Below are 72,089 nucleotides of genomic sequence, written 5' to 3'. Positions count from 1 at the left end.
ACTTTCCAGTTTCTTGCCATTAAGATAATAACTTGCTCTACGATTTTTCCTGCCAAAGTGCATAACCTCACACTTTCCAGTATTGTATTCCATCTGCCAAATCTCTGCCCACTTAATTAGCCTGTCTATGTCCCCTTGAAGGTTTTTTATGTCCTCCTCACTCACTACTTTCCCCCCCATCTTAGTATCATCTGCAAACTTTGATATGTTACACTCGGTCCCCTCCTCCAAATCGTTAATATAGATTGTAAAGAGTTGGGGACCCAGCACTGACCCCTGCGGAACACCACTAGTTACTGATTGCCAGTCTGAGAATGAACCATTTATCCCAACTCTCTGCCTTCTGTTAAATAGCCAATCTTCTATCCATGCCAGAATATTACCCCCAATCCCGTGATTTTTTATCTTAAGCAATAATCTTTTGTGTGGCACCTTGTCAAATGCCTTTTGGAAGTCTAAATACACTACGTCCACTGGTTCCCCTTTATCCACCCTATATGTTACTTCCTCAAAGAACTCCAGCAAATTTGTCAAACATGACTTCCCCTTCATAAAACCATGCTGACTTTGTCCTATTAAATTATGATTATCCAAATGTCCTGTTACTGTCTCCTTAATAATGGACTCCAAAATTTTACCTACCACAGATGTTAGGCTAACCGGTCTATAGTTTCCCGCCTTCTGTCTACTGCCCTTTTTAAATAAGGGTGTTACATTAACAGTTTTCCAGTCTGCCGGGACCATTGCCGAGTCCAGGGAGTTTTGGAAAATTATTACCAATGCATCCACAGTCCCTACCGCCACTTCCCTCAAGACCCTAGGATGTAAGCCATCAGGTCCAGGTGATTTATCCGCCTTGAGTCCCATTATTTTACCGAGTACCACTTCCTTAGTGATTTTGATCGTGTTTAGCTCCTCCCCCCCTTTAGCCCCCTGTTTGTCCAGTGTTGGGATATTCTTAGTGTCTTCTACTGTAAAGACTGATGTAAAATATTCATTCAGTGTTTTTGCCATCTCCATATTTCCCACCATTAATTTCCCGGTCTCATCCTCTAAGGGACCAACATTTACTTTAGCCACCCTTTTTCTTTTTATATAACTATAAAAACTCTTACTATCTGTTTTTATATTTTTTGCTAATTTACTTTCATAATCTATCTTCCCTTTCTTAATCAATCTTTTTGTTATTTTTTGCTGTCTTTTAAAGTTTTCCCAATCCTCTACCTCCCACTAGATTTGGCTACCTTATGTGCCCTTGTTTTTAGTCGAATACTATCCTTAATTTCTTTACTTAGCCACGGATGGCTGTCTTTTCTTTTACACCCTTTTCTTCTCAGTGGAATATATATTTTTTGGAAGTTGTAAAATAACTCCTTAAATGTACACCACTGATCATGTATCGTCTTACCCTTTAATCTATTTTCCCAATCCACTCTACTCAATTCCGCTCTCATACCTTCATAGTCTCCTTTATTCAAGCTTAGCACGCTTGTTTGAGATCCAACCTTCTCACCCTCTAATTGAATATGGAATTCAACCATGTTATGGTCACTCATTCCAAGGGGATCCTTTACTAGGACATTTTTAATTAATCCTGTCTCGTTACACAGGACCAGATCTAAGGTTGCCTGCCCCCTGGTCGGTTCAGTTACATACTGCTCAAGAAACCCATCCCTAATACACTCAATGAACTCATCCTCAAGGCAGCCCTGCCCAATTTGATTTGTCCAATTAATATGATAGTTAAAATCCCCCATAATTATAGATGTTCCCTTATTACAAGCCTCAACTATTTCCTGATTGATACTCCGTCCAACAGAGTTGCCACAGTTCGGAGGCCTATAGACTATGCCCACTAGTGTTTTTTTCCCCTTATTATTCCTTACCTCCACCCAAAGTGTTTCGTTGTCCTGATCTTTTGACCCAATATCATTTCTCTGTATTACAGTGATTCCTTCCTTTATTAACATAGCCACCCCACCTCCCCTTCCTTCCTGCCTGTCCTTCCTGATCGTTAAATAACCTGGTATGTTTAATTCCCAGGCATTGTCACCCTGCAGCCATGTTTCTGTAATGGCCACAAGATCATACCCATATGTAGTTATTTGTGCCATTAACTCATCTATTTTGTTACGAATGCTACGTGCATTCAGATAGAGAACTTTCAAAGATGTTTTGTGACACTTATTTCCTGCTTTTGCCCTTTTTATTACTTTACCTTTTACTCCATACCTTCTGCCCCTTCCTGACATGCTCTGGTTTTTAATTTCCCCACTGCTGCCTAAGTCTATGACCTTCTCTGTTGTCATTTGTATTATTTGCTCTCTAGGAACCTCCCCCCCACTAGTTAGTTTAAAGCCCTCTCTACAGCCCTAGTTATATGATCCGCCAGGACTCTAGTCCCAGCACTGGCCAAGTGAAGCCCGTCCCAACGGAACAGCTTCCTCCTGCCCCAGTACTGGTGCCAGTGTCCCAGGAAGCAAAACCCATTTCTCCCACACCAGTCCTTGAGCCACGCATTTAACTCTCTAATTTTATTTGTCCTAGCCAAATTCGCTCGTGGCTCAGGTAATAATCCAGAGATTATTACCCTTGTGGTTCTGCTTTTTAATTTGACCCCTAGCTGCTCAAACTCCCTCAGCAGAACCTCCTTCCTTGTCCTATCTATGTCGTTGGTACCAACATGGACCACGACAACTGGATCCTCCCCCTCCCACTCCAAGTTTCTCTCCAGTCCAGAGGAGATGTCCTTAACCCTGGCACCGGGCAGGCAACACAGCCTTCGGGACTCTCGCTCTCGGCTGCAGAGAACTCTATCTATCCCCCTAATGATACTATCCCCTACCACTACAACATTTCTTTTAACTCCCCCCACTTGAATGGCCCCCCGCTCCACGGTGCTGTGGCCAGGTTGCTCATCCTCCCCGCAGTCCCTGTTCCCATCCTCACAGGGAATAAGAGCCTCGAACCTGTTGGACAAGTGCAAGGGCTGCGGCTCCTCCAACACTACCTCCTGGATCCCCGTACCTGCCTCACTTCTAGTCACACCATCCTGACCCTGGCCACGGACTACATCTGAATTAATTAATCTAATTGGTGTGACTACCTCCTGATACACAGAGTCCAGGTAACTCTCCCCCTCCCTGATGTGTCTCAGTGTTTGAAGCTCGGACTCCAGCTCTTCAACACGGAGCCGGAATTTAGGAGGAATAACCACCCTTGTTCCATACATCAGTGTTCCTTGACATACGGACAGCTGTTCTCGTCTGGCTGAGAATGCTGGTAACAGTGGTTCGCCATGTGCTGGCCATCCCTTCACCGTCAAATCGTAGACCCGAGACAGTGTCGGGTCATTTCGGGTTTCTCTCTCAATACCCACATTGGTGACTGGCAAGCATTCGATGATGGTCGAGTGGAATATCTCGACAGGATCAACTGCCGGTGCCTCTTCCGCTGTAGGTAGTGGCAGGCACGACAGCCCGTCAGCATTACCATGTTGCTTTGTACCTTTGAACTCAATATCGTATTGATGTGCCCCTAGGAAAAGGGACCATCTCTGAAGCCTCTGCGCCGTCATTACCGGAACACCCTTCTTAGGATTGAATATGGAAACCAATGGTTGATGATCCGTCAGCAGTGTAAACTGTTGTCCGTGCAGGTAGTGGTTAAATTTCTTCACTCCCCACACGAGGCTGAGGGCCTCCCTATCTATCTGAGCATAGTTACGCTCAGCGGAGGTCAATGATCTGGATGCAAAAGCCACTGGCCTTTCCGAGCCATCTGGAAACCTATGTGAGAGCACCGCCCCGATACCATAGGGAGATGCATCACAAGGCAACCGAATAGGTAGCGTTGGGTTAAAGTGAGCCAACACTTCCTTAGACGTGATCAACGCCTTGCTCTTCTGAAAAGCCCGCTTACAGTCATCGCTCCACTTCCATGGTATTCCCGTTTGCAAGAGGGTGTTTAGTGGGTGTAACACCGTAGATAAATTTGGTAAAAACTTGTGGTAGTAGTTAACCAGCCCGAGGAACGACCTCAACTGTGACACATTTTCCGGTGCTGGAGCCTTGACTACTGCCTCAATCTTGTCAGGGGACTTATGTAACCCCTCCTTGTCAATAACGTGGCCGCAGTATGAAATTTGCTTCTGAAAAACTCGCATTTCTGGCGATTAGCTCTTAGCCCATATTCTTTCAATCTGATGAGCACCTGTTCCAAATTCGCAAGGTGATCACTATCGTTATCTCCTGTAACCAGGATGTCATCCAAGTAACACTGTGTCCCTGGAATTCCCTGCAAGACCTGTTCCATGGCCCGTTGCCAAATAGCCGGAGCCGATGCCACTCCAAAAACCAGCCTATTATACTGATATAAGCCCTTATGCGTGTTGATCGTGAGATACTGTCTCGACCCTTCATCAACTTCCATCTGCAGGTACGCCTGCGCCAGGTCTATCTTGGTGAAGTGCTTGCCGCCAGATAGCGAAGCGAAGATATCTTCAATCCGCGGAAGCGGATATTGCACTGTGTGAAGAACTGGATTAACAGTGACTTTGAAATCACCACAGATGCGAACCTTCCTAGGTTCACCAGGCGTGTTGCTCAACGATCGCTTCATGACAGGAACGATAGGTGTCGCCCACTCGCTCCAGTCCACTTTGGACAATACTCCTGAATGTTCTAACCCTTCCAGCTCTGCTTCCACAGCAGGTCGTATCGCATAAGGCACCGGCTTTGAAAAATTTTGGGCTTGCATTTTCTTCAACCTTGATGGTTGCAGTAATTCCTTTCAGTGTCCCAAGTCCCTGTTGGAACACCTCCTTAGCATCGTCTAAGATTTTGGACAGTCGTCCAGGTTTGACGTCGTCCTCCTCACTGGCATCCACAGTCAGTGCTCGTATGGAATGCCAATCCAGTTGTATTTTCCGGATCCATTCACGTCCTAGCAGTGGCGGACCTCCATCAGGTAACACATATAAGTCCATTTTCTGACTTTCTTTACCATTGTAGACCACGTTTACTTTTATTTTTCCTTTGGGGTATACTTTTTGCCCCGTGTATGTTTTCAATACAATCTTCGTATCCCTCAGGGGAATGTGCAAGAATAACCTTTTGTAGTCTCGCTTATTTATGACCGTTAAGGCCGATCCTGTGTCCAATTCCATCTTCACTTGCACTCCTGCTATCTTGAGCATGACCCAGATAGTTTGGTGGTCTGCTGTGCTGCCCACATTATGTATCTTCAGACAACCCAGTTCCTTGCTGCTGGAGTCTGAATCAATCTTCTGTTCATCCGAACTGTTCTCTGTCACTTTATGTACTTTTTTGTACTTCTCCTGCGGTGACTTTTTGCTGTTGGTCTTCTTTCCTGACCGGCAGACTCTCGCTATGTGACCAAGTTTGCCACATTGCCTGCATTCTTGGTCTTTGAACCAGCACTGGTTCTGGTCATGCGTTGTCCTACCGCAACGATAGCACTTTACTGCACCCAATGCATTTCATTGGTGCTGAATTCAGGTGGCTTTTGCTGTATTTCCGCAGCTCCCCGTGCTGCTGCTTCGTACGATACGGCCACGCTGAAAGCCTTGTCCAGTGTCAACTCTTTCTCTGAGAGTAGCCTTTTCTGGGTTCCTTCGCTCAGGAGACCGCAGACGAATTTGTCCCGTAGGGAATCTGCCAGTCCTGCTCCGAACTGACAGTGCTTTGATAGCTTGCGTAATTCCATAAGGTAATCAGCGTTACTCTCATCTTTATGCTGATTCCTCTTGTAGAATTTAAATCGTTCTGCTATCAGCAGCGGTGTAGGGTTTAGGTGCTCCTGCAGGATAGCAACAATATCCGTGAAACTTTTGTCTACCGGTTTATCTGGGGTTATCAGGTTCCTCAATAACCCGTACGTCTTCACACGCATCAAGTTTAATAGGGTTAGTGCTTTCTTATCATCCGGCACTTCATTCGCTCTACAATAAACTTCGATGCGTTCCACATAAGTGGACCAATCTCCCACATCGTTGTCGAATGCAGTAATGTTGCCTGTTTTCAGCATCCTAGCTGAGTTTCTTCTTTCCCTTCGGATATTATTATTTTTTTAAATTTAAGATGGCGGCTCCCGCGCTCGTCTTCTTCTCCGCTGGCTCAAGATGGCGTCTTTTCCCGCGCTGCTGCTGCCCACGCCTCACAGTGGTCCTTTCTGCACTTGTTTTTCCCTGTATGTGCGCTTCCTTGAGCTGCTGTTGTTGTTGTTGTTACGCCGCTTCCTGCGGTCCTCGTGGCAATGGAGCGCCTTTCTGGCTGCTGCGCGTCTCTGCCCTGCGATTGCAGTCCGGCCCCTGACACCGGCTGCGGTCTTGTTCTCCGCCCTCTATGCTTTCCTCCCGTTCTCCCTCCGACAAGCTCGGCCGTCTTCCCCCGCGCCGCTCGATCGGGCTTACCCGCCGCTGCCTTAGAAGGGTTGCGCACTACCTGTAGCCAGCCCTTATGCTGGACTTTGTGGCCAGGAAACCAAGCCCGGTTCTCGATGGCCTCCCTTGCGATGCACCACTCTGCAGGATGCTGAGGGCGGATGCCCTTTGTCGGCGCCCGTGTTCCAGGACGCAGCCTCCTTCCAATGTACCCCAGATTCAGTACTGGGGGAGGTGATGCAAAACTGCTGCTAGGTTCGATTAGACTCGTAAACACAGACTCAACAGTGGCGATGAGTCCAGTTATTATGAATAACACGACACAGACAACAGAGAGTAACTAAACAGGTCTTTAGTGATTGAGGGTCAGGGCGGGAACTGAGGTACATATTACTCCACAGGGTTTATATACCGGTGTGGTCACTACCGGTACTACAATGTACAGGAGCTGTTAAAAAGTAGTCCTTCACCTTAAGGTATCCTCTTAAGGTAGTACAGGTTACATACACTACAATTAGTGTGGCTATAAGGACAAAGGCTGGTCCCCCCCGACCACTCAAACTCGTTCCATGATCTACAAGGCTCAGGGCAGCATTGATAGAATACTCACTACGAACCTAGATGGGTGTAGCCAGAATAACACTCAGAATTTCACCACCATACAGGACACAAGAGTTTGCTTGATTGGCCACCATGCCATTGTCAACACAAGGACAGTGTGAAGTACAAGGTAACTCTTACTTGCCAGAGGCATCAAGACGGAGTTGGATACAGAGATGTATTTCTAACCTTTATCAACAGCACTATGATTAATACCATCATAAGGTTCTGTATCATTCATTACAGTAAAAGTAACAAAGCAGCATTATTTAAACATCTGTCAGCTGTCGATCATTCTGCCATTGCCACTTCTAGAGTCATCTTTTGTTTCTTAACTTGTCCCATTACCATCTCTTTTGTCTCTTAATCTCTCCTGCCTTCCATCCTATCACAGACCTTCCCTTTTGTTCTTTCCTCCCCTCCCCCCTTTCCCTGCCCCTACACTTGCTTAAAGACCTGTTCTATCTCCAACTTTTTCCATTTCGGACGAAGGGTCATCGACCAGAAACATTAACTCTGTTTCTCTCTCCACAGATGCTGCCTGACCTGCGGAGTATTTCCAGCATTTTCTGTTTTTATTTCAGATTTCCAGCATCCGCAGTATTTTGCTTTTTTATTTAAACATCATATGCGCAACATTAAGTTCTATTACAAGTTGTCACATAAAAAAATCATACACTGTATCTCTCATATCATCTGCCAAATATCCATCCCTCTTAAGTTTGCTGATGCTTATCTACCTCCATGGGCAGTCTATTCCATATATTTGCCATCTTGTGTATAAAGTAGTTAAATCTAAACTGTTCAAGTTCAGAAGAAGGGAAGCTGATCACTTTTGTATTTATCCACATTAAATATCTACCACTGAACAGCACAACATCCAAGTTCCCTGTATATGATCCTCGTGTTATTTGTTATTAGCCCTAGACAGTTTCAGTTGTTGAGTAATAGGCATTCCATTCCTGTTTAATAAAATGCTCTACTGTATTCAAACTAATACTGACTCATCAACACCATAGAAAGAACAAATTTAAAAATGCAGGCATGTTTATATAGTTGTTTTAGTGACGGGATAGTTAATACAGGCTCTCCCAATGGTTTATTTGAGTCTTCAAAATGGCTCACTCAAATAAACTACCCAAAACACACAAACCCTGTTTCTACACTGGGTCAAGTACAAAGCTTAAATACAGCTCAGTGCCTTCTAGTGGCACCTGTACTCAACAAACACCTTTTTCGACAATAATACTTCCTCGACCTCAAAACAAATTTAATTATCTCAAGACAAACCCTATTACACAATGCAAACAGTTCCCTTAAAATACCATGGGCCGGATTTTGCTGTAAAAATAATGGTAAGGCCAACAGTGCTCAGCGTTGTTGAAATGTAAATCGGACAGTAACTTTCAGCGGCTGCACATGTGCAGTTAAACACGGAAATCTGGAAGTTGCTGTCCAAAATGAGGCTTCCCAAAAACAGCATCTCGCCATCTGACTCACCATTCAAACACATTGAATGGTGAAGATCCTGTACTTAACTCATGGATACGGATTAAACTCACCAGAGAAAGTTTGTAATAACAAATGAAAATGCTGGAAAAACTCAGCAGGTCAGGCAACATCCGTGAAGAGAAATTTGAGTTGACGTTTCGGGTTGAAACCCTTCTTCAAAACTGGAAAGAAAATAAAATAGAGATCGAAGGCAGGGCTGCGATCGAACAAAAGAAGTAAAAGAGACAATAAAAAGGTATTCGAAACCAGACGAGATGGTAATAGGCCAGTGGAGACAAAAGACAGCTGAGATTAGGTGTGAAGTGTACTAGCAGGATAAGAGACAGCTGCCAGGTGGGAGAGAGAAACAATAGGAAAGGGGGGGGGGGGGGAAGGAAGACCCAAAACAAAGGGGTGGAAAAAATTATAAGTAAAAAAGTAATAGGGGCCGAGGTTATGATCTGAAATTGTTGAAATCTATATTGAGTCCGGAAGGCTGCAAAGTGCCTAATCGGAAGATGAGATGCTGTTCCTCGAGTTTACGTTGAGCTTCCGTGGAACAATGCAAGAGGCCGAGGATGGTGAGGTCCGAGTGGGAATGGAGCGGTGAATTAAAATGACAGGCGACCGGAAGCTCGGGGTCACCCTTACGGACTGAACGGAAGTGTTCCGCAAAGCGGTCACCCAATCTGTGTTTGGTCTCCCCAATGTAGAGGAGACCGCATCGTGAGCAGCGAATACAGTATACTAGTTTGCAAGAAGTACAAGTAAATCGCTGTTTCACCTGGAAGGGGTGTTTGGAGCCCTGGACAGTGGGAAGGTATAAGGGCAGGTGTTACGTCTCCTGCACTTGCACGGGAAGGTGCCAGGCAAAGGGGAAGGGCTGTTTGGGGTGATAGAGGAGTGGACTAGGGTGTCTCGGAGGGAGCGGTCCCTACGGAATGCTGAAAGGGGAGGGGAAGATGCGTTTGGTGGTGGGATCACTTTGGAGGTAGCGGAAATGGCGGAGGATGATCCATTGAATGTGGAGGCTGGTGGGGTGAAAGGTGAGGACAAGGGGAACCCTATCGTGGTTCCGGGAGGGAGGGGCAGGGGTGAGGGCAGAAGTGCGGGAGATAGAACGGACACGGTCGAGGGCCGTGTCAACCACGGTAGAGGGGAATCCTCGGTTGCGGAAAAAGGAAGACATGTCAGAAGCACTGGTGTGGAAGGTGGCATCGTCGGAGCAGATATGGCGGAGACGGAGAAACTGGGAGAATGGAATAGAGTCCTTACAGGAGGCGGGGTGGGAGGAAGTGTAGTCCAGGTAGCTGTGGGAGTCAGTGGGCTTGTAGTGAATATTGGTCGATAACCTATCCCCAGAGATGGAGATGGAGAAGTCGATGAAGGGAAGGGAAGTGTCAGAAATGGACCATGTGAAGGTGAGGGAAGGGTGGAAATTGGAGGCAAAGTGAATGAAATTGTCCAGTTCGGGGCGAGAGCAGGAAACGGCACTGATACAGTCATCAATGTATCGGAAAAAGAGGTGAGGGAGGGGACCGGAGTAGGACTGGAACAAAGAATGTTCCACATAGCCCACGAAAAGGCAGGCATAGCTAGGACCCATGCGGGTACCCATAGCAACACCTTTGATTTGGAGGAAGTGAGTGGAGTTAAAAGGAGAAGTTGTTCAATGTGAGAACAAGTTCAGCCAGGCGGAGGAGGGTGGTGGTGGATGGGGACTGGACGGGCTTAGTGCTTGTCCATTCCAGTGTAAATAGCCTTTTAACGGTATGATAAGTCTTAATTACTGTTAAACAACCCATTTGGCATTTAAAGTTTATTTTTACAAGTGTGGAGTCTCATTCCTTCAGCTTTTAATTATTGTTGGAGATTTAAAAATTTTTTTTTTTTTTTTTTTAAAAACTAAAATCTTTTTTTAAAATCTGTTTCTTAATCCAATCTTTCTTTCCCTCTCGATTTTGATTTCTGTACCTGATTTGACATTGAATTCAATATTCTAACTGACACTTCCTGGTTCAGACTCTGTGCTGCTCATTAACAATTCTTCAATCTGATTGGTTAAGGAGGCCCACAGTTGCTTGCCCAGTTCCCACAGGTTCAGATGCCCTGTAGAGGGCGCTGCACGGTTTGGTTGACAGGAACTTGCTATGCAAATGCCCATAGAAAGTCTATGGGCAAGTGCTAGTCTGGCAAACAGCTGGTGCAGTTTGTTCACCACTCAGAGCAGAATTCGGCCCAATAAATAACTTTGACTAAGTAATTTAGGATCAGTGACCCAGCCTCCAAGTGCTTCAGTTCCTGGGATAGAAAGAACTTGAATTTAAATACGCTCCTTTCACAACCTTAGACCATCCCAAAGTGTTTCACAACCGATTAAATACCTTTGAAGTTTAGTCACTGTTGTAATATTGGTAAACACAGCAGCCACAAGTCCCACAAACTGCAATGAGATTAATGATCAGATAATCTGTTTTAGTGATGTTGGTTGAGGGATAAATGTTGCCCATGACACCAGAACATCCCATCTCTTCAAGTAGTGCCAATGCAATCTTTTACATTCACCTGAGAGAGCAGACGGGGCCTCAGTTTCCATCTCATCTGAAAGACAGTACCTCCAAGAGTATAGTACGCCCTCAGTACTGCACTGAAGCGTCAGCCTAGATCAGTGGTGGGCAAAATACGGCCCGTGGGCTGTACCCGGCCCAAGTCATTCTACCTGGCCCACTGGACGGGACAGAAATAAAACATGAGTTGGAGCTCAAGTTGTACATTAGTCTATCCACTTTCACTTCTCGTGGGTCAGGGATGGACCTGAACTGCAGCCAGTGAACACACTAATACTTAATTCAAATTATCAATTCGCAAAGGAGATTCTCCCTGGCCCAATCTAAAAAGGATCCGTTCCACGCTTCTGGACCCCAATGGCGGACGTCTGTACCCAGAATGACCATTTTGTACTCGAATATGCCCCATGTATTTTAGAGTCAAGTCATGGCTGCTCATCTTGATGACTCTTTTACCAAAGAGAGTGGCGCTGCATCTTTCCTCTCCCGGTACCTAGAGTAGGACGACAGGGGGGTTCTCATCGCTGTCTTAGACACGGGAGTGGCTCCCGGAGCACAAGGACTCCAGGTAATGGCACGCGATTGTAGTTCAGGCCTTGCAAAGCCTCTGGCTCCTGTACTCAGCACACTAAAAAAAACCTCTCGCATCGGAGGCCCCGCAGACTCGAGCCACTCTGCCAGCCACGTAGACTTTCAGTATAACATATAATTGATCGATCAATCATTCCATTCATTTAGTAAAGCAAGATTTTACTAGTTTACACTACATTGTGTATTTAAGATAGTATCGCATGATCTGAATTTATGTTTATAAATTATTGGGAGGGTAGAAGTGGAAGTGATGATCAACACGAGGGGGGTAATTTTTCAGGGGTCAGCAGGCGCGATCGGTGGCAGGTCGGGTGGGGAAAAATACATTTTTTGACAGCGGGTAGGGAACCCACTATCAACCCATCTCCATGCTAGTCTCCCAGATGCTGGGTCTGTCAACACTGAACAGGCCTGACATCAAGCGGCAGGGAGGCAATTTAGATCATTAAGAGATTGCTAAGAGTCACTTAAATACTATTTTAAGCTTACCTTTCAATTTTATGAGTTCCCCCACAGGTTATACGCTGCTCGGGGATCACGTCAGCTCAGGTGGTGGTGAATGGATTCAGCATTGAATTATCTAATTATACTTGACAGCTGCAAAAGTGGTATAAAAGCTCCCATCTCACAGCTGTTCACTTTCCAAGCTCAGAAACTGCTGCTTATTGCATTTGGATTTGCTGTGTGGCTGCGGACTCCTCCAGCGGCAGGAGCTGGTCAGCAGCCCGCGCAGGACCTTGCGATTGGTGCGCGACCGCACAACACCTTAGCGGGAACATTGGTGTGTGGCCCTCAACAGCTCACCAAAATTTGTTAAGTGGCTCTCCAGCCCAAATCTCCAGCCTAGATTGTGTGTCTCTGGAGTGGGGTTTGCACCCACAACCTTCTGACTAAGAGGCGAGAGTGCTACCACTGAGCCGTGGCTGGCCAACTCAGAAAAGCCCATGACTCTTATCTGTTACAGTAGAGCCATGTTAAGAAAAGTACTCAAATAGCAACTTTTTCCTCCACCACAGAAGGCAGTGACTGCTGTTGGGAGTCTGGTTCCATTGGTATTAACTGCGCAAGCAAACAGTCATTATTCACACAAGCCTGGAAGTGTAGGCAGGCTACACAAAGCTATTTTACAGTAGTCCTGTACAAATAGAGACATATAGATACAGACACACACATGGGGAACAGGACCAATAAAAATGACCAGAAAAATATTATAAATTTTTTTTTTTTTTTTTTTTTTTTTTTAAATGGATAGGAAGACATTAAAAAGGCATATCATTTATTTTTATTCAGTGCTAGTGAAAGTAACTCCTTAAAATTATAAAAGTACATGACTATAAACTGTAAATACAGTGCAAGATTAGAGGTAATATGCAGAATCAAAGCTAATCTGTTACGAACATTTATTTAAAAATGCACACATACTTCACTACGAGGCAGAACAAATTAAAAATCAACTGAAATGGCCACATTTAGGAAATGAATATCCAAATGACATTCCAGTACATTAGATGGTTTACAGTGAACTTCAAAAAGGCACAAAAAAGGCAAAAAGCACTAACTTTGGTTGTCAGGAAATATTTTCCTTTGAATACTAGACCATGCTCAATCTTAAGTGAAAAGGTAGAAAAACTAACAGTGACATTTTTGACCTAACCCTTTCACCAGCATCGAAGTCCACTGAAGCGTGACAAAAACTCCACACACTCTAAACTTCTGCATTGCAATTCACACCATACAAATTATATTCTGAACTAAAGACAGAATTTAGCAAAAATGATAACATTCATAGTAAGGAAAAATAAACTTATAATCAAAGAGAGAGTGCTGTGCCGAGAGCTCTATCACGAATGAACAAATGGTTTAGTCTTCCAGGATGACACAAGTGAGCATGCAGTGCCCACAAAGAGCTTAACTGCAGGTTAGTGTGAAGTACAGACCTAAATCCAAATCCAAACTGGCCCAACATGGGGGGTGGGAGAAAGGAAGAGAAGGGAAAGAGGATCAGAATTGCATTTAAAAAGTGTAAATGAAATGAGCTGCATGCCTCCATACATACACAGGCCTATTTTACATTTCCTACCAAAAATCCTCATGTGCATTGAAGATTTAGTTTAAGGTGGGAATGGGGATGGGGACCAGCAGGGGGGTGGGTGGAGAAAAAGAAGAAAGTGGATGAAAGAAGAGATGATGCACACGATCTGCAACAACTGGGAGTTGGAATGAAGTCGGAGACATGCCAATCTAAGCCTGGGTGGGGGCTATAAGCATTCAGTATGCATCAGAATCTCTAGTGCAGGCTTCTTGTTCACACAAGAGTCTCTTTCAGTTAGGAGAACCCAAATTTTGGATTTTCAAATGCTGTTCCAAATATATCCCATCTCCTCTCCATTGTATATAATGCTGGAGATACAATTTGAGAATTTGGATTACAGTACCAATCTATTCGACAATGACGTTTACAGCTATGGATTTGTAACACAAACCATATAAAGCACATTTGTGCTTAAATGTGCATCTACTGCAACGGTGTCCAATCAATATAAAACTGTACAGTAGTTAAACTACCTTCTTACACAAAATGCAGGCGTTCAACTCAGTCAAGCAACCCAAAGGCTGCCCTGATCACAAAACCAGGCTTCAAACCCTTGGTATAAAATAAAAACTTTATTCTTTTGCAGTTTATTTTTGACTACTTAAGGCGTTAGTACATAGAGGGTAAAAAAATACCTTTAAAAAAAAGTTTGGCTTTTGTTAAAGCTCCTAAATGAACATTTCCTGAGAATGCATGTGCTGTCAACTTAAAGCAATTTTGGCCAGTAGCTGTGATAATTTGATTCCACAATATCTTTAAAAGCAGTACAGGTACACACAAAAAACGTCCAAACTCTGCACATAGCTGAAATGAATTAAGGATTTCAATTTAACATTGGATTAGTAAATCATTCAAAAGAGATATAATATATATATAAAAAACTAAAATAACACTACTTTCTAATGTATTATAGCATTCCTAAATTCTTCACATTAAGTCTCTTATTAAAAGAAAAAAATGATGCTTCAAAATAAGAAATGATGCTTCAAAATAAGATTATTTCAGTAGTAGGATGCTAGAACAGGAAGAGTCTATTAGGAATATATCAAATTGAATAACCTTTGGCTCTTTTACACTTTGGGAAAAGTCAAATGAATGATTCATGGACTAGTGGAAATAAAGCTCTCCAAGCAGTAGTCCATGCTGACTAGCTCGGAATTCATCTAAACTTTAGTGGCAATTTAATAACTTGCATTCAAGCTACAATGCAAGATCAGTTGGAATGTAATTTCAGTTTACCCTCACTCTACCACCAAATAGTGCCATGTACCCATTCCCCAGTATGCGCTCCATTCAGATTGCTTTTAATCATTTATAGTGGTTAAAAAAAGCAAGTCTCTAAAATGGTTGTGTAATGCCATTGTCTCATTCTTCCCCACCGCCATACATCTCAGCAAGTTTCCTGAAGCGTGGACCCCAGTTGTTCAAGTGGTCATAGTCCTGGTCTACATCAGAGTTATTGGAGGAGTTCACAGAGCTCAAAGATTCTGCCTCTGAACCGCCACCTTCATAATCAAACACCAAAAGGGAGTCATAAGGAGGAGCAGTTGGATCATTATCAGCCGTTTTCAGGTTCTGTGATGGAGATAAAACAAAGTACAAATCAAATTACTGCTTAAAAATATTGTTGATCACAAAGTTTACAGCCCTGGTTACAGGGTTAAGGTAATGGGAAGCTGATTAACCAAACTTAATCCAATAACTTAATTCAGGTCATTGTACGTTGCTTCCAATTTCCAGACCTATTTTCCACATACTGATACCAATAGGCACAAATTCAGATTGAGCACTTCACAAACTGCTGTCTAGTTCCACCACATTTTATTTTTTCCCCCCAGACATGGGCTATTGGATTGATGGTTGCTGCCTTACCTCATCAATGAAGTTGCCAATCTCATCCGGGTTTGCAGGGCGTGGCCGGTACTGTGGTGCCAAGAGTACCGGAGCCACATCATTACGAACAACCTCAGGTCTTGCGTCTAGGCCTCTGTGCAGTTGGCTGAGATCATAATCCTGTTAAACAAGTGGAAGATGGTTATAACACGATATTAGAGTGGAGATATTTTTGTATATTGTCTATTTAAAAGTAGGAATAATGTATTGTGGGGGTGGTTTTCATCTGCGTGCAGTATAATTGGCAGTGGGCAAGCTATCAGCATGAAATATACTCCCAATGGGCAGCTAGCCGATTTGGAGGTGAGAAATCGGGTGGTGTGGCTCCTTATCTAGGGCCTGTAGCAGCAGTTTAAAGGGGAGGTGTATTTCTGGCTGGAACAGAAAGAAGTAACACTGTGGAGCAGCAGATGTGTGCAGAACCTATAGCGGCAACTATACAAATTGTCAAATCCATTAAAGTGGAAAACCAACAAACAACTGCCAGAATAATATCTCCAAAAACTCCATCCAGATTTACCTGTCAATAGCGGAGGATCCCTTTAAATATCACTGGAAAAGGCTGGCACCTGACCTGTACCACCCATAATTGGTGGGCAGGAGCAGGAACTGGTGGTAGCCAGGCAGGGAGACCCAAAACTGGCATGGGGGGGGGGGGGGGGGGGCGTTTAAATTACATCACTTGACCACCACTATTTGCAATTATTCACGAGGATGGCAATTATTTCGGGTGGGAGCTTTGGGTGCCAGGATTCAAGCTCGTCTAAGAACGGACGTCAAAACAGTTGTAAGTTGGCGGGACCAGCAGCCTCTCCATTTCAGTTCCATTACCGCCCGATTTGAGTGCACAAACGGGATGCTAGCAAGATGAAAATCGCCCTGTGTTTTAAATTTTTTTATTGATAATACTGGATAATTTGGATTTAATAAAGTTAGAGCGTGAACAGTCAAAGCTTGAACTGCTTTAGTACTGAAATGTGATTTACATATCTGCACATTTAACTTTCTTGCCATTTAATTTTATTTACAGTCACTCCCACATTATTGATGTTACATGCTCCAACACTCATATGTAGTTGGTTTTATAGCTAAGTTTAGTTAAAAAAGAACAATTAGCTTTTTTGAGAATGTTCTATCAAGTTATTAAAGAAAAGTGGATTTAAAAGAAACTATAGTGAACGATAAATTTATCATCTTGGTATCGTGGAATAGCCTACTGTCCTTGCAAATCATCCCTACATTGGCAGTCTTGCTCTAAGGGAGCAGAAAAGCATCTAGTTTGAAATGGAAGTGTTCACACCTCTGATGTATTAGGGATGCATGTCCAATTTAACAACATTCTACATCCTGTGTTATTTAGTCATTCTACAGTCAGCATCTGATGACAAAAAGCTGCAATCAATTTCTTCACACTACAAAATGGCTGCTTTTCCCTACCAGAAACATGCATTTCAAAACCATCTATCTGCATGTGAACATAATATAAAATGGGTAATACTAGGAATTTGGTGTTTGACAAAGTTCTGTGCACCAATGAAATTGTTTGGAGTCTGGATTAAAAAATTTTTTTTTTTTTAATAAAAAGGTGTGAAAATAAGCAATTGTGCACAGCTTGGTAAATCAATGAATTTGCTCGCATTAATCAAAAGGTAATTTCGTTTCCTATCAACTGCTTCATAGTCCCTCACATTACTACACTCGTACTTATTCACCATCATTAAGTTTTGTTTTTGTGCTTTTCAGGACCTTGATCACCAGCAAAGTTTCAAGTTTTAGTGATTTATGGCTTATGGCCTTTTACTGAATTGAGACAGTGCATTAGTCAAAACCTTTTGAATGTTCTGTTCAGTTAGTCTAGCTCATATGGAGTTGCCCCCCTGCCCCCCCCCCCCCCATTTATAGATGACACATTTGCATTCTATACCCATATTACCAGCTTTCATGGCAAGGTTCAGGTTTATCAATGCAATTCTATTTGGAGGAGCACAGGTCAGCTGAGAATAGCAGAGTTCAGTGTCTAACAAAGAGACACGATGGCAGCCTGGCTAAGCATGACTTTAGAACTAACGTAAGCATATGACACAAGATACAAGTGGGTCCTGCGTGGAAAGAGAGATTCCAGTGAGAGCGCGCAAAGTAAACCACTCAATATGGATCCTAGTTTATAGATACTCTTTAAAAGCATAATTTTACAACCTGCTGTTCTGGCACTAACCTGGTCTTCCTCACCACCACCCTCTTCATCATAATAGTAAACGTTGTCCCGAACATCCTCTTCAGGCAGTAGGGGCTCCTTTTTGACACTTCGCCTCTTTCTTACAAATAGCAGGAGCAGCAGCACCAAGACTGAAAGAAAATTTAGTTTTTTTTTTTTTTTTTTAATTACTGTATTTTAAATTCAAGCAGCTCAGATCCAGTATCTGCCATCAGAAACACAGCAGCCTTATATAAGCTTATATGCTCATGAACAAGATAGTGCTTACAGTGGTCCAAAACAGTTACATTCAGCAACTGTACTGATGCAAACTTTACACCCGTGAATCAGATGAAATCAGTGGCATGTCAAAGGGTCTGGTTTCTCCATAATGACCCTTTATTTAAATACTGTGATCAGAATGGATGGCCGTTCAGTTTCCCATCAAATCCATCGAAAGTTGAATTCTACAAGACGGTGCCATTTATACTTTTAAAAATATAGGGATGCATGCAATTTTCCCTATAAGCTGCACGTGTGCCACAGTTAGCTGCAAGGTCCCGTGCAGGTTGCTCACAAGCTTTACATTGGAAATACCGTGCATGCGCAGAGATTTAAAGTGACCACGCATTGAAAGAAACAGGCCGCGCAGAACATAGTGCAGTCTACAGGGAACATTGGATGCAGGTATAAATTAATTATATACGTGGCCAATTTAGATCCAACATTACAACAGCGACTACACATCAAAAAGTACTTCACTGGCTGTAAAGCACTTCGGGACGCCCTGAGGTCGTGATATATAAATATAAATATATACAGCTCTGACTGACATCAGCGTAGGTCAAGCATTGAACCAGTGACAATCCAGGTCTGTACAGCTCAGCTACCCCCTGGATGAACATGCTCAGCCACGAGGGCATTTCTTTTAAATCCTTCTGTGCATCCTTCATAATTAGCAGATGTAGGATACAAGGAAAGGTCACCTTCAAGGCCCTGCTCATACTATGTACAGAAGTCACAACACAGCTGCACAGTACACCATCTCAATTATTCAGGAATGCTGAGCTTGCGCACTGTTTAAATTGGCACACGTACTAGATATGTAACAAATAGCAGAATACCTGCCCTGGTCCTCAGAAGTTCTCAGAAGGGAATTATACTCAGATAAGCCAGGAAGCTGCAGCTCTGCTGACCATGCAGTGTGCATTTTCATTTGGAGGAGCAACAGAAAGGAGCAAAGCTGTGTTCCCTTCAAAAAGGCCATAACCAGATATATACAGGGAAATGTTTTAAAAAATCCATGATCAATCACTTTCACTTGAGAGAGAGAGGGCAAGTTAAAAAAGGGACAACTAAAACACATCAGTGAAATCTGGGTTGTTCCCCTTAAAGCAGAGAACGTTACGGGGAGATTTAATCGAGGTGTTCAAAATCATAAAGGATTTTGATGGAGTAAATAAGGAGAAACTGTTTCCACTGGCAGAAGGGTCGGTAACCAGAGGACACAGATTGGCTAAAGAACCCGAGGCAAGATGAGGAGAATTTTATTTCTTTTTCACAGCAAGTTATGATGATCTGGAATGCATTGCCTGAAAGAGTGGTGGAAATGGATTCAATAAAAACTTTCCAAAGGGAATTGGATAAATACATGAAGGAGAAAAATTGCAGGGCTATGGGGAAAGGGCAGGGGAATGAGACTAATTGGACAGCCCTTTCAAAGAGCCGGCACAGGCACGGTGAGCCGAATGGCACTGTATCATTCTCAGGTTCTGTCGTAATTTCATGCAGCAATTTAGTAGTACTTGCACTACATCTATATTCAGAGTGTACAGCGTTCCGGGAAAAAAAACTTAATTTTGTTTGGGAATCGAACAGTAAGAATAGGCCTCAACATCACTCCCTGTAGAGCTTTGGTGAAAATATAGAATGCAGCTTATTAAGTTCAATTCCTTAAATGTAGATTTGGTTTTAAATTGCATGTAAATGATACTCACTCAACAATGCTAAGATAGCACCCAGAACAGCCAAAATGCCCGAGATTCCAAAAGCAGCAGCGACTGCCCTCGGTTTACACGCTCCATTTTCCTGACAGTCGCACACCTCCACCCGCAGTCCTGTGACCTGAGACAATGCCGGCTGCCCACTGTCCGTTACTTTCAAAGAAATTTCATATACGTTGGGATCAATTTCTTTCATCAGTTTCAACGTCACCACATCAGCTGAAGGACAAAAAGAAAAATCCAGGGTTATCGCTTTATGACTCTTACTAGTCAGTATAAAGGACGCATTAACTTGAAATGTGCCAAAACACCCGTGTTTAGTAAACAAAACCGCGGTGCAGCAATTAACGGCCCATTCGCCCCGCCGTGCCAGCCGTCTTCATTTTTGACCATCCTGAAAATGGGTGCCCGTGTACCCGCCTGTTTCAGGTGGGAGGCATCAATATGTCAATCGATGTCTTATGCCATTTTCAGCACACGCTCCACCCAATGGTAGCAGCCATTGAGCAGCCTAACTAGAAGTCTTTAAAGGAACTGTTGCAGGCTACTCACAAAACACAGCTAGAAATGCTTTAGTACCTGAATAGTCCTCCTGGCCCCACAGAAATCTTGCCAGCTGCTGCTGGCATCCCACTGTTTCATATCCCCCAAACCCCATCCCAGGAGGTCTGGACATGCAAGCAAGTTGCTTTCACAAACTAAAAAAAAAAAGACTACTTTCTGTTTCAGATGGTGGAGAAGAAACACAATATTATAAAAATTATTTCTTGGATTTTCTGTTCAACAGTGCAGCTCAAATCGGAAAGGTTTAGAGATTGGCAGGTCCTGATAGCACTGTGGTTAAAATGTGCTGCCCAAGGTGATATTAAGCCACACAGACGACAAGAGCCCAGGTTCAATCTTTGGTGAGTTAGCTCATTTCAGCTGCAGCAGCAGTACAATTGGTTTTAATGGCCCGGGTTAGAGAGAGGATTGAGGGTGGAGGGGGGGGGGGGGGGGAGAAATAACACTGCCGGGGTTCCCAGTATGCTCACCAGCCAGTTACTCCTGCTGGAAAGTCTATGCACACAATTGTTGGACGGGGACAGGATTAGAATCCGCTGTGGTGCCCTATATGGTTGAATAAGCTGCTGGCACTCACGATCCAGGCCCAAGTATGACAAAATGCTGACAAACTGTCTGCAGGTATCCATGTAACTGTATTTCATCAGAGCTACCTTCAGGAGAGGAGGGAGATAGACAAACCAGGAAGGTTCGATTCTTAGTCTGCACCGAGCTGGCTGATCTCAGCCAGGGTGGCAGAAAGATCACTTCATTGGATTCATGGATTCAGTGCCCAGTGATTAGGGATCAATAATTCCCTTTCTGCAAGTGCCACTCCTCTCCCCATCAAAATTGTCATCTTCACTCTTCAAAAAAATCCACCCGATCTAACCTCCCTTTTCTCTCTCTAGTGCTCAAAAATGTCCTCACCTCCCAGACTGTGCCTGCTTCTCCAGTCATTCCCTGTTCAAATTTTTCCAGTACAGACTCCACCCTTCTCACAGCCTTAGGCAAAATCAAAAATTACATCCCCAGTCACTGGCTGTGGTGCGTCATCCTTCCTCCTCTTCAATTTTTGATACTATTGACCATGTCTTCCTCCTCAAAACACCTCTCCTCGCTCATCCAACTACTACTGCTTCTGCATAGGTTTATTCTTACCCATCAAAAATCAACCCATGCATCTCCAGCAATGGCTTCTCATCCCTTCCTACACCAACCCCCCTAGGGACCCCCCAAGAGTCTACTTTTGGTCACCTTCTCTTCCCTATCTACATGCTGCCCATCAGCGACATCATCTGCAGGCACAGAATCAGCTTCCATATGTATACAGATGACACCCAGCTGTACCTCTCCACCACTTCTCTCAACCCCAGACATTAAGTTCTGGAGCGAGTCATAACTTGCTGCAACTCAACAATGGAAGACTGAAGCCAGCACCATCTGCCTCCATCACAAACTCTGCTCCCTCCCCAGGCTGAACTATACCATATGTAGTCCTGTTCAACCTTGAGTTGAGCTTTAAAACCCACATCCTTTCCATCACCAAAACCGCTTATTCCAGCTCTGCAACATTGCCCATTTCAATCCATATGGAGTCCCTCTGCTTCTGAATCCTTTATACATGCCTCTATCACCTTCACTTTTGACTTTTTCCAATGGTCTCCTATCCTCCAATCTCAGTGAACTCAATTTGTTCAAAATGTTGTCATTTATGTATGTCCCACACCAAGTCGTAATCTTTCATGATCCCCTTCCTCACTGATCTACACTGGCTACCCATCCCCCAATGCATTAAATTTAAAATCCTCCTTTATGAATCCCTCCCTGACCTCACTCCATCTCTACAATCTTCTGCAACCCTATAGGCCCTCAAACACCATTCCACTAACTTAGGCGTCTTGGGTCTCCCCTCTCTCCACTCCACCATTGGAGAAAGAGCCATCAACTACTTCTTTGGAACCCCACCCCTAAACGACTCCACCTCTCCATCACTAAAAATCCATCTCTGACCAGACTTTGTCATTCTTTCTAATCTTTCCCTTCCTGGCTTAGCATCAGTTTCCTTGCGCCTATTTGTCAAACACCTTGGGATGTTTCATAATGTTAATGGCACTATATAAATGCACGACGGTGTGTTTGGGGGGGGGGGGGGGGGGCAATATTCAGTCAGGGTTCCCACGGTGGTAATTATGTCCAGCAAGCAGTCAACACCTTCAGGAGGGGGAAAAAAAGTTGAAAAAGGAAGACTAAAGTATTTGGGCAAGAAGGGGAAAGTAGGCAGGAATTTATTTTTTTGGATAAGACTGCCCTTTTAAAAGTAGATTACTTACCCTGGTCAGTATGGCCAACAGTCCAGTTTGTCTCAGCTCCATGAACTGGCACCACAAAAAAGGGGAAGGTGTTGGGTGGGATGTCTTTGTCTACAATGGTTACATTGACAGGGACAGAATTCTGATTGCACACACGATATGTGGGACCGGTAGCGATGGGTGGATTATCATTGACGTCTTCAAGCTCCAGAAGCAGAGTCCCAGTACCAGTGGCAGGTGGAGTCCCTGTGGAGACAAAACAGAAGCTCTGAATCCTAAAGCAAAGCTTGGGAAATGTTCATTAGTCAACTGAATCAGTCAGTGTTCTTTCACAAGATCATTATGAATGAGGGTAGCCATTCAACCCATCTTAGTTCATCCAGATGGACCCTAAAGTCCCTGCATTGTAGCATCGGATTTATTTTAAATTACTCTAGGGTTGTCGTCTCTACTGCTCTATCCATTCCATTTATGTGAAACAAAATTACGATATCAGTCCTAAATTTGCCTTTTACTAGTTTGCACCTCTGCTCCCCTGACCTACTCTCACATTGTAAAGCAACATTCTACATTTACCTTTTCCATATCATTAATTCGGCATATTTCCACATCACTTCTCAGGTGCCTCCTTTCAAGGCTGAAAATCCAAGTTTTTCCTTTCTTATATAAAGCTATTGTATTAACAAATGTCAAAGTTCCCCACCCACAACAAGGTTCTGGATTTGAAAAGACAATTATCAACATAAACCAATTAAAAATGGCCTTAAAAATGGCCATTTCACCTCTTTGCCATGGGCTTCGTCGTATCCAGTACAGTCAACAAACACTTTGAAGGGAGACTAGTGGTGTTCTCGTCAATTTTATTACTGGTGACCAATCAGGCTGCCACAGCTACAGTTTAAACCATTAACGTATATCATTCACTTTTACATCCAATAGCTATTCTTAAAAACTCATTGCTTACCTACAGCTACAAGTTACTCAGAGATTTTGAATATTACAGATGTACAATGAAACAACACTAGTGGTCAGTAACCTACAGGGGGAGAGTGAGGTTCTACTGACTACATTCCTTTTTCAGGAAAGCTAGGCAAACATTGGTTTTCAACAAAACACATGTTACAACAGTTTAATTACATTGGTATTAGCTTAAATGTTGACTGGCACTCTTGACAAAAGAGGGGGGAGATGGTGCACATTGTTGCCAGGAACTTCCTCAGCGGTTTTCCGATTGGCCACCGTAACTTTGGTGGAAGATCAGTGGAAACCCCGAACTGGTGCATGAAGGGGATTTTCCCCCAACAAAGATACACCAACTGATCAAAAGAACACCCAAGGAAATTCCCTTGTTCGACATAGTGAATGCTAAAGAACAATAGAAATATAACCGATGAGAAACACTACTGGATATAACAGTTGCTGGGGAACTCTTCACTCAAAGATATAACAATTTCACGGTTTTAATCCTTTTGCTTGCACATAAAGTTTTATTCTGTATCGCTCAAAATGGCTTTGTCCTCTTAACTTTCTTTTTATTCATCATAAAAATTCAACTTTTAAAGTGTTTAAATGGACATTTGCATAAACCTATCTATAAATTATTTAAATTCATTTTAATAAACTATAATTTAAAGTCTCGTCACATGTTAAATCTGTGGGTGGCACAATTTATCTGAAGTAGATCAAAAATGTGTCATGCTTTTCCCACTGGCTCAACATAAGTGATTTAACTGTACTGATTAACAAGAATATGGATCAAAGAAACCACAGAAACACAATCACTTGTAAAATTGTAGAATGAATTACATCGGAAGTATGGTTCTAGCTGCCTTTTTCATTTATAACCCAGCTCACCGTAATGTTTCCAAGATAAATATAAAAGGCCCAGGCTTTCCTGCTGCTGCCGGCTTTTCTAGTGGATCAGGGCCAGAAGTATGCTCAGAGATGACTCCACCATATCCCTGCCTTCTCCTTTGGCTGAGGGTGGGTCTGATGGCCTAACATTTACCAGTTCATGTGAGGATGAGTACATACTAGTGAAATTAAAGTGAGATAAACACAGCATCGGCTGTGTTTCCCACTTTTCCCCCAACTCAATGCTGGCCATGTGTTGGTCCCGGCATCCAAAGTTCAATAGTTGGCAGAATAGGCCTTAGTGGAATCATTAGCGGGCTCTGTGCAAGCACACTGAGCATGGCTGTGCACGGGACAAAAAGTTTGCCTTAAATAAAAGAAAAATACTATTTTCATCAAGTAGCTTGGTGTGGTAAACCGCTGTTATAGTTATCACTGTATATTGTTCTCACTGTTCTCACTGTCACATCACTACACGAGGTCGCCTCTTGTCGCACTGTTATACCTGGGCTGACCACCTCCGACTCCGCCCATTACCTGCCCAGGTATAAAGGTAGCTGACTGGCTAGTATTCCTCCCTGTTGGATCGGATCACCCACGAGGGTGGGCTCTGTTATTTAGCCAATAAAAACCTTCAGTTACGTTCTTAACTCGTCGCCTTTTATTGGACTAATTGATAGGCATATCAATTTTATTGGCTAAATTTTAAAGATGTCTGATAATGAACAGCAACAGCAAGGAGCTCACCCAGCAGCACAGCAACAGCAGCCTCCAGACAACGGGCCACACCAGCCGGCTTGGCTGCAAGCCTTGAAACCACCATACCTGGATCTAAACCCACAGGCACCAAACTCAGCCAACGACTTCAAACACTGGCTGGACTGCTTCGAATCGTACCTGGAGGAAGCCGTCGTCCCTCAGAGATCCAAACTAAGAGTCCTGAAAGCCCAAGCGAGCCCGAGAGTATATACACTCATCCAGGACATGACTACGTACGACGACGCCATCAACCTACTGAAACAGCAGTACCGGAGCCCGGTAAACTACATGTACACTAGGCATCTCTTAAGATCTCGCCAGCAACAGCCAGGAGAATCGATAGCTGAATTTTCACGAGCGCTGAGACAACTCGGCAGGAACTGTGACTTTAAAGCGGTGACGGCTACTGCGAACATGGAAGACAATGTCCGCGACGCCTTGGTGAGAGGCCTACGTTCCGACTACACACGGCAAAGACTGCTTGAAGCTAAGGACATAGACCTGGACAAGGCCGAAGCCCTCGCCCTCACCCTAGAGGCCACCCAGCAAGACCAGGAAGCGTTTGCCAGGTACTATTCGCGACCCTGGGACTCGGGCCCGACCCCCACCCCACCACCCTTCACAGCGCTGCCCCCGGGACCTACCTCAGCGTCTGCATCACGGATCCGACCGGGCCCGCTAGCCCCGGTACCGGCCCCGACATCAGGCAACCCCGATCGGGCCGCTGGCTGCTTCTTTTGCGGCCAGGAGAAGCATCCGAGGTCGCGCTGCCCAGCCAAAAACTCGACCTGCAAAACCTGCCTCAAGAAAGGCCACTTCTCCAAGGCCTGCAGAAGCAAATCCTCAGAAGCCAGCAGTGCCTCATGCGAACCCTGGGGGCGGCCATCTTTGTGCGGGGCAGCCGAAGACTGCAGAGCCTCATGGGAAAACCAGGGGCGGCCATCTTTGTGCGGGGCAGCCGAAGCCTGCAGAGCCTCATGGGAAAACCAGGGGCGGCCATCTTTGTGCGGGGCAGCCGAAGCCTGCAGAGCCTCATGGGAACAGCAGGGGCGGCCATCTTTGTGCGGGGCAAACGATTTAAACAGAGCCTCATGTGAACTACGGGGGCCGCCATCTTCGCCGCCATCTTGTCATGACAACGACGCGCTCATCTACACCCTAGCTTCCGTGACCCTGGATCAAGCCCGCCCGCACCACCTGGCCAGCTCAATGATGGACATCAAAGTCAACGGCCACGCCACGACCTGCCTGTTCGACAGCGAAAGCACGGAGAGCTTCATCCACCCAGACACGGTGAGCCACTACTCCCTCCCCGTCCTGCCAACGCGCAGCCGCATCTCGATGGCATCGAGGTCGCACGCCACAGACATCAGCGGCTACTGTGTCGTGACATTGTCGGTTAAAGGGACAGAGTATAAAAATTTTAAACTCCTCGTACTCCCCCAGCTGTGCGCTGCCGTCATACTAGGGCTGGACTTCCAATCCCACCTCCAAAGTGTAACCCTAGCATACGGTGGACCCCTCCCCCCACTCACAGTCGACAACCAGCGAAAGTTAAACCGCCCACCGCGTAACACCTGCAGCCTATCCACCCTCAAGGTACCGCCACCTTCCCTGTTCGCTAACCTCACCCCCGACTGCAAACCTGTCGCTACTAAGAGCAGGCGGTACAGCGCTGGGGACAGAGCCTTCATTAGCTCTGAGGTGCAGCGACTCCTGAAAGAGGGCATTATTGAGGGGAGCAGCAGCCCCTGGCGTGCCCAGGTGGTGGTAGTCAAGACCGGCGACAAAAATCGCCTGGTTATCGACTACAGCCAGACCATAAACAGATACACCCAGCTGGACGCATACCCCCTCCCCCGCATATCGGACATGGTCAATGAGATTGCACAATACCGCGTATTCTCGACCATCGACCTCAAGTCGGCCTACCACCAACTCCCCATCAGCCCGGAGGACAGCCAGTACACCGCCTTCGAGGCGAATGGCCGCCTCTACCAATTCCTTAGGGTCCCCTTTGGTGTCACCAACGGGGTCTCGGTTTTCCAACGGGAGATGGACCGGATGGTTGACCAGAACGGACTACAGGCCACTTTCCCCTATCTCGATAACGTCACCATCTGCGGCCGCAACCGGCAGGACCATGACGTGAATCTGGAGAAATTCCTCCGTACGGCCCAACGGCTGAACCTCACCTACAATAAGGAGAAATGCGTGTTTAACACAGCGCGCCTTGCCATCCTTGGCTGTGTAGTAGAGAACGGAGTCATCGGCCCCGACCCCGAAAGAATGCGCCCCCTCATGGAGCTACCCCTCCCCCACTGTCCAAAAGCACTTAGGAGAACCCTGGGGCTTTTCGCCTACTATGCCCAATGGGTACCCAATTATGCGGACAAAGCCAGACCCCTCCTGAAAACCACATCCTTCCCCCTCACGGAAGAGGCGTGCGCGGCCTTCTCCCTCATTAAGGGAGACATAGCCAAGGCCACAATGCACGCAGTGGATGAGTCAATCCCCTTCCAAGTGGAGAGCGATGTATCCGACTTCGCCCTAGCCGCTACCCTTAACCAGGAGGGTAGGCCGGTAGCCTTCTTCTCAAGGACCCTACAGGGCCCCGAGACCCGACACTCGTCGGTCGAGAAGGAAGCCCAGGCAATTGTGGAGGCAGTACGGCGCTGGAGGCACTACTTGGCAGGCAAACGATTTACCCTCCTCACCGACCAACGCTCGGTTGCCTTCATGTTTAATAACAAGCTGAGGGGCAAGATCAAGAACGACAAAATCTTGAGGTGGAGAATCGAGCTTTCCACCTATGATTATGAGATCTTGTACCGGCCCGGTAAACTGAACGACCCCCCTGATGCTCTTTCACGCATTACATGCGCCAGCGCGCAAAGTGATAGACTTCAGACCCTCCACAATGACCTCTGCCACCCCGGAGTCACCAGACTCTACCATTTCATTAAGGCCCGCAACCTGCCATACTCCATCGAGGAGGTCAGGACCATGACCAGGAACTGCCAGATCTGTGCTGAGTGCAAACCGCACTTCTATAAGCCGGACAGAGCAAGCCTGATCAAGGCCACCCGCCCCTTCGAGCGTCTGAGCATCGACTTCAAAGGGCCCCTACCGTCATCCGACCGTAATGTGTACTTCCTCAACATCGTTGATGAGTACTCCCGTTTCCCCTTTGCCTTCCCCTGCCCAGACATGACCAGTAACACGGTCATTAAATGCCTGAACAAACTCTTCGCCTTGTTCGGGTTCCCGAACTATATACATAGTGACCGGGGCGCCTCCTTCATGAGCGAGGAACTCCGTCAGTTCCTATTGGAGAGGGGTATTGCAGCAAGCAGGACCACCAGCTACAACCCCCGAGGGAACGGCCAGGTGGAAAGAGAGAACGCGACGGTATGGAAGGCCACCCTCTTAGCCTTAAAGTCTAAGGGCCTCCCAACCTCCCGCTGGCAAGAGGTCCTCCCGATTGCGCTGCACTCCATCCGGTCACTACTTTGCACTGCCATTAACACCACCCCCCATGCTCGAATGTTTGTCTTCCCCAGGAAGTCGACTACGGGAACCACCCTACCAACCTGGCTGACCTCTCCGGGACCCGTCTTGCTGCGAAAGCACGTGAGGGCCCATAAAACGGACCCCCTGGTCGAGAAGGTGAACCTCCTGCACGCCAACCCCCAGTACGCCTATGTGGCTTACCCAGACGGACGGGAGGACACTGTCTCCTTACGAGACCTCGCACCCTCACCCCCCCCTCCCAACCCCCCGAGTCCAGCCGAGGTAGACGGCATGCCGGAACCCCACGAGCCTTTGCCGACTACGCAGACACCAGCTTTAACACCGGATAATGTAACACCGCCGCTGCGACGATCGGAGAGGCTAACGAAGCCTCCGGACAGACTGACATACCAGAGTTGGTAATACACTTCACCCCGCCGGACTCTAATCTAAACAAGGGGTGAATGTGGTAAACCACTGTTATAGTTATCACTGTATATTGTTCTCACTGTTCTCACTGTCACATCACTACACGAGGTCGCCTCTTGTCGCACTGTTATACCTGGGCTGACCACCTCCGACTCCGCCCATTACCTGCCCAGGTATAAAGGTAGCTGACTGGCTAGTATTCCTCCCTGTTGGATCGGATCACCCACGAGGGTGGGCTCTGTTATTTAGCCAATAAAAACCTTCAGTTACGTTCTTAACTCGTCGCCTTTTATTGGACTAATTGATAGGCATATCACTTGGCGACTCCCTTCCTCTTTCCGCTGCGAAAGCCCCCACCCCATCAGGTTTGCCGCAGAAAGTCTCTGCCCCAGTCTAGTGTGACTCTTGGAGGTTGGTGAGCTCATGTTCAGCAGGTAAATGACCCCCTGGCTGAAAATACAACCAGGGTCGAGGGATTATCATGAGATGAATGGAAGACCCCAGCCACCTCCCCCCCCCCGCCCCACCCCATATCAGAAAGCCTAGGCCAAAATGTTTATGATGCCTCCTCAAGTCATTAAAGTTACCCATGCATATGAATTTAGAATTTCCTACATTCCAAAGCCTTGCCCCATCTGTGGGCCCAAAGACCCATTTCAATCTCAAGAGTTGGAAATTTTACTTGGACCTCAAGTGCTGGGGATTTCCAATCACCTGTGGGCCCAATGTAAGCATTATAGTTTCACCCAAGTAGCACCATCACAATTCACTATGCATACCATGACAAGCAAGCAGAACATTTAGAAATGAAGGCGAGGAAGTGAGAAAACACCAATGCACATTTAATTTTTCCAGTATTCTGTGCAGTTTGAGCTTTTTAAATAAAAAATCTGATCTGAAGGTATTATTTTTGGATGAGATTTTTCTCTCTCTCACTATCGCACTTAGACTGGAGGGGGACGTTTACGAGATGCTTTGAGAGAGAGCTCGGACATTACGGCTCAAGTCAGCTGGCCAGGCCTAAGGTACTAGAAGCTAGAGACTCGACAGAAAAATCTACAGCACATCAAAATGTATTCTTAATACAAGAATTTTCATATCAAGTGCCAAGTTAACCAAGGTTATTTATATCACTACCTTGTGACATACCACTAGAGGACAAATATTGCAAGAACAGTCACTGATGAAGGAAACCAGGGTATTATGGCATGAATTATGTGGATTATGCATACTTAAAAAAAAAAAAATCAAGTTGTACTTACCATCATCGTAAGCGAGGACTGTTGCAGTATATATGCTGTTTTTAACAAACTCGGACTCTCTATCCATGTCCTTAACTAGTTTAATGATGCCAGTCTCTAACTCGATTTCAAACCAGGTTGCTGGGTCACTGCCCATTCGGTATCTGGAACATACAACAAAACAAATTATTGCCACAAACAATTCCTTTAAAATGAGAGAAAATGGACAAAAACAGTTTCCACGTTAAACCCAATAGGCCTTCATTAAAATCTGCCATTGGGGAGTAACCAAATATTTCAGCATAAATTGCAGTTCCTGTAGCAAGCACTGCATCTGTGTAATTATGTAAAATAAAAGTTTATTTGTACTTCTTTTAGGACAACTTAACAACTTGTATTTATATAGCGCCTTTAACGTAGTAAAACATCTCAAGGCGCTTCACAGGAGTATTTTAAGACAAAAAATTTGACACCGATCCACATAAGGATAAATTAGGGTAGAACAAAGAGGTAGGTTTTAAGGAGCGTCTTAAAGGAGGAAAGAGGTAGCGAGGCGGACAGGTTTAGGCAGGGAATTCCAGAGCTTAGGGCCTAGGCAACAGAAGGCACCAATGGTTGAGCGATTATAATCAGGGATGCTCAAGAGGGCAGAATTAGAAGAGCGCAGATATCTCGGGGGTGGGGGTGGCGGGGGAAAGAGGGGGTTGTGGGGCTGAAGGAGATTACAGAGATAGGAAGGGGTGAGGCCATGGAGGGATTTGAAAACAAGGATGAGAATTTTGAAATCGAGGCGTTGCTTAACCGGGAGCCAATGTAGGTCAGTGAGCACAGGGGAGATGGGTGAACGGGACTTGGTGCGAGTTAGGACACGGGCAGCCGAGTTTTGGATGACCTCAAGTTTACATACACAAAACATTTTGCTGGCTTAGTGAACCCTTAATCCCACCAGTTTCATCTCTAGCACAGTTGGGATAATGGACGTGATGGTGACCCCACTTGAGACCTGGTCAAACTGTCGGTGGGCAGGAACATACACATCATATCTACTCAAGAAAAAATGACAGGTGCAGCAGAACAGCTATGCCATTGACTGTTCAAAGTTTACAATTTTATCACATAATACCAAGTAGATAAAGGCCTGAGAGGCTGGGCCCCACCAAGGTTGAAACAAAGAGATGAATATCATCAAGTAGTGATGCCAAAGTTTGGGTTTTTTAAATCTAATGACTGTTTGTTGGAGGAGGGAAAAGACTGAGGGAGGTAAGGTGTTCCACAGTATTGAGGTTATGAAAAAAGGTAGAGAGCAAGAGACAGCTTCAAACTAGTGAAGATACAGGAGGAGGAAGTGTGTGCAGAATGATGTATTTAGTTTAAGAAAAAAAAGTATGAATTATAGTACCATTCATAAAAAGTGAGGTGACAATACACAGCAAGCTTCAACAGCAATGCAATATATCTCACCATAAGCTAATAAAATTACCTCAATTTCAATTTAAAGAATGATGCAAAGATCCCAAATCTGAAATCTGCACTGTGAACACAAGCTCATTGACTAAAGCTGTGGTGCAATTCACTGGCATTAAACCCAAGGTGAAGCTACACGCACAAGTGCACCAGTCAAAAACAAAGACCTGGATTTTGCGGTCAGCAGCAAAGGGATGGCGCTCGCTACTGAACTTGGAAAAAGCTGCCCACAAAAATTTAGTGGCTCTAGAGTGTATGGCCTGTATTTTCTGGGGCCAACAGGTGCGTACGCACTGTGTACGCACACATAAGGCCCCCCGCAAGTTCTGCGTTTACACACGGGCAGCGCATGCACAAAAACCCGGAACTTGCAATCTGTCAAGAATCTATTTGCCAAACTACTGCCCTGCAAATGCCCATGAAATTCTTACGCCTGCTTTTACAGCGCAAAAGTTTAAATGAATATTTAAAAATATATATTTTTAATTATTTAAACATTAAAACATCTATAAAATAAGTTCGGTATTTTTTAGCTCCTTTAAAACATTTACATTTATTTTTCAAAAAATTAAATGTTTTAAATGTTTAATTTTTTTTAAATTATGTAATTTTTTTTATTTATTTGGTATGTAAATGTGTTTTTTTTGTGATTCCCCATTCATGCTTATGGGGATTCTCTTCTTTTATTGGTTGGGCCGGCCTATGTGATCCCAGGAGCGCTTGCAAACTGCATGCACCCCATGGATACGTGGGCCTCTACCAGGCCTACACGTAGAGGCCCAGGAGTGCGAGTCTCCAGGTAGGCGCAGATTTTATTCATGGATCGGAGGCATTTCCCCGCGGGAAGCCTCCGACCGCAAATTCAGACCTTGTATTTCCTCTATTCCAATGTGACTTTGAATTTGACGCCATCTGTGGCATCCAGCAACATTGCAGGTAGCAAGCCAGCTGATCAGCTAATCAGATTGAAGAATTCTCACAGACAGCAAAGCAGGGAGTAAAAAGCAGAGATTATAATTTCCATCTTCATCATTGTACAGAAAGCAAAACACAGATTGGAACATACAGATGGGGTTAAGAGAGAAGCTGAAATATTGAAACATTAAAAACTTTGTTTTTCAGGGCCAGAGAGGTTGTTCAGTAGTAATTATGACTTAGTATGCCGTTAAAAACTCAGTTACTCCTGATTGAACAAGGCTCAACATTTTCATAGGATCTTACAGTGAGAATAGTGCGTAAAAAGTTGAAGTTCACGTCAAATCACTGATTCTGTGCTAATTGCATCGGTGAAGGCAGCAACAGCGCATCCTGTGGAGGAGCAGGGCATCACTGACAGCAACTTCTGGATTTGTGTGTTTAATTGCGCATGTGTGAATGCCAGAAGTTGCTGTCAGTTTTACGCAGTAGTGACGATGAGCGCTGACAGTTGCGCCGTTATTTCAACCGCAAATTCTGGGCCAAAATATTACGACGCCATTTTACAGGTTTTAGATTCGAAGATGAGCAGGTAGATTTTAACTATTGGCCGTGGCAAAAAGTGGGTGGCTGCGGATTGACCACCAGTTATACACCATGCCCTAATTTTGGCCAATTTGTAACCACCTGTTTTGCGCTGCTGCCGAAAGTCAGAATCTATCCCGAGGTGTCAAAGTTCCCAAATAGAAGGAACTTTCAGCCAGGTTAATGCCTTTAATAACTCAAATCTGGCTACTTATATAGCTTCCAGTGGCAAGTGCAACATTCTCCATTGGTACTGCTATTTAATAGGTTTGAGACATTTATCTGCAGTACACTTTGGGAGGGGAAGATAGCACTAAATTGAAAATGTTCCCAAGAATCCATTTTATACCTAACGATTTGATTTTGAGCAGTGTCAGGGTCCTTCGCAATGTAGGCAGTTACTGTACTTCCTACTGGTAGATTTTCAAGCTGCTTGTCAGTCTTTGTTTCTGGATCAAAAATTGGTGCTTCATTAACATCATGTACGTTGATGGTGACTGTAGCAGAGGAGAGTGGCATGGTTGCGATGAAAGGTATCTGATTCCTTACTTCAATGACCACCACATGCTGTTTGCTCTTCTCATAATCCAAGGGCTGTATATAGAAAAACAAAAAAGTTGAACAACTCATGCAATATGAAAAAGTTTGCAAACAGAGAAAAGTTTACTAAAATGCACATGACAAAATAAGTCACAGAGATACATCAGTGCCATCTGTACAATAACAAAAACAAAATGGCAGCGTCATCTGTACAATAACAAAAACAAAATGGCATGGCTCTTTATTTTCAAAAGAAAATTTGGCAAGACACTTTTTCCAAGATGTTAATGCCATTTGACCACAGAGAACAAAACATCTTTATGGCTCATTTTCATAACCCCAAAACATTTTAATGCATTGCACTCAGTTACAGCAGCGTGTCACTGCCTTCCACACACGCCAATGTTCCATTTTCTATTGATTGAGCGCTCTGGCTCTTTTCTAACCCTTTGTTGTATCTTTACAGCAAACATGAGTTGTGTTGCTTTTTTGTTCACTTCCATACAAATAAAACTGCATTATTGCAGCAGCTAAAGAATGTAACTCTAGCTCAACTGATTATGTAGTCATTCCATCTTTTGACTAAAATGTCATTTTGAATAAAGTTTTTTTTATAATTGAGATTTTTTTCTTCAGAATATTAGCTATCATTACCAAAAACACGGTGGAGGTCCTTTTGACTATGCGATAGTGTAAAATGGGTGATAAATAGCAGCCCGTTTTACATTGCCTTAAATGGAAATAAAAATCGTGAGCAATGAAAATAAAAATTGGGGGAAGACATAAAACAGGCTGCTAATTTGCTACCTACCACCCGTTTTACACAATCGTAAAAAGTCAAAATTAGCTCCACTACCTTTGAACAAATGATACCATTAGTGATATAGTCATTGGTTTCTTCTCCATTCAGTATGTACAGATCCAAAAGCAAACTTCAACATTTACTGAAGCATATTGAGCTTTCCCCATACATTAAATAAATAAATCTTAATCCATTCTCTTTCACACATTAAAACTAGATTTTTAAATCATCTTGATGATCACAATGTGAAGTAAAACCTGATAGATGTACACATTGTACTTTAGTACCTTCCCATAAGATCTTCAATGGATTAGTGCATACCTGGTCCTGGTATCAATTGCCATGCCCACAGCCAACAAGACATGTGGGGAAACCAACTCCCAGACCCCGTCAGTTTGAACCAATTACCAGTAAAAGCACAAAATTGTTCATTATCGGACACCATGAACATTCCTACAGCAGTCAGCAGTTACAAACAGAATGGAATGCCATACCTTAATTATCTTAAGGACTCCATTATTGTCCGAGTCAGTCTCCATAGAGAACTGTTGTCTCTCATTCCCAAAGATTATACCGAAATCTGCTTTCCAGCCTGGTGTACCATGCAGGTCGTCGTCAGTTATAGAGAGACTCGTTACAACATAATCCACTTCATTTTCAGGAGCGTCAACAGTAGCCTGCAGTTCAGAAAAATATAGTCATTAGGGACTGCGGATTAGCACACTGCCCCAGCTCATGGCCTGGGTTCAAATTCAGCCTAGGTTGATAGGATGACTACTCTCGCCTTCCTTCCTTCCACCCACCCACCCCCTTCCCAACTCCAAAAATTAACCTTTCCTCCTGAAGCTACTAACAATTTACTGCAGAATGGTTCCACAGGTCCAGCAACACTTTGGCATTTTGCCCAAATGACCATTCATCATGTGGGAGCCTATTGGCCCTTGAACAACACGACAGGCAATTCTGATCTCGATCCCAGTCACTGCCCACATGTGCACTTTGCAGCAAGGGTCACTGGATTATGATCCAGGGCATCAGTGATCAGAACTGGGACCTCCTGATCTGTATGGTTTCGCACCACACTAGTGGCCTTTAGCCACTAAATCACTGGGTGAAGCAGGGTTTACTGAAATTAAGGTTTATCCACACGTATCTACTGATAGTCATAATATGTACTACATCGGCTGGAAACAAAAGTGGGTCAATTATGGTCACTAATTCACTACTTTCTTTATTGAATGTCAGAACTATTTACAGATCCATCAAAATTCAGTCAACTGTAAATTTGCAAGTGGCTACATGGTAATATGTTAAAACATTGTTCTTTCACCAGTGACTTGGGTTCAAAGTCAGCCCAATTTGATTAGTTTGCTATAGCTGTAAGGATTCAAGGTCTTTTTGTCTCTAATCCAAGATTTGCTCAATGTTGACAGCTCCGCTAATTGACAATCTCATTCATAGGTTACAGGGTAGCGGATATCGGAAATGGAAAAACGTTGCATTGATGCAGTTATTGGAGGTGCTCGCCTGAGGCTGTGCTGAGCCACATTGTTGGACCAGAGTAGAGAGAGTCTTACTCTGAATCTAACCATGTTACAGCTGACCTGGGACTGCTCAATACTGACACTAGGTGCCCAAGGTGGAAACGTTCCATTTCCCAGCAAGGTAAAGGTAAATCCTTTACCTGTGTGAACACAATTTAAAAAAAAGAAAATGAATACATCGGTTTTAGAACACAATGCTTCAAAATCCACCTCAATGAAATAATTAGAAAGGTTACTTGCATTTCAAGTCAGAAAGAAATTTTTAAACATTTTATATGAAGAAAAGTTTACCGTTTTTTTCACAAATTGTGGGGCATTATCGTTTGTGTCGGTGACTGTGATTATTGCTGTGGCTGTGGTGGTCAGACCATTCCCTTCTGCATCTGCTGCTTGAATTAGAAGCTTGTATTGATTCACTTTCTGAAAAAAGATGGAAGAACATATATATTAAGTGTGTTTTTAAGGGCATTAATGCTCTTGTGGCCAATACGTGAGCCCAGTCATTCTCAAACATTTTTGGGGCACGTCCAATCAAAAACATTCTCAACTTCTCATGCTCCAGTATCCACAGGTACTGGTGGTTTGATGAATAGTGGTCACAGACTATAGGTTTACAACACAGGAGGCCATTTGTCCGATTGAATCTTTGCTGGCTCTTTGCTAGAGCAATCCAAAACTAATCCAACTGCCATGCTCTCTCTTAGCCCTGTATCTTCCTCCATTTCAAACTCAATTTATCCACTTTTCCCTTTAAATAGACAACAGTCTCTGCCTCAACTGCTCCCTGTGACAAAGAACTCTATGCTCCAATAACCCTCCATGTAAAGACATTTTTGCTAAACTCTCTGTTGTGCGACAATTTTAAATTGATGACTTCTCATCTGACTCTCGAACTAGGGGAAATAGTTTTATCCTATTCACCCCATCAAAACCTTTATAATTAAAAAACTGAAGATACAGAACAGTGGTCAGTTGAATCTACTCCGACCTATTTTGCTCAAACCAGACACTTGGATGTGCACGAGATGATGCACCAATTGCTTTTCTATGGCAAGCCATTTGACCCTATATTTTGGTTGCTCCCCAAGAACATACTTAAAGCTGGGCGCTCACCATATGGACAATTACTTGCCTGCACCTCTAGCCAACATAGTGTAGTACAGCGCATAGTGGAATAGTAACACATTACACCACGGTTTTGTACACCATGCTATTTAACCTCACAAAGCTATATTCTCTTGTTTGAAACATTATCCTGTTGTGGTTGATGAGTTTAAATTCTGCATCACTTGCAAAAAACACTTCCAGATAACCAGAGTGTATAGGATCTTGGGTTTAAGGAAAATGATCCAGCTCCTTAAAAATCCTAAGCCTGCTATTTAACCTTGGATTGGAGGCTGCAACAGTGGAGAGTGGAGCAACAGCAGCATGCTGCAGCATCACATGTGGGCCTTCTGGAATGCAGGGACTGGTATTTTAAACAAAGTGGCAAAAAGCCCACAGGTGGACTTGTTCACCATGAGAGAATGCACAGTGGCCATTCTTTTGTTCTCTCCTGATCCCAAGAGCTCTTGGACAGGACTCTCACCAACGGCCTCATCTCACCAACACCGGCCAAAAAATAAAAACCAGGGTGAAGCTGGTCCAGAAACTCACTGGGACTTCATGGGGGAAGCACAGCCAGAACACTTTGCACCACAAGAGTGGCCCTAGTCTAATCTGCTGCAGAATACGGTTCTGTCTCATGGTTCTGCAGCCGCCACACAAAGATCGTGGATAGGCAGCTAAATACTGCCATGAGGATGGTGTCAGGGATAGCCAAACTACGCTTTACTCATCATACGAAACAACAACATCCCAAGAGCTTCAGGCAATGTGTTTGGGTGGCTTTTTGCTTACTTCAAGGGAATTTTTTTTCTTCATCCCCTTAATCAACAGATCCTAAAGTATATGAATGACCCTGGAGACCTAGTTCTTCTTAGATCCTCTCTACTCCAGCCAGACAAGAGAGGAGCAGGTCCCAGAAATGTCCCGCTTGGGTGGTAAATTGAACCCATTAATACTCCTGGCAACTGGCTACTATTTAGCTCCCTGTAAACCGGATACTTGGAAACTGTATAACCAAAAATTAATTAATTTAGCAATGTGGTAAAAGTTCAAGATCCCAATCCTCAGTCTGGTAATGTGGCAACTCCCCAACCATCTCCTGAAATCAAAGCTCTGGGACACAAGCTCAAGGCCGAGTCCATTGAAGATGTACCCATCTACCTTCCTGGGCTCCTTAGCCCCGATTTGAACCTGGGGTGGGAGTGCAGTGTTTGGGGTCAGGGAGCGGGAGTGAAGCATCCATGAAGTGCCAGCATGAGGCCAGGGTCATTTTAACAACCGGGCCTCATTTAAATTTGGCAAAGCTGACCCCCACCTGAAGCCGGTGGGAATGGCATCGAAGTCGGCAGGCAGGAGCAGGATTTCAGGCAACAGGAGGCCACCATTGGGGACCTGAGGGAACAGTCGCCAGCACTCGGGTAACTCAATCTGGGGGGGGCAGGGTGAAGGAAACCTGGGGCAGGGTAAGCCCAGGAAGTGTTAAAAAAAAAAATTAAAAATGAAACTTATCTTGGCCTCTTGTTGTCCTTATCCTGCTTGCCTCCAGTTCCGGGACTGTACATGATTCTGTTAAAATCATGTCAGGATCCGAATTACATCACTGGGCCCTGACTTTTGAATATTTATGAGGCACCTGCCTGCCTGTGGTGGGCACCTTCCCTGTGGCCCTGGGTTAAAATGGCGGTGGGCATTCTCAAAAAACACAGTCCCTTAACAGAGATTCTGTGTGGTTGTCTCCGTCTTTGGACAAGTACAGCCCTTGGCACAAGGCTTGTAGGTTCATCTACATAGCACAGAGGGATCACTATGACACAGGTTGCCCCTGGTATGGGGAGTATAACCAAATAAGATTTTTTTGCATGTTGAGTAATCATTCTTTAAATTAAAGTAGATTCTACATAACGTACTTCCCCATTTTTGTCCCATCCGCACTTTGTGGGATAAAACTCAGTCACTCTGTCTTTCAGATATTTGATTTGGCGTGCATGATTTGTGCAGTTTTATATGTAGTGAGTTTTCCAAATTCACCTCATCTCTCCCATCTTAAAAGCATCTCTCATGGATTAGTGACTTACAGCAAGGCAATGTCCAAATGTGGCTGCAGAGAAGGGTCACATGGTTACACCTGAAAGTCTCAAGAGGGCAATCATGTGATTTCCGTTGTGTCCCCCACCCCTCCAATCCACGATACTAGAGCATACCTTCAATCGAAGGCTGGTTACACCTTAAAAAGGGATTTAACGTTTCAGTGACAAACTCCAACTCTGCACAACGGGCTTATCTATGGTCACTCACCTCTCGGTCAAGTCCTGCTTGCAGCACAGTGATTAATCCAGTTGTTGAGCTAATTGTAAACATCATTGGTTGAGGCTGTTCTGGTGCTTGACTCACAATGGAGTACCCAATTATAGAATTATCATTATTTTTTTCATCTGCGTCTGTGGCGGTTACGTTCATGAATGCAGTACCTGCCAAAACAAATGCACATTAACTCACACTGGCACTGGTTACATAGGCCCCAACATATTGATTTCTCCCCAAATCTGTGTAAAACACCGGGGCTGGATTTTGTCAGCCCCGAGGAAGCGGGTATGGAGGCGGGACTGCCGGCAAAGTTGCAGAATGTGGGGGCGGCTGGCAACGCCGCCCCCCATCCCGCCTCTGTGCCCTTTTGCCAGGAGGCAGGAAGCCCTCCTGCCCCGGGTCCTGTCTCCGAGGTGGGAAAGGGATTAAATCCTTTTAACTGCCTGTTAACATGTATTTAAACAGGCAGAAAAAAGGATTAGTCCCATTTTACCTTGTCAAGTGCAGGCTTCCTGACCTCGGAGAACCCCGCCGGGGTGGAGGAGATGTGAAGGAGGTCTGCGGGGGTCGGAGGGGTCTGAAAGTGAGATGTAGAGGTGAGTGATGGGTGGAAGTGTGGAGTGGCAAGTATGTAAGGCGAGTGTTAAATGTTATAAAATGTTCACTTACCTTCGTTTCTGCCTACAGCCTTCAGCTGCAGTGGATCCGGAGTCCCGACATCTTCATTGTAGATTTCACAGACTGGCTGCTGGATCCTCAAAACCAACAGCCAGGTGAATTCTACAAAGTTGAAAGGTTTGATGAGTCCTAACCACAAGGACTCATCACACTACACAGAATGTCAGTGTTTGACAGCTTCACATTTCTTCTTTCAAGAAATCTTGACAGATGGCACGTCAGACGTTGACGTGCTCGGTCAGTGACTTCCCCCTAATTGGCCTGCTGAGCGGGATTAACAAGGTCAATCAGGGGAAAATCCCGCTGGTTGGCCAGAGGCTGATGGTGGCGGGACATAGACCCAGCAAGCAGCAGTCCCGCCTCCACTGAGAAAATCCAGCCCTAGGGGCGCGATCTTGCCAGCCCTGGGGAGGCAGGACTGCCAGGAAAATGGCAGAATTTGGGGGCAGGTGCCCAACCCACCCCCAAGCCATCTTGCCAGGAGGCGGGTAGTCGTCCCGCGCCGGGCCTCGTCTCCTTGGAGGCGGGAAGGGATTAAAGCCTATTAACTGGCAGAAAATAGGATTATCCCTTTTTTGCCCAAGTGTGGGCTTCCCGAAGACTCTGCAACCCGCCAGGTCAGCGAGGCGAGTAGGGGGTCTGCGGGGGTGCAAAAGTGCGCTGTGAAGGTAAGTGATGGGTGCAAGTGTGGAGAGGTGAGTATGTGAAGTAAGTGCAAAGTGTTAGTAAAAGTGTACTTACCTTTGTTTCTTCCTGCAGGCTTCAGTCGGTGTGTATGCGGAGAGTCTCTAACCTCCGCGTTGGAGAGAACAGATGGCCGTTGCATTCTCCAATGCAACAACCATCGCACTTCTGCAAAGGAAAGAAATTTGATGAGGTCTGGAATTCAAGACCTCATCAAACTACGAGAATGTCACTGTTTGACAGCTTCACAGAACTGTCAAACGATGACAATTCATCTGTCAAAACTTTGACAGATGAAACATCATACGCTGACGGTCGTTGCATCCAGCTTTTCCGTAATTGGCCTGCTAAGCCCGCTGGGCGGGCTTAACAAGGTCCATCAAGAGAACATAGCGTGGGGTGTGTGCGTGCGTACGCCGCCTCCATGGGGTAGGCTTTGCCATAAAAAATTAGCTAGTTGAACGTCTCAGAGACTTGCCTTGTGGAATAAACGAGTGCCTCATGACTCTACAGCTCACCCTACCAGTGTGCTATCGTTATTGGTGCGTACGCCCCAACGCTGGAAGCCACAGACGAGACCAAAGAGGAATTCTAATCCAGCCTCGAACAATCTCTGTCCAGAGTCCCAACGGGCGACAAGCTAATCCTCCTTGGCGACTTCAACGCCAGAGTTGGAAAGGACACAGACCTCTGGGGAGGTGTGATCAGCAGAGAGGGGGTAGGGAAAGCCAACTCCAATGGTCCCCCTCCTCCTGACGAAATGCGAAAACGGCGCACGTCAACCCAAGCACCCCACCTACCCGCCCCTTCAACCACTGTCTGCCCCACCTGTGACAGAGACTGTAGGTCCCGCATTGGACTCATCAGTCACCTGAGAACTCATTTTTAGTGTGGAAGCAAGTCATCCTCGGTTCTGAGGGACTGCCTAAGACGACGACTCAGGGTTTATAGAAAACATATATAAACAAAGCAAAGGTTCAGAGTAAACAGGTGCCAAGATTCTCATGCACCAACCCTGAAAAAGCACCAACATAAATAAATCCAACAGTATATTGGAGCTATGAAGACCAAATCAGGATATTTTAATAAGAGTAGAAATAAACTACTCACTCACACATTAAAAACTGAAGCTTTTTTCCACAATCTCCCTTCAAAACTATATTTGAGCTACATAAGTATGGATGAGTTCAAAAGGAAGCTGTATGAAAGTCACCTATTAATGTGCTCTAGATTTGGGATAGTGATGTAAAATAGCTGACCTTCCTGGTATTGTTACATCTGATACAGATCCACTAGATCCATAAGGGTAAACTATAGTCAGCTAATTGCTGGCTTATTCTGGATTCAGACATCTGATCTGGAACAGAAATCGTCTTTCTTACCTGGAGTAGTTCCTTCTGGAACACTACCATAGAATGTCGGAGAGGTGAACTGTGGTCTGTTATCATTCATGTCAGTGACACTGATGAATATCTCTACTGGGTCTTCAACATCCGTCCCTTCTATATTTGTTGCAAAAGCCAGCAGCTATGCAGAAGGGATGGGAAGGATGGTCATTACAGTAACCATAAAAACATTGCAATAAGAAACACACCATATTGAATGAGAAATGCAAGTCCTATGGAGCCTATGGTCTAGTTACTTGGTTCATAACAGATTGAAAGACAGATTTGTACACTTCACCTTGTCAGTTAGTAAATCAATTCCCCCTATTCCAGAGATAGTGTTGGAAGTGTTAAGAGCACTGAAGCCAATAGATGTTTTTACCATCTGTGGTGGGCTCAAGTAATGAAATCTTCCTTAGCCCAAAGAGGACATTTGAAAAATGTTTAGATTAAAATTTCAAGAAACTAGTATATATGTTTCCTCTATTATACACTACAATCAGCATCAGTGCTACTACAGGATTCACTCATACCTGATATGCAATGGTAAATAGGAGCTAAGTTTGTGGTGACAAATTAAAGTTACCACTGCCAACCTAGCTACCTCCCAGTCACACTCCAAATAGTTTTATTCATGTTGTTCAGGCGTCAGAAGATTTTAGTGGCAAAGTAAGAGAGAAAATTGACTCTGGACCTGTCCTCAAATTTAGTTATTTGTATTTTGCTAACAAAAAAAGGAACAAAAGTCTACTTTTAGAACAATGTGAAGAGCAGCCATGTTGAAAAGAGATGACATTAAAATAACTTGAAAGGGATTCAGATGGGCTGTCACTACAGCCACAATTTTCTCCCAGTTTTGGGTTACATAGATACATAGAAGATAGGAGCAGGAGTAGGCCATTCGGCCCCTTGAGCCTGCTCTGCCATTCAATGCGATCATGGCTGATCATCCAAATTCAGTACCTGGTCCCTGCTTTCTCCCCATACCCCTTGATCCCTTTAGCCTTAAGAAATATATCCAACTCCTTCTTGAATATATTTAATGAATTGGCCTCCACCGCCCTCTGTGGTAGAGAATTCCATAGGTTCACCACTCTCTGGGTGAAGAAATTCCTCCTCATTTCTGTCCCAAATGGCTTACCCCTTATCCTTAGACTGTGACCCCTGGTTCTGGACTCCCCGACCATCAGGAACATCCTTCCTGCATCTAGTCTGTCCAGTCCTGTCAGAATTTTATAAGTTTCAATGAGATCCCCTCTCATTCTTCTAATCTCCAGCGAGGATAAGCCCAATCGCTCCTCATACGTCATTCCTGCCATCCCAGGTATCAGCCTGGTGAATCTTCGCTGAACTCCTTCCATGGCAAGAACATCCTTCCTCAGAAAAGGCAACCAAAACTGCACACAATACTCAAGATGTGGTCTCAAAGGCCCTGTACAACTGCAGCAAGACATCCTTGTTCCTGTACCCAAACGCTCTCGCTACAAAGGCCAACATACCATTTGCCTTCTTAACTGCCTGCTGCACCTGCACGCTAACCTTCAGCGACTGGTGCACAAGGACACCCAGGTCTCGTTGCACTTCCCCTTCTCCCAATCTATTGCCATTCAGATAATAATCTGCCTTCCTGTTTTTGCCACCAAATTGGATAACCTCACATTTATCCACGTTATATTGCATCTGCCATGCTTCTGCCCAATCACCCAACCTGTCCAAATCATCCTGGAGTTCCTCAGCATCCTCCTCAGAGCACACACGCCCACCCAGCTTTGTGTCATCTGCAAATTTGGAGATATTACATCTAGTTCCCTCCTCTAGATCATTAATATATATTGTGAATAGCTGGAGTCCAAGGACCGATCCCTGCGGTACCCCACTAGGCACTGCCTGCCACTTGGAAAAAGACCCGTTTATTCCAACTCTTTGCTTTCTGTCTGCCAACCAGTTCTCTATCCAAGTCAATACCTTGCCCCCAATCCCATGTGCCTTAACTTTACATGCTAATCTCTTATGCGGGACCTTATCAAAAGCCTTCTGAAAGTCCAAATACACCACATCCACTGGTTCTCCCTTATCTATTTTACCAGTTACATCCTCAAAAAATTCCAGTAGATTAGTCAAGCACAATTTACCTTTTGTAAATCCATGTTGACTTTGTCCAATCCTGTCACTGTTTTCCAAGTGCTCTGCTATTACATCTTTTATAATGGACTCTAGCATTTCCCCCACTACCGATGTCAGGCTTACCGGTCTGTAATTCCCCATTTTCTCTCTACCACCTTTTTTGAATAGTGGGGTAACATTAGCTACCCTCCAATCCATGGGTACTGTTCCAGATTCCATCAAATGTCAAATAAAATAAAATCAACTTTTATTGTCATTGTTAGTGCACAAGTGCAGTACGACGAAATGTAGGCTTGCGGCTCCAGAGAGTGTACATTTAGATTAAGACATTTAAACATTCAACATACATTTGGCTTGTAATACATTAACATAAACATAACCATAATAAAGTGCATTGGCAGATGTGCAGGCTTTAGAGTTTATTTGTGGAGTTCAGTAGGATGACGGCCCTGGGAAAGAAGCTGTTCCTAAATCTGGTCGTACGGGTGCGAATGCATCTGTAGCGTCTCCCAGATGGCAGGAGGGTGAACAGACTGTGGCGGGTAGGGTCTTTGATGATGGACCGTGACCTCCGTAAACAGCGTTTCTGGTATATGTGCTCTATGGTCGGTAGCCGGGTGCCAGTAATGCGTTGGGCAGTTTTGACTACCCGCTGCAGGGCTTTCTGGTCATAGTAGCTACAGCTGCCATACCATACTGTGATGTTGGAAGATGATCAGCAATGCATCCACTATTTCTAGGGCCACTTCCTTAAGTACCCTAGGAAGTAGATTATCAGGCCCTGGGGATTTATTGGCCTTCAATCCCATCAATTTCCCGAACACCATTTCCCTACAAATACTGATTTCTTTCAGTTCCTCCCTTTCATCAGACCCTATGTTCCCCAGCATCTCTGGGAGGTTATTTGTGTCCTCCTTTGTGAAGACAGAACCAAAATATGTATTTAATTGGTCTGCCATTTCTTTGTTCCCCATTATAAATTCCCCTGATTCTGACTGCAAGGGACCTACGCTTGACTTCACCAATCTTTTTCTCTTCACATATCTATAGAAGCTTTTACAGTGAGTTTTTATGTTCCCTGCAAGCTTACTCTCATTCTATTTTCCCCTTCTTAATTAATCCCTTTGTCCTCCTTTGTTGAATCCTAAACTGCTCCCAATCCTCAGGTTTACTGCTTTTTCTGGCCAATTTATATGTCCTCTCCTTGGATCTTATGCTATCCCTAATTTCCCTGGTTAGCCACAGTTGAGTCACTTTTTTGTTTTATTTTTATGCCAAACTGGGATGAACAAATTCTGTAGTTCATCCATGCGGTCTTTGAATGTTTGCCATTGCCTATCCACCGTCAACCCTTTGAGTGACATTCCCCAATCAATCCTACCCAACTCACGCCTCAGACCATCGTAGTTTCCTTTATTTAAATTCAGGACCCTAGTCTCTGAGTCAACTACTTCATTCTCCATCTTACTGAAGAGTTTTATCATATTATGATCACTCCGACCCAAGAGGCCTCGTACAACAAGATTGCTAATTAATCCTTTCTCGTTACATAATACCCAGTCTAAGATGGCCTGATCTCTGGTTGGTTCCTTGATATATTGGTCCAGGAAACCATCCCGTAAACACCCCAGGAATTCCTCCTCCGCAGTATTGTTACTAAGTTGGTTAGCCCAATCTATATGTAGATTAAAGTCACCCATGGTGACTGCTGTGCCCTTATTGCACGCTTCTCTAATTTCCCTTTTAATGCCATCCCCAACCTCCGCATTACTGTTTGGAGGTCTATATACCACTCCCACTAACGTTTTCTGCCCCTTGGTATTTCTCAGTTCTACCCATACAGATTCCACATCAGAGCAAATATCCTTCCCTACAATTGTGTTAATTCCTTCTTTAACCAGCAATGTTACCCCACCTCCCTTTCCTTTTTGCCTATCTTTCCTGAATATTGAGTTCCCAGCCTTAGCCACCCTGGAGCCATGTTTCCGTAATCCCAATCAAATCGTATTCGGTTAATCATGGGTTAAATTATCCCACAGTATAGGTGGAGACAGGAGGCAGTTGGAGTTAATGTACCCTGAATGAAACTTCAACTAGGGTCCAAAGGTCGCTATGCAACTGAATATGGGGCTAGGGAAAGTGGAGCTGATGTAGAAGTTCAGCTATAATCTTATTGAATGACGGAGCAGACTCGAGTGGTCATGTGGCCTACTCCTCCTCCTCCTCCTCCTCCTCCTATTTCTTATATGTTTCCAATCTAAAGTTACGACTATACTATGCAACTGGGGTCTCAGTCTAACCGAGAATGAATTAAAATGCCAGTTGTTGCTGGAGCTTTATATTTTGTCCAGCTATCCTATTATCTCAGAAATAGCAGCTGGCTTCCTTTCCCCGCCCACCCCACCGTAACTCTGGCTACAGATGCCCAGCAGAATGGAGCTAAGTGCATACATGTGTGTCCAGAGGTCAGGTCCTGGAGAGTCAATTTTTAATGTTTCAGAAAGCAGTCGCTCTCGCCCGTGCTAGCAAAACATTAAAAGGCTCGGCTGATGTTTATAGATCCAATGGACTTCCAAAGTACTACTTCTAGCTAGCTTGATATTACATTCCATAGTGCCAAGGCCAAGCAGCGCAGGATAACTTTCCCTAGGGGGGGGGGGGGGTGGTCTCTTACTTCTAAAAAAAAAAAAAAAAAAATCTACCAAATGAAGTGCTTAAAATTAACCAGAATGCGCAATTTTTAATGTAAAATTTCAAAATCTTCTGGCAGAGCATGTCTGTTCCCCCAAACCCACCACTTATTTTTGAGACTCATTTTGTCGCCAACATTTGAATGATCCCTTTCAGGCTTCAATGTATTATGTTTTTTCCTTCTCCAATACCAGTGAAGGAGCACTGGGTATACTACTAAAGTCTCAAAACCCATGTAACTGCTCATTTTCACGTCATGGGCTTATAATCAGGGCTCTCTTGAGCGGGCAGCTTTTTTGAAGCTGTTGGTCAGCCTTTGCTAGATTGAGAGGTTGGAATGTATGCATAAATTAATTAGCATGGGCTATACTGACAGTGTTGTTGCTCAGACTTTCGCTCATCCCATCAGATTAATTTTCCCATTTAATGGAGCAGTGAGAGTCATTAATTAACAGCATGGAGAGGAGAGGAGGTCATCATATTGACATTGTGCAAGGTTGATTCCTGATTCCTGCAGAAGAATACTTGAAAGTATCAAGATGATTTTAAACAATAAGACACTGTGGCACACGAAGGATTAGAAGTAATGAAACTCACTTTATACTCAGCTATTTGTTCTCGGTCCAAAGGTTGATGCACATAAACAATACCATCGTTCTTATTTATGCTAAAAACTCCAATAGGTGGCTTATCAGCTCCAGGTCCCGAGACAGAATAATACATTTGAATTTCATTTTGCCGACTGGACGCAATCTGTTAAGGAAAAGATAATTTAAATGAGAACTTCATTGTCCCAAGTCAGAATAACTGTCAGTTAATGCAATATGCAAGTGTGATTTTACCTAATGTCTAAAGGCACCACATAATGTAGCACTGAATTGGGTGAATAGGCTGGATGGGGGGGGGGGGGTGGGGGGGTCGGGAGGGGGATTAAATGTGGGGTCGTGAGGAGCACGCCTGCTCTATATAAAGAAAAACCCAGCTGGTTTCATCAACAAACAGCATGATATTCAGTGAAACCCTTCGATAAAAAGGAAAACAAGCGGATTCAAAAACTCCACAAATCAGTCGTGTATAAAAAAGACGTTCATGTCTTTTTTTTTTTAAAACATGAAACTTGTGGCTGGGTGACTGTATACCATCAGTATAGCTTGTATTGCTACATAATTAAATAATTTTATGAACAATAATTCATTTCAAATACCTAGTATAAAATAAAAGGTATAATCATCTGCATCTCTGTCCCTACTAGACTTGCTGAGGTTTTAAAAATGTGGTGTGGAGATGCCGGAGTTGGACAAATGTAAGAAATCACACAACACCAGGTTATAGTCCAACAGACTATAACCTGGTGTTGTGTGATTTCTTACATTTTAAAAATGTGCAAGCTGTGATACTCAGAGGCTTCTTATATTTACCTGCCAGCTCGTTTTCAAATCATTTGTAAAAGCAAGAAACTCAGAAATTTGGTTAGTCAAATTCCAAAGTGACATTTGCACTGAGAAAAATAAATATATTTTCTGTAAAGAACATTTTGGAATTCTCAATAGGAACAAAATGATCGCATGTGCTATAATCTTCTTACAGAATGAGGAATCTCAGCTACAAGATAAACAAGCATACCGATGCACATGGCAAAATGTTGCATTTATTTAGACTGTGACATCTTTGGGAAAATATCAACTTCAAGTACAGGCTTTTAAGAGACACTGGGGCCTCCCTAGCATAAATGTGCTTAGGCATACAAAGCAACAATTTTAATCAGATTATTGTGAAATGTGCAATTTTTAAAAAAAATTGATAGAAATCTTGTTTTGAATTCATGGTTGGTTAAAATATTTTGTGACGTATTTTTCCACAGTGTGGTGTCCGACTGACCATTAGCAGAATCTTTCAGCTAAAACACAAAGATCAGAGGACATGTAACAATGAACTCAGCATTTGGGTGAAATACAGTATTACTATCTTAAAAACCAAGATTAACTTTAAATACAGTAAATTTATTTTGCAAAGAACACAATTGAGAATAAAATATTAGCATTTCACTGCAGTTCCATAATAGAATGCAATGCTGTTAAAGAAGCTGGAACATATTGGTTTACCTTCTCCTTTGTTTCATTGGTAGGTTCTCCTGACTGGTCATTCAGGATTGGTTGGTTGTTTTCATAAGTCTTTAGTAATTTCTTAATGGTATAATTTTATAGTGGCTTTCCCTGTTTTTGATTTGTACATTCCTACCTCCTCAGTTTTGAATTGTTATTTGGAGCCTAAACTGACTCAAGTGCTTAATGCAATGAACAACAATTAACCACTATCGTACTAAAGTCCTGAAAACGGTACACAGCTGCAACTTAAGCACTGTGGAGACAAACCTTTACAACATATGCGGGGAATGGTCCTCGGCTATTTTCTGGAAACCTGATCATAGGAATCACCCACTCTCTCTTCTGCCGTCTCAATACAGAATCAGTATGGTGTGGAGGAAACATAATCAGTGCGGTGTCCGACTGACCGTTAGCAGAATCTTTCAGCTAAAACACAAAGATCAGAGGACATGTAACAATGAACTCAGCATTTGGGTGAAATACAGTATTACTATCTTAAAAACCAAGATTAACTTTAAATACAGTAAATTTATTTTGCAAAGAACACAATTGAGAATAAAATATTAGCATTTCGCTGCAGTTCCATAATAGAATGCAATGCTGTTAAAGAAGCTGGAATGTTCCCAGTCTAACCTAGATCAGTTCACCAAACCTCAAAATTACAGTATTTATTAAAAACTGTAAACACTGCAGTATGGTTGCTATATGTATGCAACACTAAAGTGGTAGGAGCTATTCAAACACCCACAGAGAAATAAAAATATTACCTTTTCTCCGTTTATTATGACTTTAATGGTAGCATCCCATTCCTCTCCAGCCTCATTATGTGCAGTAATAAAAAAACTGGTTTGCTTTTCTGGTAGGAGCGGGTTTTTAACAAGAACCCTTCCATCGGATTGCACTTGGAAACGGGCATCGTCCGTATAGAAATTCAGGCCCTTCTGTCCGCTGCAGTTAAAGTGAACTATAAAGATAAAAATAAAAACAAAGTAATTTATCTGACTGAACTCCATACCCGCAGTGAATGAATTAGTTGAAGGACACATCTCCATGCTAACTGCAATCGTTAATAAACTATAACGGTTCCATCCTTTTAGATTCAACAGACTTTGCACTTTTCCCTCACCTGTCACAAGAGATACAATAGTATTTCTCTCTATATAAATTACATTATAGCAGAAATGTACACTTGGATCACTCATCTTTCAGTGCCTAGGTCAAGCTTCCTGCAGCTTTAAATGCACAAAACTTTATGCAGTTTATTTTGTCCCCTCCTCACTTCCTGATAGTATTGCCACCTTGCTGGGTTCTAGTTCCAATAGCATAGGACACCTTACAGACCCCCACTCAAGTGACCAATACTAATAGCGCACCATTAAACAACAAAGGATATTGAAGCCGTACAAAGATGATCCTGTCCTAACTTGAAATCCAGACATGGGTAGTCAGCAATGGAAACCTGCTGCCATCCAGCGGAGATCAACTAACTCAGCACAGACTAGGAATCAAACTCGATGACTTGGATAAATTCATGGAGCTATCTGGGAAGTTGAGTATTAGGGGCTTAAAGAAAACCTCACATATTAAATGATTCTCAATTTATCCGCCACTGTGCTTTCAACTAGTTTTGGTCTCCCTCATAATTTTCTATAGTCCTCTTGAAGTTGTGGACACTTTCTGGGCAAGTTGAGATCATGGGGGTCAGATGTTGACAGACTGGAGTTCATGGTGGGGGGGGTCGTCAGACTGGAGTTCGTTGGGGGGAGGGGGTCGTCGGACTGGAGTTCGTTGTGGGGGAATGTTGTCAGGCTGGAGTTCGTTGGGGGGGGGGGGAGGGAGGGAAATGTCAGACTGGAGATCATGGGGGGGGGGGAATGTTGTCAGACTGGAGTTCGTTGGGGGGGGGGGGGGTGATGTCGTCGGACTGAAGCTCATTGGGGGGGGGGGGGGGGGGGTGGTGAGGGGTGTCGTGGGACCCGCTATTGGCGGGGGGGGGGGGGGGGGGGGGGGGGGGGGGGGGGGAGGTCGTCGGACTGGTTATCATGGTGGGGCGGGACAAGACTCCTGCTCCTCCTAGCCCACAGGCAGTGCTATAAAACCAGATGGATCTGGCAGTGCTCTCCTCCCTTCAGCTGTCGGTTTTCCAAGCCCAGAGAAACCTGGCCCGCAGCTGTTAAATCTGAAAGGCTGCTAAGATCAGAGGCACACCTCCTCATTAACATATTTAAATTACTGACCCGCCCCTTGGGAGCAGGTTACTCGCCTGTCCCCCAGATCCAGCCCAGTTATAGCGTTCGCAGCGGGCTGGAGGTCAGGTTTCACATTTTAAAGAATTTAACCCCCCCCACCCCCAGGATCATTTTAATAATCTGAACCAAATCTTAAATTTTCCTCCTTAGCAGAATCTCAACTTGTTGCCTAGTGCTTCGATGTAATGTTACAAGGCCCACATACAAATGAAAAGAAAGATGTTCTTATAGCCATTTCTAAAGCAGAGCGTAATAACAATTATTATTGCCCACACTACATCCCCCTTCAAAAACAAAGGATGGTTAATTAAAAATAACATGAATAAATTGGCCACTGGCAGAATGCTCCATGGATGAACAGATCCATAAAATATTCCGAGTAAAGTAGTATATTTGCTTAAAGGCAGGCTTCCAGATTCCCAGAATCCATTTTAGTTGCTGTAAGCTTTTCACAGAATCACAGAAACCCCACAGTGCAGATAGAGGCCATTTCGGCCCATCGAGCCTGCACCGACACATATCCCACCCGATCCCCGTAACCCCTACACCAACACATATTCCACCCTATCCCTGTAACCCCACGTATTTAATCCCCCTAACACTAAGGGTCAATTTATCATAGCCAATCAACCTAACCTGCACATCTTTGGACTGTGGGAGGAAACCGGAGCACCCGGAGAAAACCCACGCAAACACGAGGAGAATGTGCAAACTCCACACGGACAGTCGCCCGAGGCCGGATTCGAACCCGGGTCTCTGGCGCTGTGAGGCAACAGTGCTAACCACTATGCCACCTTTTATGGCTTACTGGTGAGCCCACACCTCAGAATAATTAACTGTGTCCCCTTTTGAATCATACTGGAGCCACATAAAAGAGCAGAACTGTAAATATATATTAAATTTGCCTCTGAATAGCAATCGGACTCATGTTAGCTAACTTGCTTACCGTTGTATTTTAACAATAACTGCCAGTTGATCTGCATTGGCGGCCATTTCAAGACTGGCCTTCAGGACTCAGTTTGAAGTACAAATTCTCAATGAATAAATAATACATGTCTTTGTAAACCGGCCATAACAGCCTCCAGAGCATGCTACTGACAGACTGCTTTGACCACCAGTGCCTCCAGCAACTCAATTTTGAAATCTGAAATTGCATCACTTCCTGGAAACAGGAATTATAATTTCAAACATGGACTGGAACAAAAAATGTAAACCAGAGCACTCTGAACATTCTATCCAACAGATTTCAAATCCGCCTCTGACAAGTTGAATATTGCTTTTGTAAAGAACATCTAAACAGATTAACAAACCCTGCATATTAAAAAAAACAGTTTGAACAGCTCTCAGATAAGATTGTACTATTTAATTTTTTGAAGCACTAGTGTAATTTTCCCAAATCTTTCAGTTCTGTTGGACTACAACCTGATTTTAAACTCCGGGCCAGTTTCCAGCAGCGAGTAGATGCGTGAGTTATAGAATTGACCTGCAAGTGTGGGTTTCTGAGGAGCTGTACAAAATGTTCAATAAGTAACAGGACACTGAACTGCACAGTACTCTGTATGTAATGTGCAAGGTTGATATGATGCTGCCTGAGCAGGCGTTTTTAGCTTTAGCCAGTTCACATCGCTCAGGTTATTTACCTGCCCTGGAGTCACCGGGTGTGGATTTAACCTGCTCAACTGAGCAGATGCAAGGTCATCCAGCCAAAGCCAGCAGGGTCCATTTTTTAAGTATGCATGTCAGGACCCGATGACACCATCGGGCCATATATTAGAGAGACTTAATGGCCTGGATTTTGCGATAGGAATAATGGTGAGCCATCAATGTTCATCGTTATTATGGAGTAAATCCGACAGCAACTTCCAGCATCTGCACATGCGCAGTTAAACGTGGAAATCCAGAAGTTGCTGTCCGATTTGTCCTACTCCACCACAAGCTGCATTACACTGGTACCTCACGCAGAGAGTTGCCATTGCCACATGAAGGGCAAAGGTTGCAGTACTTACCACGAGATACCCATTAAACACGCCAGGAAACGTTAGAGCTGGTGCATTCAGATGCAAGTGGATTTTTAATGGTGTGATAAGTCTTAATTTCTGCCAAACAACCTCTCTGGCCCTGAAACTTAACTTTTATAAGTCTGGAGTCTCATTCCTTCAGAATTTAATTATTGTTGGAGGTTTTAAAAAAATTAAAAACTAAAGTAACTTTTTCTTTGTCTCTTATCTCTCTCTCTCTTAATCCCATCTTTCTTTCCCTCACTTTATTTCCATGATTTTACATTGATTTAAATATTCTAATTTATACCTCCTGGTTTAGACTCTGCATATCTCAAGTGATTTTCTTCAATCTGATTGGTTGAGGAGACACGCTGTTGCTCGTCTTGCTCACACACGTCACAGATCCCCTGTAAAGGGCACCGCACTGAAAAGGAGCTTTAGCAACTGCAGGTTGCCACTCAAAAGCCCACAAAGAGTCTGTGGGCAGCTGTAAGCATAATGAACAGCAAGCATCGTTCTTTCACCACTGACTGCAAGCCTGGGTCATTGTATCAAAGCTTCGGTGTTTTAAGATTAAAATTGGTCTTCAATAATTCTTCTCGACTTGGAATTACCTCAATTCAAAAACCACACATGTTCCTAAAGGCTAACAGGGCTCATGAAATTGGAACATTAGAGCAGCTTTTTTTTTTCCAAAAATGGAATATTCACACCCCTGATTCAATCACTGACATTATTTTCAAATCTTAACACAGATCAGTTGAACTACTGTTTCCAGAATTTACAAGTTAAGTTGGGTACCCATCTTATTCATTTTGCCCCTGCTAGTGCAGCAAGTTCTCTACAAGTTTTTAAAGAACGCAACCGAGACATTGAGGAAGTGAGGAAACTCCAATACATGTGCCAGCTGGTTTACTTTTCAAAGGTTAAATGTACCATGGTGATATTTGACTTAAATATTATTTTGAACCAGATACAATCAATAATGTGCCATTATGTTGCTCATCATGTCATTGCAGCCAACAGCGCATCATGGCAACAGCATTAAGGTTGCTTCACATCTAATGTTTGGATGCTGGCAAAGTCATAACATTTAATTAGGTACAGTAAGTACTTGTAAATGGACATGGACAACACTGAATTTGTAGAAAATGTAAGGCAGTTGATATGGACTTTTACATATTAGGCTGCTCATTATTAGCAGCACTGACTCCTTCCCAGAGACAGATTTTCCAATTTATGCTCACCTACTTCAGGATAACAATTATTCTGATTTACATTTTAGCTACTGAAGTTTTTGGAGGAAGTGGTGATTTTGAAGAGAGTTGAACAGAAGTGGTATATCAGAGTTGTTCACTGCACATTTGAACACTGTTTCAGCACACTCGATTCCCATTTCAGCACCACAATACGCACGCTTAAGGCATGTGGAAAATGGAGACCGAGATTGAAACAGGATTAGATTTCTGATACAGCAGGCAAAGCCTCAGCTACAAAAACACAGGAGGGAGCAATTCCATTGCAAAATGAGAAAGAATGTGGTGAACTTAATCCTGGCAAAGCAAATTCACAGGTTTAGATGTATTGAGTTTCAACAGTGAATGAGGGGAGAGATCTGCTAAGTAAAGCAAAACTATTTAAAGATATTTTTCAGGAAACAGAACAAAGTATAAATAGTACATGCAGGCAAGTCACTAGCAAGATCATTTTTACATCCAAATATTGTACATGAAGAGATTAAAAATCTGCAATTGCATGTTTTGAAAGGCAAGAGAATCCATAATGCACAAACCATAGGCCCCAACCTCTAAAAGCAGGTTTTATAATTACAGGTAATTCAAAGAAACTATGAAAAGCATGGAACTTCAAAACTTAAAAAAGGTGAATGATGCCTTTTTCAAATCTCATTTCATCAAGGGCCACAGAGCGAGTACAAAGAGATGACTAACTGCAGGAGTGCAATAGAACACCCAAACCAAATCCAAACACAAACAGGCTGAGTTGAGAAAACATTGAAGAAGCCAGCACCTGCAGAGTAACCCTTTGCTAACCAGTAGTTATTCCTCAATTCAGATTTTTCAGGCGATGCACTAACTGAATGTCCCTTCCTATAAACTGTCTGGGGAAGTTGTAGAAATGCACAAGTTCCAAAGCAGTAAAACATCAGAGAGTCATATCATATGGATATTTACCCAAGAAATTCCTGTAGAAATTCCCTCTCTACACTGTGCAACTACATATAAACATGAAACTATTGCCCGATTTCCCCAATAGTTGCTGGATGTCATGGTGACAAAAATGAAACATTTTTGACCATTCGATTATTCAATTGGATTCTTTATTACTAGTGAAGGCACGAGGCTTTGACAACCTAGGTTCACATAGAACATGGTCAGCCTTTTCAAACCCTAGCCAGACTGTTCAATTGTATGGACGTCAATGAGATACGTATATGCAAATTCCATGGTGGATGGCCAGGACGCACGGTTTCAAATGGTAGCCAGGTGACAAACAGAATTATTACAGCAGCAATTCAGCCTAAAAGCTACTATCCTGTAGTAATATTTGAATGGCTAAGAGATACAGTGTACAAACATCATTTGTTCTGACATATATTAAAGATCTTGAAAGGTCAGTCAAGTCATTGGTACAGATCAAAGAATCAAGCCATTCTGGGGTGGTGGTTAGGATTAGCAGCAGGTCCACAGCTTGTGAGAAGAGGCAAAGTCACTGACTGATTCTTTAATGGCCAGCTCTGTGGCTCAAAGTTTCTTGGTTGGGCTTATCTGGGGCTGGGGGTACTGGGTTATTCTGGCACTGTTCACCAGTTAAGAAGCAAAGATCAATGTCTGTTAAAAAACACCTTAGGGAAAACCATCTGTTTTCAATACATCAAGGAGAATAGAAAAAACTGTAATCTACTGCAAATATACCAGTTTGCACTGAATATGGTTCATTTACCTATTCTATGCCAATTAAATTGCCTGTAGACAATGTCATAAAACTCGAGAACACAAGTCACAAATTAATAACTGGGAACAGTAGCCATGGGGTTATGGTGCTGGTCCGGGAAGGCGCCGAACACCTCGACTCTCTTCGCCGGGAGCAAGCAGAAGCCAAGCGCAGGCAGCGCACGTCAACCCAAGCACCCCACCCACCCGCCCCTTCAACCACCGTCTGCCCCACCTGTGACAGAGACTGTAGGTCCCGCATTGGACTCATCAGTCACCTGCGAACTCATTTTTAATGTGGAAGCAAGTCATCCTCGGTTCCGAGGGACTGCCTAAGAAGAAGATGGTCCTGTAGAGGCCCGGAGTAAATAATCATGGCAAGTTGGGCTAGCATGTGCACACAAAAAGAAGTGACCATGAAAGCTGCTGGATTATTCTAAAACGCCAACTGGTTTGCTAATGTCCTTCTACCTCAATCCAGTCTGGCCTACATGGAACTCCAGTCCCGCACGACATGTGCAACTAGAGATGGGCAATAAATACTGCCTTGCCAGTGTTGCCCATATCCCAAAAGCAAATTTTTAAAAATTGATTTGATCAAAGATTTTTTTTTTAATATAAAGTGTTTTAAAAAGTTGCCACATCTGATACCCAGCCCACGTCTCGCATTACCACTCATTTGTCTCGTAGCTCTTTTCAAACTGCTTCATGGGCTGCAGCTACTTTTGTTCAGCACCACTTCCCATTCTAGACAACACTTATGTCATTATAATACCAATCTGGCACTAAATCTGTGCCAAGATCAGAACAGCGGTATTCTTTGTGATCTATCAAGCTCTGAACGGCGGCTAATTACATCCATGAAGTAGTCTCAGTGCACACTCGCATCGTATCAGTTCGAGTATAACAAAAAGGTGCTGACGATATGCCAGGTACATTCACATTTTGAAACAGAAGTTCACACAATAAAGAATAACCAGCCTCTCTTACCAGGTTCAGTGCTGCACTGTATAAAACACTGGTCAGAATAATCATTCCAGCGGTTTGATTTGGTGCACTTTCCCCTCATACGTTTTGGAATTGGTTAGATAAATAGAAGAGGCTTTGTACAGACACAGCAGGCCTCGATTTTTACTCCCGAGTGGGAATGCAGCAAAGCGAGGTCCGACCCATCCGGGAGTGGGAGGGGCGAGGACCGACCCATCCGGGGGAGGGAGGGGGCAGCAACAGGCCATCTTGGCCCATTTTAACAGCCGACGGTTAAAATCATGCCGGTCGGGGACCAGAGAGAATGGTCCCTGGCACAAAGGTAAGTGGATAGGCCGAATGCAGAAGCAGGGGAGGCCCAAAGCTTCCTTGTGGGGCTCGGAGGAGCACTCACTGTGCCTCTTGTAGCCCAGGCCCCAGTTCCCAGCAGGTTTGGTTTGGCGGGGAAACCATCACTGATCCCCGTTCAGGCCTCAGGTTAAAATTGGAGATCAGGCCCCGATTAGGATATTGTGGAGCCCCAACTGCATATTTAAGAAGACGCAGGCAGGTGTCCTTGCCATCTGCAATTTCAAATTGCGGTTTGTCAATTCTGGAAAAAAGTGGTCAAGTCCCCCACCCCATTTTAACTCTTTTTCTGCCCACCCCCACCCCATTATGGTCTCTGCCAGGTGGTGGGAGTCAAATCGGCGCAGCTTGAGCACTGAAAATACTGAAAGGGACTAAGGGAAGGAGCAAGCAGTACATTGCACCCCACAATGGGGCATCAGCTCTGGGCATATTTCAGCACCACAGAGCTCTCAAAGTCAAGTGGAGGAAAGATGCTGCTCTGGCCTTTTCAGTAGTGGGAGCACAAGGACTCAAAACTGAACCGAAACAGGACATTTTAACTAACAGGATAAATTCAGAGTTACAAATTTCAAGACTTAAAAAAGGAGTTTTTTTGGATTTTCCTTTAATTAAAATGTTTGTTGATTCAGATTATGTACACAAGATTAAAAAGGTAATTTATTGGTCCATGTGTGGGGGGGAGAAAAGGAATAGTCCATGAAGATAATACTCAGAAGTTCCAAGATGATCACATCTGGAGAAAAGAAGCTTGCAGAATGTCACTGGAAACAGTTAAAACTGCTGTGTGCTTCTAATCCTCAGTTGAGAGAGAGAGAGAGAGAGAGAGAGAGAGAGAGAGAGAGAGGGAGAGAGGGAGAGAGAGGGAGGAAGATAGTGAGAGACAGAGAGACAAATGGGAAAGAGTGCAAGAAAGATAGAAGAGACAGGCGGGGAAGAACGAGAATGTGACAGACAGGGGAAGAGCGAGAGAGAGAGACAGATGAAGAGAGAGCGAGAGAGACAGATGAAGAGAGAGAGATGTACACATTGTAATGACAGAATTCAGTTATTAATCGGACCGGTGTATCCAGACTAGCAAGAAAACCCAGAGCACAGGATAGTCTTCATCAGCAGAGTGGGCTCTGTGTTCTATTGTTGTGAAGAAATGGTGAGGTACTTCACCTGAAAAAACTTTCACTGAACAGAAAGGAATCAATAGAATGTATTCATCAGGTGTTCAGCTCAACAGCATTACAGCAATGTCCTTAAAGTTCAATTCTCTCTCCTTTTCTTCTTCCCACACCCACGGACAGGTTATTAAAACCTGTAGGCACTGAACGGTTCAGGGATAGCAATTATTTTGCCTCACCTGGACTTGCAACAACCGAAACTGTTTTTTCAGCCCCAGGCATTCTGTTTACACAGCACGACATTCCAGCCCGGGCACGCCCAGGATTACAGGAATCTGCAGCAGAAGCTATCATTTTGGTGGAGAGAATGATGAGCTCATTCACAACCTCAAACCAACCCAAGTGATTTGTCAGGTGGCGTTATCTAATGGCCGACTGCAAAGTCAGAGTTGAGTCAGGTACTTTTGCTGACACTCAGTCACCACGCATTAGAAACAGAATGAAGTTGGTCCACTCCAGTAACAAAGTTGTCACAACTGCTGGGATTGTTTTAGGTGGGGACGGTAGAGAAAAGGGCAACAGGGTCAGTACTTCTATAATGAATTTTGCAACATTTAAACTACCAACGTTTCAGCCATAGAAGTAGGGACACAGGAAAAAGAAAGAGTAGACAAAGCAGTATAGACACCAATAATGGAAGCTGTTGAAGCTCCAACAGACACACAGAAGAATGCAATTTTCTAGTATATTTCGATGCATGCAGCTAATGTTACTCCATTCAATCGTTCCCACGCAATTTTCTCTGAATTTTGTGCTCGTCAAGAGAAGTAATGTTAATGCTGGGGAATAAAACACGATCAGCTTTCATGCCAGAAAGGATTATTCACTTTCATACTGGCGAACAGCCAAGTTTGGTCTCTAGCTCCTATAGAGCCAGTTTAAAAAAGAGAAACTTTTTTTTAATTAATTGAAATTTCTAAAAAGTACAATCAGGTTTGCCTTTTCAAATAGAAACTCGTTTTTCCTCCGCCTCCCCCAGGACAGAAAGAATTGTATTTATATAGCGCCTTTCAAAATCTGAAAAAGGGAAGTGGGGGCATTAATTAAGGATTTGAGTACATTTTCAATCAACAGGTAAGAAAACATCCAAACTGAAGCTAAAATCCCATCTCTTGTTCGATTTTGGAAGATATGCCAACTCTGGGCTTCCCTAGTCCTTTGCATCCTTTTCTAATCTCTATCCAGAAGTGGGGGGAGAAAGGGTGGGGGGAGCATTGGACCTACAGTTGTTATTTAAAAGAGACAGAGGGGAAGAATAAGAAAAAAACTCAAAACACATTTTCCTTGGGAATCTGCCCTGGATTTCCCCAATGGGAATAAAAAGTGCAGTAGGAGGTATTGAAGTTGTCCACCTTGACTTCTGTTCTTAAATCCACTATGGTGTAAAGTTAATTGTACGAATAAAATTTGATACCAACAACCCTTTTTGAGGTGACTTCCACCTTCCAAACAGAAATATACCCTAAGTAAACATTTGAATGTTGCCAATTCATAGTTAATGGCTCTCAAGTACTAAAAAGACCAGTTCTACATTTCAATCATCAAGTTTGATCAAGGATGAATCACTTCCCCTTGGTAGGAGATTGGTTTAATATTGTTAATTGTTGGCAAAGGCATCAATTCCATTTGGCAACACTGAGCTTTGTTGAAGCAAAGATTTGCCATGTACTTGATGAAATCTTGCTATCCACCCACCCTTCAACCCATTCCTGACTGACAAATCTTTACTCTGAAACAATGATGTAATGTATCATTTGACGTGGCAAATTTCAAATAAGTAATGCTCTCTTGGAAGATATGCGAGTCATATTTAAAGAGACAATGCTTCTAGTTAAGAGTTTACAACGGACTGCAGTTGGAGTCTGGAAACAAACTTTCCCTATCAACTTAAGGTATATGGTGCCTTTTAATGTGGAAAACTGATCCAAGACACTTCACAGAAGGGTAATCAAAAAAAATGGAAGCTAAGCCAAAGATTGAGATGATAGAAGGGTTTTTAAGGAGAGTCTTAAAGGAGCATAGGGAGTTGCAGAGAGAGAGAGCAGTTGAGGGGGAATTTCTAGACCTAGGCAGGGGAAGGTACAGCCAATGGTAGAGCGAAAGGAGGAAATCCGTAAGAGCGTAAAATCAGAAGAATGGAGTTCTGGGTAAGGGAAAAAGAGTTACAGAGCTAGAGGAGGGTACAGATATAGGGATGGTAAAGCCATGGGGCATTTAAATATAACAATGAGAATTTTAAATTTGAGGTATTGGAGCACCAATGTAGGCCAGCAACAACAGGGGTGATGGGTGAGCAGGACTTGGTGTGGGGCAGGATACAGGCAGTAGAGTTTATGGAGGGCAGAGAGTGGGAGGCTGACCAGGACAGCACAGGAATAGTTGAGTCTGGAGGTGAGGTGGTTATGGATGAGGTTTTCCTCAGCAGATGGGGTGAGGTAGGGGCAGAGGCTGGCGTGGTTAGAGGTGCAAGTAGGCAGTCTTTGTGATTGCGAGGATATGGGGTCGGAAGTTCAGCTCAGGGTCACTTCGGATGCCAAGGTTGCCAACAGTTCCATTCAGTCAGAGACAGTGACTGGGAGAGGGACAGAATTGGTGGCAATGTTATGTGGAGAGGAAAAGACAATGGCTTTGATCCTCGATGTTTTATCTAGAGAAAATTGCAGCTCATGCAAGATTGAATGCTTAATAAGCATTCTGACAACACAGCGGCAGTGGAAGAGTTGAGAAAGGTGATGGAGAAGTAGAGCTGGGTATCATCAGCATACATGTAGAACCTGACCCTATGTCTATAGAGTGTTGTCAAGGGGCAACATGTAGATGATTTTTTTTTTGGGGGGGGGGGGGGGGGGCAGGGGGAGGAAGGAGGCTCCAGAAATAAGAGCGTGCGGGCAGAAAGAGAAGCCACTGCTGGTGATGCTAAGCTACAATTGGATAGGCAATAGTGGAACTAAGCGAGGGCAGTGCCACTGAGTTGGACAACAGAGGAGAGGCATTGGAGAAGGATGGCATGGTTGACCATGTCAACGGCTGCAGAGGTGTTGAGGAGGGCGAGGAAGGATAATGCTCCATGGTCAGAGTTACAGAAGATGTCATTTGTGATTTTGGTGAAGGTTATTTCGGTGCCGTGGCGGAAACCTAACTGGAGAAATTCAAACATGGAGTTGTGGGAACAATAGACACAGATTTGAGAGGTCTCGAGATGAAAGGAATGTTGGAAATGGGGGTGGTCATTTCCAAGGACAGAGGGGTCGAGAGTGGGAATGTTTGGCCGGGGAGGGGATGATGGTAGTTTTGAAAAGGAGGAGGAGGAACAGTATTCTAAGGGGAGAGAACCATTTACAATACAGATTTCAGATTCTAGTTCCACTAAATATGGTGGGTAGAGTTAATTACTCAGTACCAAGTATATTTAGGTCATTCTTCAAATATACAGAATATCTTGGTACATATTGAAAAAAACTTATGCTGATTTTGGGAAGGGCATCAAAGGCGTTCAAATTAAACTGAACAAGTCAAATAGAAATACTTAAGTAAGCAATTTAGAGACGGATTGTTCAAATGCAAATGGATTTGGTTTTAGTTCATGATTTACCTTGATGGCTGACCAAATCAACCCAAATGGTGCGTCTCTATCACCCAATGCTTTTGCTTCCTGTCAGGCACAACGAGCTGCCATTTGCAGAGACCTTAGCTAGAGCCACACTAGACAAGAGAGGTACTCTTGTTCTTTTGAACTAAATATAAATACCAATGATATAGGCCTGGCAAAAAGAAACATGGTACTATGAAAAACAAAGCAATCAAGAAAAGATTTTGTATCCTAAAAAGGGTACAAAGGTCAACTTGTCAGCAATTTATTAGGGCCAGTGGAATGGAAGAGAATCTGTAACCATGCAAAAAGATTTTAAATTACAGGACAATTTTCCTAATCATTTAACCATTAAACAATGCACTAATGGAACCAGGACAGTGTCGGAGCAGAAAAGTGGCTTTTAACTCTGAAAAGGCTGCAATCTTCATTTGATAAAATCACATGCCAATTTCAAAAAGAGGTCTCCCCGAGACGGAGTAATTCACAAATCATGCAAAAAGTTGGCAACGTGAAACTCTAGACAGTTACTGCAACAGAGTTTTGAGTGTTTATGGGATGTATTGAAATCTGCATGAGGAGCGTTGCATTATATGGTGTGATTATCTTAAAAAGGAAGTTTTCTTAAAAACTTGAATGCTATCGAGCCAGAGACCAGGAAAGTCTCGAGAGTTATTTCTGGTCTACGCTGCTTTAGCTGAAATTAGCCAGGGGGTCTTTAGGGTACTAAAATTAGCTTGAATGCCCAGGGCTATGGAGAGGAAATCAGCCAGGGCTCCCCATTTCCAGTAACCCCTATTGGAAAGTATAACTGGACTTGGGGCAAGGATAGGACCAAACTTTGTTCCCTATAGCAGAATAACCTGCCAACACTCGTTGACTATGTTCGGACATGAAGAATGGCCACTTAAGTGTACTGGAAGGCTCCTGCCACTTATGGCACTGCATTGAGTGCAACTCTGTGTTCAGAAGGGAGGAGAATGGAAGGGTGGGGGTAGAGAGAGAAGAGAGAGGGGGGAAAAAAACAGCTAATTTGTGTCTCATGAGGGAGTTTCTCACTTAAAATAGATACAAAAGCTTTCATGCACACAAGACAAAACACAATAGATTTGTTTTTCCTTTGGGTTTAAGGGACAGCATTACAAATGACTCACAAATAATGTGTTCCAATGGTGGACAGCAATTTCTAAAACTTCCATCTTGGAATTTCCCCTGGCATTGATCACACTCATGAAACATTAGAGTTTCATGCCAGCTAATTTTTTATTTTTGATACAATTTGGGCACTGGCAGCTCTCGCATTGAAGAAACTGAATGTCGGTCTACTTGCCTCGCCGGCAGCGGCCCAAAGCGAAGTCCCGGGAAGGGAGGGGTTGGAGTGGGCAATGGGGCAAGGCAATCGCACCAACTGTGGAGTCGGCGGAGCACTCCTGCTCCTCCTGGCTCCACAGGAAGGCTTTAAAAAAAATGTTTTTTGTTTTTAAAAAAAGTGTGCTGGTCTTTCATTGGCGGCCGCTGAGGATTCTTGGGTGAGGCAGGACTGGCACTAATCAGAAACAAAGTTCCAGGAACGATCTTTAGGCGTTAGGTCCCTAATAACAGATGCAAGGGGCCCCAATACCTGTTTTGGGCAGCTGCCTGGGACGCCTTAAAAAAGAGGGCCGGACCAATTTAGCAGCGTACCAAATGCGCGCACACATTTAAAATTTCCAGACTTGTAAATTTGCTCATTGTAGGCAAGACGTGGACTTATACAGGCCACAGATATTGGCTTCACTGGAGATATAAGATTCCCTGCTCAGTCCATTCCTTATGTTTAAGTATGCTCACAGTGAAACAGAAGCACATCCAATGTACACACACACACACACACACACACACACACACACAACTGGCTTTACTGCTAACACCACATCATGATATCCAAATCAGCACAGTGGCTAAAGACACTACTGGGCAGGGCACCATTAGATCAATTGTTGTTTTGACAATTTCACAAAGGCCCCAAGATTGCCCTAAATTCCAGCTTCTGCTTGTATGAGCTTGTGTGCCCAGAGCAACAATTGAGTCGGGTCAGGATTATGGACACTCAGTAGTAAATTGTAAAATAAATGAAACACGTACAGACTAATTACAGGTTGCCCTATTTCTCTGAAGTAGGGAGGATCCTCTCATTTGGATTGAATCATGGTATTTTCCCCCCAGTAGGTAGAAAGAGCCTAGAGCAGATTTTTTTGGGTGGGGGTAGAAGGGGAGAGAAAGAAGGAAACAAAGACACACAACCACAAGCAATTTGTGTTGAAAAACAGCCTGGTTTGATTTTTTATTTTATTTGGTCACTCTTCATTTTCTCTGGGAAATTGTGCTAACTTTGAAAAGCAATATCTTCAACAGATATGCATTTATTTTTAATTTGGGGAGGGAACACATTTCATTACAACTTGCCAGTCATTACTTTAATCACCTGAGGCATCAGTGCAGTCAGATATTTGTAAACCAAAAAAAGGTTTACTAGAATATTTTTCTGGACGACAGCAGCCCTTAAAATGGATTGGGTAAACAACCGGTGAGATGTTCAAACAAAACAAAACTGGTCTCATTACATTGGGCTTACTACCAAATTCAAGAGAACCAATGAACTCCAAAATGACAACATGCACCCTCGTGTGTTTTTTGTTGTATGCTGTGGGGTGAAAAGGACCATAACACTGATAAAACTTCAAAGAAGGACTTTCTTTCTGATTTTTAGCAAGTTTAAAACCAGTGGTTTCTTCCTTTTTCCACCAACCCCACATCTACAGAGTATTGCTGGTGGGAATGGTCTCTGGATTACCCTGCATTAAGATGCTAGATCCTTTGGGAACTTAAGCCGATTTCTTCACGTTAATTGGTAGAGAAGAATGGCAGTAAATTATCTTCTCAATTAGAACTGGGCCATTAAAGTTAGCTGCAAATAACTATCCAGGAATTCAAGGAGCAGATTTGCCCAACACTACTGATGGCACAGTACAATTCTTGATCATTACTAAAATGTAACTTGTCAAACCAGAGGTTTCCACTACCCTATTAAACAACAAAATGTTGTAGATTTTGTATTTTACTTTTTCTCCACCCAAACTTTTGTCATTTGTTCAGAGAGATGATTCAAAATAGAAATCAAGTGTCACAGCAGGTTACAATCATAGCAGAAATGACACAAAAAAGAATTTGCTTCTTCACTTCTTTCCCCCTCCCCGACAATGAATAAACAGCTTGCCAAGCAGGTTCTCACAAAAGGTGGTGTGTTTTTTTTTAAAATAAAAAAGAGCCCAGTCAATACATAGAAATACATAAACGTTACTACACGGAAACAGGCCAATCAGTCTAACCAGTCCGCATCGGCTTTTACCCTCCACACAAGCAAATAGTTTGTCCTGTTCCCATACCTCTATCTCCTTTTCCTTCATCCATCTATCCAATCTATGCTTGAATGTTGACTTAGTTTCTGCCTCAACCACTAACTCTGGAAATGAATTCCACAAGCTCACAACTCTGTGTACAGTTTCTCTTGCTCACTGTTCCAAATCTCTGAATCTCATATCCGTGGCTCCTCATTCAAGACCCTTCAACTACTGGAACAATCTGGTTCCATCTACCCTGTCCCATCCTTTCATAACTTTAAACACCTCAATCATATTGCCCCATAATCTGCGTTGTGCTAATGAAAGAAGCGCCAATTTATCCAAGTCATTCTTCATATTTGTATTTCCTCGTACAAGGCAGCATCCCAGTGAATCTACATTGTACCCTCTTTGAAACCTCGGTATCCTTCTAAAGTGTGGAGCACAATATTGCATACAGTACTCTAACTAAGGTCTTATCAAGGTTTCATAAAAGATCATTATTTTTTGGCTTTTATAGTATATACCTCTAGTGCTAAAACCAAGAATACCCTTACAGCTTCATCAACATGAGGTGCTTGCTGTCTTTACTGTCCTGTGAACCTGTACTTAAACCAAGGCACCGTCCACCTGTTCAGGTAGACGTAAAAGATTTCACGGCACAACTCAAAGAGCAGGGGTTTTTTCTGGTGTCCCGATCAAGGTGCATGTATGGACTTTGGATGATAAAGTATATAGGGTTCAAAATAGAGGTGAATAATAACAGTAATCTCCAAGAAATTGAGGTTGCAGCCGAGATTAAGTGATCTGATGGAAAGGATTGCTAGGATGGAGCACCAGCTCAAAGTCTGTCATCATTGGGTATGCATGCGTCATAAGCACGTGGTATGAGTCATGTGAAACTTAAAATAATTACTTCACAGGTAATCCACCAATACTCAGTTTGTGGGCGATATGAAACAAAAGGAATCCAGAGTGATATGAAGTGGCAGGATTCTGTTATTAAAGTACATATATATATATATATACCACACATTGCTTCTCCAGGAAACAATGTACACTTCTATCTAATGCTAAACGATACAGTTGCAGTAAACAGAAAGAGCTGATTTTCCTCGTTATGTTACTCTTCACACCTCCATGTTATTATCCTATTCCTAGTGGAAGCCTGAATATAAAGACGAAGCTCACAAGTGCAACTTAAATGTAATAAAAATATACATTTGAGCAAAACAAATGGCAGGCGGGAGAAGAGAGAGAACAGAAATGCAAGATTGAGCACATTATGTTGCCATATGTTCAGAAAATCATTACAACATTTTGTTCAACTATCCAATTCATGGGCAGTAGTGAAACTCTTCATCCCACACAAAAACCCCTCTCGACAATGAACTACTTCATCTGCTCCTTTGTGCTTTATCTATGGAACACTATCACAGTCATGTGGGTGTTTCAATTATATCTACTGACGATGTACACAGGGCATGACCATAAACCCTGGTAAAATGCAGGGCAAACCTCAGTGGCACACGAGTACTGTACTGTGGATAATGGTACTAAAAATAAATCATTCGGCAAATTTGGACTTGTGCAACTAAAAATGGTAGTGCAAAAAACTGTGAATTAGATCAATTTTGCACTAAATTAATTCCATTAATGAGATGGCGGCTACCATTTTTTCCAATAAATATGTTTTTTTTTAAAAGAAATCTTAACCTTTGGCAAACCCTACAATGAAAACTACACAGCATTCTCTGAGGGGCGGGGGGGGGGGGGGGGTCGCAGAAACTTGCAAACCAATTTGCAACTGAAATACAAGGACTTCAGGGGTCAGTTCTTCAAAGATTGCGCAATTAATTTCAGTCCAGCATATAGAAAAATAAAAGTACAGTACTTTGATGGAAAGCATCCATTTTAAAACCTCTCTTTGCCTACAGGCACCAATAGGTACTGCAGGTGCAAAAGATTTTTCAAGGCAAGGTGGAATATGTTGTGAAACTTGGATGGCATCCATTTTGTAAAATTAGATCCAAAATCAAACACACACATGTGGCAGTTCAACAAGTAGATAACACACACACACACACACACACACACACAAAATAATACAACCAACAACCCATTTCTTTTGAATAATGTTTAAGTTGAAAGAGAGGCACAGCTGACTGAAGCTCACAGCTGTAGGGTGGAACCTACTCAATAAGGCAATGACGCCTGGTTGGAAGCGGAATCACTGACAGCTACATGTTCTGGAGATTCGATCCGGATTAAAATTTCATTTTGTTCAGTTATTTTCCTGGGGCCGATTTGATTCTAATTTTGTATTTCTCAGAATGAGCTTGTTGCATCAAATGTTAGTAGCAGCTGGTTAGTCAATCAGAACTCTACGTTTTTCACACACTTAAACATCACAGTTGGTTAGGAAGTTCTGGAGAAAAGCATCAGACAATATCACACAGGCAAGACCCTGGCGACTGGCACTAAATTAGACAAGTGACCACACACCTGAACTCTACCCTCCTTTCACTGCACTCGAAATACAATAGAGAATCCGCTGAAAACCACAGAGGGCACCCAACCCATTCCCCAAACATGACATTTTATGGGCAAGTGCATGGGGTTTGGATAGAAGATACGCACTTGTATTTCGCAGATACTCTTAACAGGAAGTTAAACAAAAGGTGTTCAGTCAGACTTTCAGAATGGAAAGTACGGCCACCGCCCACAGTACAGGAAGCAAGAGAGTCACTCAACAACTCCTTCACTGAATCCGAAATCTGAAGGGGACGACTGAAGAAAAGCGCGACCTCGGCTTCATCTACATCATAATGTACATTTTACTTTCAATACTCGCTCCCTGGACAATTCCCTTCATTCCCCACGTTATTCCGGGAGCAAGTTATCCCGGCTGAACTCTTCTCCCGGTCCTTGCCCGCGTTAATCGCCTTCTCTCTTCCCTCACCGCCCCATGTTATTCCCCGATGAGACTCGGGTGCTTTCCTGAACTCTTACCTCTGCCAACAACTTGTCCCTGCTCCAGAGACTGCACCACGAACAGGTAGGTGTCTTTATCGAACCCTTGACATCGCTTCGAACCTTCGCCGCTCCAGACCTGTGGATTAGGACCGTTTAACATTAAATAAAGAGAAATGTATGTTTGCCGTTTTCCAAAGGTTACAACTGTTGCCCCCACTAAAGCCCAACTCAAACCATATGGATTCGACACGCTGCAACTGGGATCGTCCGCGCACAACTGACTCCCAATTCACATCGCATTCAAGTTCGGCCGAGGTAAAAGTGAGCAGAAGCTGGGAATGTCTTGGGAGCCGGGCTGGGGAGAGCGCGGTCAGGGTCCACCGGGAAATCTCCACAATAAAGATCCTCAGCGGCGCGGCGCGGGTCGGGCTGGAGACCTGCTGGAGGCAACATTAAAAGAGATGGGGTGAAGAGGAGTGCGGGGCTGGCTCGGAGCGAGTGGAGCCGGGGCTCACCTGGAGCAGGAGGACGAGGATTCCCAGGTAGGAGGAGGTGAAACTGCTCATTGGGATCCGAGTGAGTTTCCAACAGATGTGCGTTGTGTGCCGGCTGCTCTCTCCGTCTCTCTGCTCCGCTCTCTCTCCACTTTTCTCTACTCCGACTCCTGGTTCCTGTTTCTTTCTGACTGCCCCCTTCTCTCGGATCAGCAGTCGGCAGCTCTTCGTTCGCAGGCGTTTCTTTCTCGGCAGGTGACGTCTCCAGGTGAGTTTCTCTCCTGCTCTCATTGGCTAGCGTCCGGATGTTTGTTTCCAATTTGGGGCAAATGGGTTACCTGACGACAGGTGAGGTGGGAGCGCCTCGAGGCTGCCAGTGCCCGCCCGGCTCAGGATGGCCCAGTAAATGCCCCCAGTCGCTAGTTTCAGTGTACTGTGACGGAAACCGCACCGTTTACTGGAAGAACTCTGGATCAACGCGAACTCTTTCAACTCTGCACGTGTAAACTGTCTGAACACCGAGCTCTTGTAAATCTCATTGCAGCATCTGCAGTCAATGTATTCGAGCCCAACAAGCGATGTGCCCGGGGCGGGGCCCGGCCCGCGGTAATGTCGGAAGACCAGCAGAGATCGTTGCCTGTTCAATGCCCAGGAATCGAATTCCCACCGTGCCTGTCAGTTCATACATTTCCACAATAACCAGCCGAAAGTGTCAAACAAGCGGGACTGCCGAGGATTGTGCTGGTTTGGGGCAATTCTTTCTGTATGTTAGTGAGAGAATTAAGATCAATCGCGTGCCCACTGCAACTTAAGAAACATTCACGTCTGTTCATGGAGCGAAAACAGTTCTAGCTGGTGCACTGTGTAATCTTTTTGAATCAGAATTCCTAGTGAGGGGGATATACCCTGGTGAAATGTGTAGAATTCTTGCTTTCCCACCCATCACACTATAATGCATTATTTGACTATTGGGTGAGCATGTATAAAGTCTTGTTTTTAGCACCTACCCGTCACACTTCAAAATATCAAAAGTATAAAAGAGAGAAAATGTCAATAATTTCCTTCTGCTTTTTCTTTTTTTTATTTGTTCATGGGATGTGGGCGTCACTGGCAAGGGCGCATGATTGCCCATCCCTAATTGCCCTTGAGAAGCTGGTGGTGAGCCGTCGCCTTGAACCGCTGCAGTCCACGTTTACTTCTTTGTAGCGGTTTGGTACAACTGAGTGGCTTGGCTCGGCCATTTCAGAGGGCAGTTAAGGGTCAGCCATGTTGCTGTGGGTCTGGAGTCACATACAGGCCAGACCGGGTAAGGACGGCAGATTTCCTTCCCTAAAAGGACATTAGTGAACCAGATGGATTTTTACAACAATCCCGTAGTTTCAAGCTCACCCTTACTGCTACTAGCTTTTTATTCCAGATTTATTTAATTGAATTTAAATTCCCCAGCTGCCGTGGAGGGATTGTTAGTCCAGGCCTCTGGATTACTAGTACGATAGCAAAATACTGCAGATACTGGAAATCCGAAATAACAACAGCAATTGCTGGAAAAACTCAGCAGGTCAGGCAGCATCCGTGGAGAGAAATTTGAGTTGACGTTTCGGGTCGAAACCCTTCTTCAAAACTGTAAAATAACCACTGTGCTACTGTACCCAACATTTTCTGACCTTCAATAGGCTGCCCTCTCCCTGAAGGCTAGAAGCCAGGGATTTATAAATTGCCAATCTACAGAAAATTCCCTTAACAACAAGCCTCAAATTGACCCCAGGACGTACCTACTTAGACCACTTCCCCACTGGAAATTCCTGGACAGTGACCATAAAGGGATAGGCCATGTTAAATATAGCTAATTAATGTGCTGACTACAGCCGTAGGCCAGCACCATGGAGGAGAGGCAGTGGAGGAGGATAGAACAATCAACTGTATCAAACACGGAGGAGAAGTTGAGGAAAAGAGAGAGAGATAATGCATCACAGCCACCATATAAAGTATGTTGTTGCCTATTTTGACCGGGGCAGCCTTAGTCCTGTGGGCAGGATTTGGAACAGGAAGTGGTGGGATGAGTGAGCATGGAGCTGGGAGGTGGTGATGATGCAATTACATTTCTTATGGTCAATAAATGCATCAATGGAGATTTCAGCCTAGACATTGGACTGTGCCTGAATTGGGGGCACGATCTGGGTGCTGCGCAGGCTGCACACACCGAAAGAGGCCGGTGGCAGGACCACAGGAAATTAGTCTGCTGGCCTCATTAGTACATTAGTGGCGAGCACCAGTCGTGGCTGAAAAATGGGCGCTACGCAAACTAATTTCTAGGCCTTCCACTGTTTGCTATTTGAAGTGAATTGATAAAGATTTATTTTCAATGTGTTTACAATTTCACTAGAAATAGCAAACAGAAGAAATTTTCACAGATGTATTTTGATGTCACTACACAGTGTAACTAGAGGAATCGTTCCCCAGTGTATTTCACCATGTGAGAAAAGTAAACCTGAGTCAGTCACTGCAGCTGATCCAGAAATGGTGAGAAAAG

The 72,089-nt window shown here is 43.9% G+C and overlaps 1 protein-coding gene across 1 annotated transcript; it reads right to left on the bottom strand.

The window, feature by feature from the left end:
• Nucleotides 1-12,915: 12,915 nt before the first annotated feature.
• Nucleotides 12,916-70,059, bottom strand: cdh31 (cadherin 31). The gene is made up of 16 exons (XM_085991672.1): nucleotides 69,581-70,059; nucleotides 69,102-69,201; nucleotides 50,181-50,377; nucleotides 49,681-49,839; nucleotides 47,906-48,061; nucleotides 42,491-42,635; nucleotides 39,738-39,910; nucleotides 36,627-36,755; nucleotides 35,286-35,468; nucleotides 33,799-34,043; nucleotides 30,507-30,649; nucleotides 22,711-22,935; nucleotides 19,829-20,053; nucleotides 17,853-17,983; nucleotides 15,617-15,757; nucleotides 12,916-15,319 (listed from the first exon to the last, which is right to left on the bottom strand). Exons 1-16 carry the CDS (start codon nucleotides 69,848-69,850, stop codon nucleotides 15,110-15,112), a joined length of 2,832 nt encoding a protein of 943 aa, XP_085847798.1. The 5' UTR covers nucleotides 69,851-70,059; the 3' UTR covers nucleotides 12,916-15,109.
• Nucleotides 70,060-72,089: the final 2,030 nt, after the last annotated feature.

Source organism: Somniosus microcephalus, chromosome 6, assembly GCF_052327205.1.
Source record: "Somniosus microcephalus isolate GS21.2 chromosome 6, FLI_Smic_1.0, whole genome shotgun sequence".
Taxonomy (NCBI): domain Eukaryota; kingdom Metazoa; phylum Chordata; class Chondrichthyes; order Squaliformes; family Somniosidae; genus Somniosus; species Somniosus microcephalus.
Note: the sequence above shows the minus strand (reverse complement) of the source record. Positions and strands in the feature narration are given on the sequence as shown.

Bases quoted from the DNA above. Each gene is read 5' to 3' on its own strand.
- cdh31 (XM_085991672.1), bottom strand. From the start codon at position 69,850: ATGAGAGCAGGAGAGAAACTCACCTGGAGACGTCACCTGCCGAGAAAG. The intron at 34,044-35,285 runs GTATGGCATTCC...TTCTATATACAG, and splicing joins GAGTCCTTAAGATAATTAAG to CCCTTGGATTATGAGAAGAG. The intron at 20,054-22,710 runs GTAAGTAATCTA...TTTGTCCTTCAG, and splicing joins TGTTGGCCATACTGACCAGG to CTGATGTGGTGACGTTGAAA.